The sequence below is a fragment of the Emys orbicularis genome, chromosome 5 (genome assembly GCF_028017835.1).
Source record: "Emys orbicularis isolate rEmyOrb1 chromosome 5, rEmyOrb1.hap1, whole genome shotgun sequence".
NCBI lineage: Eukaryota > Metazoa > Chordata > Testudines > Emydidae > Emys > Emys orbicularis.
In genome coordinates, this window is record NC_088687.1 from 135,342,876 (window position 1) to 135,414,964 (window position 72,089).

Below are 72,089 nucleotides of genomic sequence, written 5' to 3' on the forward strand. Positions count from 1 at the left end.
ATGTTAACAATTCTCCAGTCATACGATACAACCCCTGAGTTTACAGATTCATTAAAAATTCTTGCTAATGGGCTTGCAATTTCATGTGCCAGTTCCTTTAATATTCCTGGATGAAGAGTATCTGGGCCCCCCAATTTAGTCCCATTAAGCTGTTCGAGTTTGGCTTCTACCTCGGATGTGGTAATATATACTTCCATATCCTCATTCCCATTTGTCATCCTACCATTATCCCTAAGCTCCTCATTAGCCTCATTAAAGACTGAGGCAAAGTATTTGTTTAGATATTGGGCCATGCCTAAATTATCCTTAACCTCCACTCCATCTTCAGTATTTAGCGGTCCCACTTCTTCTTTCTGTGTTTTCTTCTTATTTATATGGCTATAGAACCTTTTACTATTGGTTATAATTCCCTTTGCAAGGTCCAACTCTACATGGCTTTTGGCCTTTCTCACTTTATCCCTACATGTTCTGACCTTGATAAGGTAGCTTTCCTTGCTCATCCCTTCCATCTTCCACTCCTTGTAGGCTTTCTGCTTTTTCTTAATCACCTCTCTGAGATGCTTGCTCATCCAGCTTGGTCTACAACTCCTGCCTATGCATTTTTTCCCCTTTCTTGGGATGCAGGCTTCTGATAGTTTCTGCAACCTTGACTTGAAGTAAATCCAGGCCTCCTCCATCTTTAGATCCACAAGTTCTTCAGTCCAATCCACTTCCCTAACTAATTTCCTTATTTTTTTTTAAAGTTAGCCCTTTTGAAATCAAAAACCCTAGTCACAGATCTATTTTTGTTTATCCTTCCATTTAGTTTGAACTGAATTAGCACATGATCGCTCGAACCAAGGTTGTCCCTTACAACCATTTCTTCTATGAGGGCCTCACTACTCACCAAAACCAAATCTAAAATGGCATCCCCTCTTGTTGGTTCAGCAACTACTTGGTGAAGGAATCCATCAGCTATCATATCCAGGAAAATCTGAGCCCTATTATTACTACTAGCACTTGTCCTCCAGTCTATATCTGGGAAGTTAAAGTCTCCCATGATCACACAATCAGCTAATTAGGCTGCAAACTGGGGAGCTGTATGCTAGAGGCCTCTAATTAGAGAGAAGCTCTCCTGTCCCTCACAGGTGGGGCATCACAAAAAACAGGAAATTGTAAGCAGAGGGGCAGCAGGGAGAAGTCTGCAGCCACTCCATGGGAGTGTTTGAGGGGCTGCAGAGACAAATTACCTAAAGTTACTCCCTGGGAGGAGGGAGTGAAGAGTCTGGCAAATCCTGAGGAGTGGAGAAGGCCTTAAGATATGGAAGCGGCTCAAGAAAAGGCAGCAAGGTGCAAGGAATGGACCCTGGCTGCTGTGTAGAGGGTATCTGAGCTGGAACTCGGAGAAGAGAGTGGGCCCGGGTTCCCTTGCCAGACTCTGCGGGAATGGCAACATGAGGCAATGAAGATTGCTGGAGAGCAGGAAACCTGGTACGCTCTCCCTCAGAAGGGGAAACCACAAAAGCGACCTGGCTGGAGGGCTGAGTTACAGAGAGGATGCTGTGGCTCCTGAGAGTGAGAAATGGGCTGCAGAGAAGAAACTGATGGGTTATAACCACTGGAAGGGGTGTCAGCCTGACCAAGCTAATCCCCAGAACTGCCAGGAGGAAGCGCCGTCTTAGTGGTGACTAGAGCGACCTGGGACAGACCACCAGATCATCTAGTCTGAGTTCCTGGGTATCACAGGACACCAACACCCCCTAGAATCACAAACTAAGCCCAGCAATCTCCTGACTTGTGCCTTGCTGCGGTTTCCCCAAAGCTGCTATCTAGGGAAGGATAGCTACTTCTATCGTCATGTGTGCCAGGCTTCCTGGCTCCTCTGTCTCGGAGTCTGCAGAGAGGCAAGAATTAGCCTACCTACCAGTCCTGTACCCTATTCACAGGACATCTGGATTCTATTCCTAGTCCTGTCATTGACTCTGATCCAATGGTCATTGAAGTAAAATGCAGTTTTTCAATACATTTAAATAGGGACTGGATCAGGCCAAGAGAAAATCTAGGCAAATCACTGCACCTCTGTGACTCAGTTTCCCCAATCTGTAAACAAAATTCTCTCCCACCTGTTTAAAGTGCAGGGAGATCTAGGGAGGGGAAAAAATGATGCATTTATTATAAAGAGCATGTGAGCAGCAAGCAGTGGATCCAGGAGCCAGCACCATTGGAGAAACTCTGCCTGTCCTGCAATATATCAAAATACCTCATTATCCCAATGATTAATACTAATTGGCATTATATAGATAGACACACCTTTTGTGCTCTGACATTTTGCACACAAGGAAGGAGCAAAGTCTCTGGCACAAAAATCTTAAAGTCAAACTCGACATCATTTGGATGGAGAACAAGGATAGGATGGAACATTAAGCAAAGTGATTGAGGAAGGATGTTTAGCATGTATCTTGCCATGGCCCTTGGTCCTAGGATAGGAGCAAGGCAAGGTGGGTGAGCTAACATCTTTTATTGGACCAATTTCTGTTGGTGAAAGAGAGAAGCTTTCCAACTCCACAGAGCTCTCTTCTTCAGGTTTTTAGTGCCAATGTTTGTTCAAGGCTTAAAAAAACATGCAACAGCGTCTGTATCTTCTTAATTAAATTATAGGGGAGGACTGAGAGTACATTCAAGATGGAGAGGTGCTCAAATACTATGACAATGGGGGCCACGTACCTACAATAGATAGAAAGAAAACAGGTTTTAACTCTTCTTGTTTCTCATGAACTGCCTGCAGAAGCAGCTACTCCCCCCCCCCCCAGAATTCAGTTAAAACAAAACTGCTGACACTCTGAAATGAGAACACAGCACATGGTACTAAGCTGAGTAGAGAGACTGCCTGCACCACACAGTGCAGAACTGACTTAAGAAGAACATACACTGCAGCTGATGAGTTGTTACCTCCCAGGAAGTTGCAGACAATCAATAAAGCTGTCAGTACAGTGCACGCTGGTTCAAACAGCCGTGGCCTTACTGCTGACTTTGATTTCTCATGTTCCGTCCGCATCCTGAGTAGGAGAAGGAAGGGAAATATACAAGAGTGTACATGTGTGTGCTCGAGAGAGATGAAATGAGCAGAAAACCAATTAAACGGTGGTGTTGGATATGTGGCGAACGCTAATTTAAGTTTATGGTACATAGCACCTTGCAGAGACAGAAAACGTGTTGAAGTGTTTTATTTGGAGCAGAGAAAAAGAGAAAAGTATGAAAATAAAGTTACAAATTCAGATCCAAATGCCAGGCAGCAAACCTATAAAGTAGGAACGGAATGTGAGGTAATGATCACATTTGAGGTAGACTATGGCATAAAGCAGTCGTTAACGATGGAAGGCTTGGCAGAGACACAAATGCTCACTACAGTTAAGCAGGTCTAGATGGAACAGTTAAAATGATGGTGGCCACTTGATACAAGGGCTGCCGCTAGTGGGGAAGTTATAGGGGGAAAAGGTCTTGCAGCCCATTTGCTATGATCCTTGCTTGTGAGAGACTTTGGCTACCATGAACCTTAGGAAGTGGGATATAATGTGCCATCACTTTGTGCAGGCCTCATCAAGGAGATGCTCCCCTTTTGAAGACCTTTACTTTTATTTGTCTCTTATAAATGGTGTTGGGGGAGAAGCTAAGAGGAAATTCAGAAGTTGGGAGGGAGTTTTATGTCTGAGTTTCTTTGAGCTACTAAGTTAAATATGAGTGATAAGTTATTTGATCAGCAACCAGAGGAAACTGGAATATAACGCCCTCCATAAGATTAAGCTATTAATTTCTGTTTTTTTTTCCCTCCACCTTTCCCCTTGTACCTGCTTTTCTACTCTCTCGGTTTCTTCTCCACTGTGTCTTCCTAATTATGTGCCCCAGTTTTGCACTGCACTTCAGGGCTCAGGAAGCTGCTTAAATCTATAATCTCTCTTCCTCCAGAGCTGCCCTCTGCTTAGGAGTGGAATGAAGAACTAAGCCAGCCCAGACTCCTTAAGCAGGAGAATTGTTAGGTCCTTTAAACACCCCCACCTCAAAAAAGCAAACAAACTATGCAACCTCTATGCCTATATAGTAAATTTAGAGCCCTGTGCATTATTGAAAATGGAGGCAACTTCCTCCAAGAATGGTTGGATTGGAGATTTATGATGTTGCCATTAGACCAAATTGTTAGACATCAAACCCCGACCCAACCCACAAGAGGTAGAAGAGACTGCTTTTGTAGGATAAGTGGTTCTGTAACTCTGTGCTGGGGTTAGCTGTTGCTTACATCCAGATACATAATTTTGCATATTTTGAATAAACAGCAACAAAACAGGGTACTGCTGAAAGAGAGGAAGGGAACAAAATCTATGAGTCTATGAGTCTAAATCAGACTAGAATCATCATCATCCTGTTACTCCAATTTTACACCAGTATAGTCCCATTACTTTCAATAGAATTACAACAGCATGACGCTGGGGTAATGCATTGGTGAGACAGGCCCAAATAGACATGTGGAACAAGGCACAATTGTGTACTGGCTGTATCCTCTAATAGGTCTCTCGCATCTTTAGTTTCTTTGATAGTCTCACAACAACCCCTCTCCTTACAAAGAAAATGATGAAGGCTGTTTGGAAGCTTTACAGTGAGTGTAATTAACCAGTGGAACAATTTACCAACGGGCAGAATGGAGTCTCCATAACTGACACAAGTCACTTTTGTTCTTCGAATCTATTAATCTATTTACTTCAATGTAGGTGAGATCAGAATAAGATCACTTAGTACCAGATTCTGATCTCAGTTACTCCAGTGTAAACCTGTAGTAACTTTACTATATAGTGTAAACCTGGAGTAACTCCACTGAAGTAAATAGAGGTACCCCAGATTCACTCAGGCATGAAACCAGAATCAGAGCCTCAGTATATAATGTACTGCTTTACTAAACTTTTGTGGACACATACAGCCTCAGAGAGGGTAAATCCAGGTCCATATAGGCATAGCTTTGATACAGTTTTATTAGCTGTGCTTCCGCACAAGACTAACATTAGACAACTACCAGATGCTGTCAGGTGATCTATAAAACCACATATGTTCCATTTTATGGTGAGATCTCACAATACTGCACGGAAGAAGCCAAGGCATCAACAGAAATGCATCCCTGGCCATGTAACACTTTAAAGGAAGAATATAAAAGGAGCAGAAACAATGTAAAGCCATTTCTCTTCTCGGTCATATTTGGCCTGGGATTTTCAAAGGCGCTGAAGAGAGTTAGGTTCTCAAATCCCATTACAAACAGATGGGAATTGGGTGCCTCAAGAGTCAAGTATAGGATAAAAAGGAGGTTGTTCCTTACAAATAAGTATGGCTATAGAGTTCAAGCTATAGGCTTGACTTTGCACCATTCTGCAGTAACTATTTCTATGCAGCAAAAAGGATTGGATGAGATGGGATCTTTTATACATATTTTAGTTTAGTTACAATATTATATTCCATTAAGTTCCCTATTTTTCTACTGTAGCTGGTACATCATATAAATATTTGATATTAATTTAAGATGACTTAATTCATTTACTTATTCACAGATGGGAGGCGGGAAAGGGATCTTTCTGATTTTAATAGGAGAGTAATTGAAATGAGTTGCCCAGAATACCTGCAACTTGAAGAGGCTGGTGGACATTAAACACTGATATCCATTAACATGTAGGCAGGAGTCAAACTCAACTCTAGTCAAAAGGCTTACAGGCATCCCTTGTTTCCTATCTCATCAATATTTCTCTTTTTATGATGTGCCAGATTTCTTTAAGTGCATGTAAGTTGTTAAGTTACATAGTAACCTATCTGTGGCAAAGAAAGGCATGATTCACTCAATTCTACTAGTCATTATTTCAATCCAGGTATTTTAGACTGCTATTACAGGCTGCCGAATTACGGTTCTTATCATTAGCCTTGCTTTGCATGAAGAGCAACTCGGGGGAGATAATGCAGTATTGCTTAGCATTTGCTGTAACATGCTTTGAAGCCAGCCTTTTTCCCCTTCTCTTTAGGGAGAAAAAATACCAACCATCAAAATAGAGAAACTGATTTGGAAACATCTGAACGATCCAGTTGAAAACCCTCAATGCTAAGACAATGTAAAGATCAACATCACTAGTGAAACATATCCTCTTCAAAATATCCCCTGGCTAATTAAATACAAAGCCGCAGTGTCTCAGTAAATCCTCTACAAATGAAGGTTTCTTCTCAGGAAGCAGAAAGGAATCATTGGAAAGACTGAACACAAAGTGAGATCAGCTAACAAGCAGGGGAGGTTTAGGAGAGATGCACAGTACAGAATATCCATCTGAATTAAAAACAAGGAGGAGCTATTCCAAAGACGAAAGTTGAGAGAGCATGTAACGCATCATACCAGGGAAATAATTATTTTTGTAGACAATATTAGGACAATAGGGGAAAGTGAGTTCTTATACCAGTGGTCAACACCAAGAGCTAAGGACAAAGATCCCTTTTCAGCTCCCAGTGGCAAAACTCCTATTTATTGTCTTCCAAAGGGAAAGGTGCAAGAAAAGAAGCCAACAACTATGGTGCCAGTTTTCCATGCACCAATAATATATCTCGAGCCTCATATTCAGAACATTTATGACTTCTACTAATGTAAATGGGAGATATGAGTGCTCAGCACCTCTGAAAGTCAGGCCTGTAATATTCATATGATGCTTCTGGCACATTTACATACCATGAGCTCGATCATGCAAGGTGCCAAGTGTCCTCTGCAGAACTTCTCAACGCCTGTCAAATTCAGCAGGAACTGAGGGTGCTCAGTGTCATTGTCATGCTAGGATTTGGCATCACCTACACACTGCTGAAAGGAAGCCATCTCACCCTACGCACTGTCAGAAACAGTGCACTGCAGTGTGGATAATGGAATTTTAGACATGTCTCTGTTTGCACAGTGCCTAACCCAATGGGGCTCTGATCCTGACTGAGTCCCGTAAGTGCTTCTGTTCTACTACTACTTATGACAATTCTAGGGTAAACATCAACATGTGAGGTGGCATGGGATATTTCCTGTCCCAGGGCCTTTGACTCAGTGGTGCTGTTGGTGCTCAACACTCCTGGGGAAAATAAAAAAAGTCATACCATGGCAATTGTTAAAGATCATTAACTAAACACAGTACACTGCATAAGGTCGCTTTTACTCAAAAAGATGAAGGGTTGACTCAATTCTGCCGGCACTAGCAGGCCTTATTTCAAACTTGACTCCACCAAGCCATTCCATCCAAGCAATTATTTTGTGTCATCCAGTCACAGGATTATGTTTTGGATTTAATAGAATTTAACATTCCTTTCCCCTCTGCCAAAAAAAAAATATATATCCTTTCATTGGGCACAGTTACTCTGACCAGCCCTACCACACAATACATTGCTCATCTCACAACATTTCTGAGAAAAGTTAGTTTGGAATGTTGCATTGTCTATGTCAATCTATAATATCCTTTGGCCTCAAGGCATGCCCCATATCCCTCATTAAGGTAATCATCCTTCAGGTGAGGAAGATGGTAATGCCAAGGGTGTCATGGCTTAACACAATAAGAGGGGTTGGATATACATTGATTTTACAGCCCATCAGATGCACTCAGTCATTCCAACAGAAGGAGCAATTAGAGAAGTGATTCTTCCCCTGGTCCCACTTGCCAAGAGCTGAGCATGCTGCCTTCTGAGCCCTCCCACCTTCTATCAGCTGAAGATTTAAATTTTGCACCTACTCCACCTGGCAGCATGTTGCATTGACACTGGAGCTTCAGGGCGGCTTTGGGGATAGGATCCTTGACATACATCTTCTTCTGATTCTAGGAATTTCCTAGCAGCCTCTCAGGGCAAGTTCAAACAAATCTGCCCCCTGTCCCTACCACATGCAAATAGGATCCCTGGATGCAAGACTTAAGGTTCAGTGTGCACCTACCCCATACTTCTGTTCCAGCTTGTGAGGTGAGGGGACAGGGAATACAATTCTACGAGGGTTGGGACAATAGCAAAAATACCCAGAACCACTAGGTGTCTTTGTGGAAGGAGCCTGGGAAGCTGTGGATGAAGACCTCCTGAGGAACATGAGAGAGGAATGTGTAGAGTATGTAGACCTTTCATACTAGAGGAGGTGTCCCAATTCCTTCAAACCTTAAGTTTTCCCTCCGGGGTTCTCAATTAGCACAGAACAATTCATGTTCCACCCCATATAGCAGAGTGTGAGCAGTAGCCATTAAACTAGCATTTCAACCAGTCCCTCATAGCCTGAACTAGGGTCCTCTCTTTCGACTGCAGGTTTGGCAGCAGCATCAGAGCAGCCCTTGCTCCCTCTGGAAGAGGCTTAACAATTCCACAACATCTGGAGGAAATTCAAATATATCCTTAAATATGCCAGATCTGCTACCAGAGATGGCTGTGTATTTGGCAGAGATAGGTAATTTATATACAGTGTTATTGTTATGAGAGAACTGGACTTGATGTAACCTGGACTTGACATAACTGTGGCCACTAGTTGAAAACAAGACCACCACATAGTTAGAAATAATTTGGCCTTTGTCTACGCAGAGCAGATGAACAGCTGCAGCTTTGTACAGATTTATTAGAATAAAAAAAAGCGTGGATAACTCACCTTGGATCTGTGTCTTACTATTATGACTAGGAGTTGCTTTGCTCATAAGTAGCATGAGTTTTTTGCTGTTGCTAGGGAAATTGTTAGCCTTTTAGAGGTTAATATAAGTTATGTGCTTTCTTTTGAGTAATTTATAAAAGATTAGTTGAGTGCGCGCAATTTGGAACAGTTCACGGAGGATGTCTAAGAGCTAGGAGGTTTGAGTGAAAGCACTCTTGTTTGTACCAATCATTTATCGGACGAAGGAGCTGTGTCCCCCATTGATTTAATTCCTGAAGAGGCCTGGAAAACACAGATTAGTTAGAGTGTCAGACTTCGATAACCCCAGGTAACATTATCAGCAGATGGGAAATGCAGCTGCCACTCTAGTGTTGGAGTGATATTGAATCATCATAACAAAACAGCACAAAAAAGGGGGACGATAATGGTTTGGAAATGGAAACTCAGTTTGGCAGTGACCTGCACAAAGTTAACCCTCTTTTCCTTGGGAGCAGTATGAACGCAATAGATTCAGCCCATGGAAAGTGAAGCAAGAACAAATGGATATTCAATGAAATTGAAAAAGTGGGAAAGTCAAAATTGAAAAAAAAAAAAATTGCCACAGGAAGTTGTGGAGGCCAAGAATTTAACAAGTCTAAAAAAGTGATTGGACATTTATATGGCTAACACAAATATCCAGAGTTATAACAATTATTGCCAACACAATTTTTTAAATGTTATTAAATCTCATGTTTCAGAGTTTAAACCAATCTCCAAGTATTAGAGATTAGGATAAAGCCTATTATGTAGGGGGCAGATTATCCTATATCTGCCAGCTATGGGATTCTTGTTCCTTCCTCTGAAGTGTCTGCCCCCCATTGTCAGAGATAGGATTTTGAAAGAGATGGACATGTGACAGATGTGTAGTCATGTTGCTTAATGCACTACTGGAAAGAAGGCACTCAGATAGTATGGTGATAAGCACCATATACAAACCTATATAAAATGGAATAAAATGTCCTTTAGCTCTGATCCACTTTTTCAATTCTTGTATTTCCGCACTCCACAGATCAGCAAAGCTTTCCAGTTGGTTAAGGAATGGCATTGACAGACTTCAAAGAGGTTTTTATGCAGCACTCTTCTGCTCCATTTGAATTAGCCAGAAAGTTTTTTCACTACATTTCAGTGAAATAAAACTGAAACACACTATATTAGACAGTAACAAGATATTAGTCTTAACTCAAAGCAGAGTTAACTGTTTTTAAAATGTGCTAACAAAGCGTTACCATGTGTCCTTTGTTTCCCTGAGATGGTACAAGATCAGAGCCAGATTTCATTATTCTGGTGTTATAGTACATAGAAACAGTTCTGGACAATACTAAAAGGCTTGGTATGTTATTTTCACATTTTAAAAAAAATATTCCACAATGTCCTTAAAAGTAAAAAAAAAGGAAGTGCCAAATTAACAGGGCAACTGAGCTGGTTGGAAAACATTTTGCAAGCTCTTCTTTTTCAGTAGTGAGAAAACATTTTTAACAGCTGAAATACTGGGCACATAAAAACTTGACTGTCCCTCATTACAGTCCTAAATTTATCTTCCATCCCACACAGACCTGGTATAATCACACTTTCTCTATTTGAATTATTCACATTAGAAACATAGGATCATGAAATGTAGGGTAGAGAACACGTTATTTATGCTAAAGAAATTGATCCTTCTCATTTAAACTTTCCACACTATGAATTTTATTATGTCCTCCTTCTTGGGACTTAGTCCCATATGGTGTCTCACATTTCCACCTCAGCCATTGGATCTTGGGGTGTCTTTGGCTTCCGAGAGCTTTGAATTAATACACTAAAGGCTCAGTCAGAGTAATGTAAAGAGCTAGCAGCTTTATTGACTGTAAGCTGTCTGGATGAATTTTGGCATGTGAATTATTTAAAATACTTTGCTGGCTTCCTCTGGGTCTTGTGAAAAGAAGCTTGCAATCACCCTCAAACATGCTGTGGTCCATCTTCTCTCTCAATATGCAGTAAAATCTAGCAGCATCTACTCTTTTAGTGGGTGGGGAATCCCAGTCAGCCAAGCTCCTCAGAGCTGGTTATGGCATAGGAGTAGAGTTCTACTAAGGGTATGTCTACACTACAGGATTAATCCGAATTTATATAATTCGAATTTAGGAAACCGATTTTATAAATTCGAATGTATTCGGCCACACTAGGCACCATTAATTTGGTGGTGTGCGTCCAAGCTACCGTAGTAGCATCGATTTCCAGAGCGTTGCATTGTGGGTAGCCAATAACATCTAATTGCCAATAACATCGAATTGCGGCCACACTAACCTTAATTCGGATTAACAATACCGATTTTGACGCTACTCCTCTCGTCGAGGAGGAGTACAGAAATCGAATTAAAGGGCTCTTTAATTCGAATTAAATGGCTTCGTTGTGTGGACGGGTCAAGCGTTAATTCGAATTAAAGCAGCTAAATCCGAATTAAAGTCGTAGTGTAGACCAGGCCTAAGTGACTGACACTCTCCTCATGATGATGGATAGGAGTCATATCCATGCTAACAGAATTGGATCTTCTGGTGGCCCTTAATACGGTTATTCTCAAGATGCCATTTATACAACTGGATGGGCTTGTCTACATAGGAAAATTGACTGGCATAGCTATTTTGTAATAACCATTCCTTCATTGCTTTTCCAGATTTATGTCCACACTAGGAGTTATTTCAGAAGAGCCACAGTGCTTTACTTTACTCAGGAATAATTTCCCCATGTAGACAAGCCCTGGGATTACAGCAGTATGAGCTTCAGTGCCACTGATATGCAGGTGACATTTTGCCCTGCATCTCCATTCATCGGGCTCAGCTGAAGTTTCTACTTGCTCCTATACAGCACCAATCTCCAGAGACTTAGGACTGGTCTACACGGGGGGGAGGGGGGGGACATCGATCTAAGATACGCAACTTCAGCTACGAGAATAGCGTAGCTGAAGTCGACATACCTTAGATCGACTTACCTCGCGTCCTCACGGCGTGGGATCAATGGCTGCGGCTCTCCCGTCAACTCCGTTTCCACCTCTTGCTCTGGTGGAATTCCGGAGTTGACGGGGAGCGCGTTCGGGGATCGATTTATCCCGTCTAGACGAGATGCGATAAATCGATCCCCGATAGATTGATTACTACCCGCCGATTCGGCGGGTAGTGAAGACGTACCCTTAGTTCATCTACAAGCTAACCAGGAAACCACACCCTTCCCCTTCAGATACAGATCATAGCAGGCTCATCAGTAACATTATGGAGAACCTATAACTAGACAGCATTATCTCCACCCATTCCTCTGCCTCCTCTATTTCCTCATCTGTGGTGACATAATCTTACTGCAAGCCCCACTCCTCTATCCAACTCCCGTCTTTGATTCAACTCTGAGTAACTTTCTTCCCAACTTAGGAAGGAAGAAGGGAGAGGACCTATTTCCTCTCTTTGTAATGCCTGTTCCAGCACTGTCTCTAATCAGGCCATCTGCTCCTTAAGGGACGGACCTGTCTTCTCTTATGTGCGTTAAGCCCCAAGCACACTGACAGTACTCCATAAATAATACGTATTAATAATAACAACACTACCCTATGCACCTTTCTTGACTCTATAGACTCTGTGACATAAGCCTCCAACAACATAGAAAAGCACTTTATTCAGCCCACATCCTGGACATCAACTTCTCAAGTCTCTAATCATAAATCATAACCTGAATTATTTGTGCTATTGTCAAACAATAATCCGCACTTTGCTGTGTGGATTCTATTTATAGTCTGATGAAATTTCTATTACAGCATGCTATTGAATTAAAAGTAAAATGCCCTGGACATTCACAAGATAGTACTCTTAACTGGAAGAGAAAGTGCCAGATCCTCAGCTGGTGCAATTCAACGTAGCTCCATTGAAGCAAATGCCAGTTGGCACCAGCTGAGGCTCTAGCCCAGAGTTTTAGCAGTTAGAATGACGTTCAGTTCTGATGACCTAAATGGAAATCTACGTACAATGATAGAACATAAGAAGAGCCTTACTGGGGTGGCCCAATGGTCCAGCTAGCCCAGTATCCTGTCTTCTGACAGTGGCTGGTGCCAGACGCTTGAGGAGGGAATGAACAGAACAGGGCAATTAAAAAGTGCCGTCGAGTCCCAGCTTCTGGCATAAGATGTTTAGGGACACCTGAAGCATGGGGTTGTGTCCCTGACCATCTCGGCTAATAGCCATTAATGGACCTACCCTCCATTACCATGAACTTAGCTAATTCTTTTTTTAACTCAGTTATACTTTTGGCCTTCACAACATTCCCCTGACAACACAGGCAACTTGACAGTGTGTTGTGTGAAGTACTTCCTTATGTTTGTTTAAAACATGCTGCCTATTAGTTTCCTTGGGTGATCCCTGGTTCTTGTATTATGTGACGGGGTAAATAACACTTCCCTATTTACATTCTCCACACCATTTATGATTTTATAGACCACTGTCATATCTCCCCTTAGTCGTCTCTTTTCTAAACTGACCAGTCTTTTTAATCTCTCCTCATATAGAAGTTGTTTCATACCTCTAATTATTTTTGTTGCCATTCTCTGTTCCTTTTCCTGTTCTAATATACCTTTCGTGAGATGGGGTGACCAGAACTGCACACAGTATTCAAGGTGTGGGCATAGATTTAGATTGATATTTTCTATCTTATTATCTATCCCTTTCCTAATGGTTCCTAACCATCTGTAATCTTAAACTTCCTGCAGGGGATTTGCTGCCCTACATAGTAAATTACATTAAGTACCTATAAAATAAAGGCCCTTCTATCTTTCAAGGAAGTTGGAATTTTATAGCTGCTGGACTGGACTGAATTCTATTGCAGGGATATAATGGTCTGTTAAATTCTATAGATTCATTACAGGAAGTTCTCATTCTCTATTAAATTTGCCAAGTAATGTCATATAATGTACAGAGTCCTATTGGTTTGAGTCCCTGATTCAGCAAATTGCTTTAGCATGTGGGATTAATTTAAAGCACGTGCTTAAAGGTAACCACCTGATTAAGTGTTTTTCTGAATTAGGGCTTTAATCCCTATTGAATGCAATCGGATTTGTCCATAAGGGTCACGGTGATTAGTTACCTCTTTTCCCCACTAGTTTTACATACTTTTCCTCCCCCTGGTGATCGCACGACAAAAGGCAGAAGTGTCAACATAAAGTTGTCTTGCAGCTTTTCCAAAAGCAGAAAAAATAATGCCATTTCCAGAGGAAAGATTGTTCTGGTGAGGTTTTTATATGCCTGATCGTTCATACTCAAGAGGGTCAGGTAAACTCTGAAATTTTTTGAGCATATCTGAAATGAAATGAAACTCCAGAACTCTGGGGTTTGCCCGGCATGAATGGAAGCTATTACTACAGAAACAATTGTTTGTGATATATAAATAAATATTTAAGCAATATAGAATGTAAACAAATAGCTAAAACCATATTGAAACTGAAAATTAATACACTAGCTACTTACATATTTCTATATATTGGTTGCAAGTTATCTATCATGATTTCAATATATAGCTGATTTTTTTCCTGTTTGGATCTTTTGCAACTCTAATGCCAAATTTACTGGCGATATACTTTTAATGGAGACAGAAATTCTCATGTTATGTAACTGACTACTACATTGCATTTAAAATGCAGTCTTCTGGATGATATTGAACTATCACATAAATTAAGAAATATTACCTTAAAAAGGGAGAAAAAGAATAAGAAACATGTTAATACATTTTTTGCACTTTGTAAGAAAGATAGGCTGTAAAACAAACTTCAGTTACGCAACTGCTTAATTGATTATCCATACCACCTTTCTTCATGTTCTTTTAATTTTGATTGCTTAATTGAAAAGGACTTGAGTTGAATTCAGTTTTACAGGGTTTTATTAAATATCCTAAACAGCAACTAATATATCAGATGACAAAAATAGTACTAGACCTATAATTTGGTTACATGAGCTAGAATATAGTTAGCTATGACGATTTACATTTTCAGAAACAAAATCACACAACCAAAAATGGAAAATAGCATTCAATTCTTATCCTGGGAAGGTGACTTTGTTTAGATTTTCAACTAAGGTCATGTCTACACTGCAATTAGACACCCATGGCCAGCTCATGCCAGCTAACTCGGGCTTGTGGGGCTGTTTAATTGTGGTGTAGATGTCTGGGCTTGGGCTGCAGCCTGTGCTCTGGAACCCTCATCTGTCGCAGGGTCCTAGAGCCTGGGCTCCATCCCTAGCCGGAATGTCTACACTGCAATTAAACAGCCAGTAGTCTGAGCCCCACAAGCCCAAGTCATCTGCCATGGGCCAGCAGTGGGTTTTTAATTGCACTGTAGACACCTTAGGAGTCTCTTAGAATAAAGCCTCACTTGTGCCAACAGGTTATCAAACTCCAGTGTTGCTAACACAAGAGGGGGGGAAACGACCATCAAAACTAAAGCATGAGGCAATTCTGTCAGTTACTTACATGCCAGTTCACCAAGGACTTGTCCCTAATGGCTCTATACTCAATCCCTTTCACTTATTTCCCAATGAATTATATTAGCCCCAGGATCCGATTAACACTCCCAACTATTTCATATAAACTCCTACATTTATGATGTATAGACACAGCACAGTTCAAGAGGCTTGTACTCAGTCTTATGGCTGCACTCCCCAGTACAATAGGTAGTATGAAACCATTAACTATGGTAGACAAATAAGAAGCGGCCTACAATCTTAACAGTAACTTGTTCAGTTTCAAATGTACTTGGATTAGAACCTGTTACAAAAGAAGGGCATACTGTAACTCGGACTCTTTAAAACACATACACACTTCCTTACTACCTAACTTGACTGATTTGCATTGTCACCCAAGAGAAAGTCTCTGTGTTACTTATCAAAAGATCTGCTAAGCTGACAGTTTTCGGCTCAGTTATCGTTTACAGAAGGAGCTGACACTGTAAACACAGGTGGAACAGAGAATGGACATCACTAGTTTTTTATCCCCCTGATGCACTAATGGGCAACCCAAATTGCTGAAAAATAGAAAGGCAGATAAAGGTGCCCCTCCAAGATAGGTATTTCATGTCACCAGAAGGACTCCCACATGGCCAACCCAGGATCTCAGTCTTCTCCCCTCAACTTGTCTTCACCTTCCAGAAAGCAATATCCTGAAGGAGACAGACCCATTTCTGCTGGGTGGTTCAACTTGGTACCTTTTCCTGGAGATGCTGTCGTGGACCAATCATATGGTGACCCGTATTTCTGCCAAAGATTTGAAGTGTCCAACCAACATGAGAGTTGTCCTCTCACCATCTAATTTTCCCCCCCAATTTCTTTGTGCAACACATTTTTTCCACACCACCTTGTGAGAGACAAGTTAGGTCATAACTGTTGGTATAAGCATCCTGGGACATACCTTGAACACAAGTTGCTGACCAGAGCAAACCAGCTGATCTCAGCAAGCGTTCTGTGGGCCCATTTGCAATGCATCCCTTGGCCAACTTTGCAGTTATGCTTCCTCAAGTTACTTTTTCTCCATCAACACTCCTCCAATTGCCAAAATGTCCAGTTTAAAATTCATATCTATACAACATTCCTCCATTCCTTGATGCTCCCGAAACTTGTTTTAACAGTCCATAGTACAATGCAAAGTCACTTCTAAACCGTTGTGCTCAAGCAGGCTGAGACAGCTGTATAAATCTTCTATTTCTGTTCTCCTTGTTTTAACAACAACAATGGTATTATGGCTAAGCTAAGTCTGTGCATTATCATCCAAACTGTTACATTTCCGATTATGCCATTCTGTGGCAAGCGTCCTTATAAAAACTCACTATTTAGTTTCAGTTCCATTTATTTACTGCCTCTTTCAGCTTAGATATATAACACTAAGCTGAAAGCATAAGCATGCTTGATTACAAATATCAGCCTAACTAAAATAATCAAAATATACACAATCCCTTTCTTTCCCTAACAGGATTGCCTAGGAGATAAACCCTGTCACTGAAGTTTACAATATTTTACCCAAAGCTGTATCCCTCATACTTGACATTCCTTTTATAAACCTCATTTAATCACAATATTCAACTCCATTAAGTTCCCTATTTTACTATGGCAACATCATATCATACCTTAAATCTTTGATATTAATTTGTAATTAATTCACAGACATGGAAAAGGAGGCTGTGTCTTTAGCTGCACCAGCAGGGTACTTTGGGGGAAAACTGCAGTAAATCAGTTTCCGCAGACTATTGAAAAAAATCTAGCCATTATACCTTGAGTATTTATTCTCTCAGCCCTCTGTTCCATCTTTTCTAAAACAGCCTTGATGCTTGGGCAATACTTAAATAGTAATAACTCATAATTCTGGGGCTTGAGTTACTAAAACTTCCATTTGAGGATCTTGAAGAACTTCAGAAACATCAGTGCATTAAGAAGAATACCCCTTTCAGTGACTGATACAAAGTTATTTCTGGTTAATGAGGTTTGAATATTTCCCTGAGACAAATTTAGTTGCCTAAATATGGATTCATTTGGCACTCAAATGAAACAAATCTTATTTTCCAGACCTACTGAGCATTAGCAGCTCTCCATGAAGCCAAGTGATTTACCCAATTTAACACAGAATGTCCCGGATGAATCAAAATCAGAACCCATGTCTCTTGAGTAAAGCTGGTTGGAATTTTTCCAATGGAAGATTTTTCCATTGGAATAATCCAGATTAGTCTAAATAAAAGCTTTCCATGGGAATGTGTTGATTTTGATATTTTGACAGAAGTCAGATTGGTTTCTGACAGGAATCCACGGGTTGCAGCAGAACAGGGCTTCCACAAGGTTCTAGATTCCAAGGAAGCTAGGGAACATATTTTGTTTCAGAAACACCAGTGTTCCACAGTGTGAACATTTTGGTGTTTCTGAAAAAAAATATTGCAGCCTCCTAGTTCCAGGATATATATTTTAGTATTTGGATTTTTGCCCTGATTTAGGATGAAAAATCCCCCCTTCAACTTTTTTTTTCATGGAACTAGAAGTCCCTTTCCCAGCAAGCTCTATTCCTGAGTGCTACACCCAAGGACAATCCATCAGATCACAGCACCGAGAGAGGGAAAGAGGAGTGTCACAGACTGTGCTGGATTTGTTCTGCATAGATTGTGATTCAGGACTGTCAGGCTTGAAACCTTCCTCACCAGCATGGATATCACTAAATGAAGTGAAAAACATTAGGCAAAATATATAGAAGAATAGCTCTATATTATCTTGGCTGTACCATGAAAGATCACCACATTGTATACTGGTATAAGTCAACTTTGTAATCTCAAACACCATAGATGTTGCTCTTAATTTAAAGAAGACCACAGAGTATTTACTTCAAACTCATTCTTGATCCTGTAATGCTTAGTAGGGAGCAAACCACTCAAAACAGCACTGACCAAAAGTCAGACCATTCCATTCCGTTAGTTAGAATCTCATGCTCATGAGGTGCTGCCTTCCCTCTCATGGCTGCCTTCCCTCTCACAGCCATGCCCTCTCATGGCTGTGCAGCTATATTGCATTCAGTGCCCCCTCAGGTTCTTTCAATTACAGACTAGATCGGTTCGAAACACATCGCCCTTTTGCGGGGTCTGATTCATTATGTTGTTCTACAAAGTGTAACTCACCTCATTAGTCCCTTCAGTTCATCCTCCTGTTCGGTCCATGCAACAATCAATGGAACCTTTCTGACCTCTGTTCAGGAGTCTTCCACCACCCCATCTCCTGGATCTGGGGTTGTACTTTAAATGGCCATTCTCTCTTAAGACAGGAGTCCTCAGCTCTTCTTCCTGGAACTGGGTTGTAATGTAGGCAGCCCCTCCGTCTCTCCCTAAGGGTATGTCTACACTAGAATCAGGAGATGTGATTACAGCACATGTAGGCATACCCAAGCTAGCTCCGATCTGGCCAGAGGAACAATAGCAGTATAACTTCAGCAGCAGTTTGGGCTAGCCTCCCAATTACAACCCTGACCAGGACCCCAGGTAGATATTCAAGCAGCTAGCCCACACGATCCCCTGTTGCAGCAGCTACACTGCTATTGTTACTCAAGATAGTTAGCCTTGAGCTAGCTAGATCAAAGAAGTTCAGGTGTGCCTACACTAGCTACAGTCACATTGCCCAATTATAGTCTAGGCATAGCCTAAGCCAAGAGTCCCCAGCTCTGCTCTCTGGAGCTGGGTTGCAACTCAGGCCAGCTGTAAAGCCTTAGCAAGCTTCTCCTTCATCTGGCCCCCTTCCCCAGTTAGTCCTCTGGCTCAGAGGGTTTGGCTGACAGTCTTATCTTGGGGTCTGCCCTGCTATGAGGGAGCAGGTGGCATATGTTAGTGTTACCCGGGGTTTCGCAGAACCCAAAGCAGTGGTAATGTAACTCTTTCTCTCCAGGCGATGTCAGGAATAAATCAATGGGAACACTGCGCTTCTGTCTGATAAATGATTGACACAAGCAAGAGTGCTCTTATCTAAAACTACTGTTTATTAGATGTAAAGCATGCACACACATACCCAATAGGTTTAGGACATCCCAGATATAGTTACCCACAGTCTGAGATAGTTTTGAGTGATCACCAGCTGGGCTTCCAGGGGTCCTCTTTCTGTCCAGCTGATGGGGAATTTAGATGTCAGCTGCTTGCCTGAAGGAAAGCTTCCTGGGACTGCTCCGAGGTACTTACTTTTACATAATTTTATAGCTCAATCTAAGAAAGCATATAATCTATAGGGACTCCTATTGGTTCAGCATAACAACATGTACTGGGTCACCAATTCTCCTGATTTCAACAAACTACTTATCTCAAGTTTCTAGTATTTCTAGCCATAATGACAATGTGTCAGGGTCACCTAAAACCAAGGTTGCTATTCATGCACTCTTCCATAACTTTGTCCCATCCTCCCATTCTGATTAACAAATCTCGAGTATTCAGTTGTCTGACCTTGCCTCACAAAGGTCTAAGATTTTCCTAGCTATGTGATGTTTGGTTTTCAGCTGGCAGTGGCTGACCATAGAAAATGGCTGACTGCAGTACTGTTAAGTTATGGGGTACATGCAGGAATGTCAAATGCTGGGATAACACTAGTTCCCTTCTCCCAGCTCATCCCCAGCTGGTCAGGTGAGAAGAGAGCTTTGCCCTGCTCTTTCTGCAAGCTCTTGGACTCAGGATCTTAAAGAAAAACTGATATTCTCCCAAACACTACCTAATCCTGGGACCACTACCTCCACCTGTGCCTCTTATTTCCAAGGCCTTCTCATACATCAGAACCTCCCAAAAATCTTTGAGGGCCATGCCAGGTGATGGAGCTGACTGCTAAGCACCATTACCCTTACGGGGGCAGACTACCCCATCCCACTCACCCATTTTGTCAGTCAGTCCTACATATCTTCAAATTTGTCAATAACTGACTGATTTTTAAAACCTTTGCTATTCCAGCTCCTTGAACAACTGAGATTATCAAACCTCCGCTCAATTAATACTGGGGCATAATCCAACTGATGACTATTTCTGATTTCACCTTCTGCTAGCACAGTGGAACTCTGTACACTTACATAAACATATCTAGTAGTTTCCTGAGTGTAGTACTGTACCTGGGGAAACTGCAAGGGAAAGTCTACTCACAATACAAGCAGGGGAAAGAGGAGGAAAAAATGTATTATCCTCATTGAGGGAGAACTTTAAAGTTTGTGGTACTGTGTGGCCTAGAGTTAAACAACTTGACTGGGAACAACAAACCGAGGGTATGTCTACACTACGAGAGTAGTTCGATTTTAGTTAAATCGAATATGTGGAATCGATATTACAAAGTCGAACGTGTGTGTCCACACTAAGGACAGTAATTCGACTTTGTGAGTCCACACTAATGGGGCAAGCGTCGACATTGGAAGCGGTGCACTGTGGGCAGCTATCCCACAGTTCCCGCAGTCCCCGCTGCCCATTGGAATTCTGGGTCGAGCCCCAAATGCCTTCTGGGTAAAAAAATGTGTCGAGGGTGCTTTTGGGTGCCTGTCGTCATCCGTCCGTCACTCCCGCCCTCCCTCCCTGAAAGCGCCGGCGGGAAATCAGTTCGCGCACTTTTCTGATTAGTGACAGCGCGGACGCCACAGCAGTGCGAGCATGGATCCCGCTGCGACCATCGCTGCAGTTGTGGCAGTTCTCAACGCCTCGCAGCTTCTCATCCACCTTTACCAGAGGCAGCTGCAGAGAAATCAGGAGAGGAGGCTACGGCACCACCGTGAGGGCATGAAGTCGGAGAGTAGCTCCGAGCTCTCAGAAAACACGAGACCCAGCGCCCAGGACATCTCGGTGTCACTGGGTCTTGTGGATACTGTGGAATGGCGATTCTGGGCCCTGGAAACAAGCACGGACTGGTGGGACCGCATAGTGCTGCAGGTCTGGGATGAATCCCAGTGGCTGCGAAACTTTCGCATGCGGAAGGGGACTTTCCTCGAACTGTGTGAGTTGCTGTCCCCTGCCCTGAAGCGAAAGGACACCCGGATGCGAGCAGCCCTGACTGTCCAGAAGCGAGTGGCCATAGCCCTCTGGAAGCTTGCAACGCCAGACAGCTACCGGTCAGTCGCAAACCACTTTGGTGTGGGCAAGTCTACCGTGGGGGTTGCTGTCATGCAAGTAGCCAAGGCAATCGTCAAGGTACTGCTATCAAAGGTAGTGACCCTGGGAAACGTGGAGCTCATCATAGATGGCTTTGCCGAGATGGGATTCCCAAACTGCGGTGGGGCTATAGATGGGACTCACATCCCTATCCTGGGACCGGACCACCAGGCCAGCCAGTACATAAACAGAAAGGGATACTTTTCAATGGTGCTGCAAGCACTGGTGGACCATCGGGGACGTTTTACAAATATCAACGTTGGATGGCCTGGCAAGGTTCATGACGCTCGTGTTTTCAGGAACTCTGGTCTGTTTAGACGGCTGCAGGAAGGTCTTTACTTCCCGGACCACAAAATAAGTCTTGGGGATGTGGAGATGCCTACAGTGATCCTCGGGGACCCTGCATACCCGCTAATGCCCTGGCTCATGAAGCCCTACACTGGCGCACTGGACTCAGAGAAAGAACTTTTCAACTACCGGCTGAGCAAGTGCAGAATGGTGGTGGAGTGTGCTTTTGGCCGTCTCAAGGGGAGATGGAGAAGCTTACTCACTCGCTGTGATCTCAGCGAAACCAATATCCCCATTGTGATAGCTGCTTGCTGTGTGCTCCACAATCTGTGTGAGAGCAAGGGGGACACCTTTATGGCGGGGTGGGAGGTTGAGGCAAATAGCCTGGCTGCTGATTACACCCAGCCAGACAGCCAGGCGATTAGAAGATCCCAGCGGGACGCGCTGTGCATCAGGGAGGCTTTGAAAGCCAGGTTCCTGACTGAGCAGGGTCTCCAGTGACTGTTTAGTTTGTGGACACAGATGCTGAACCTGCCCCCGTTTCTTTACCCAGTTACTGTTGACTATCCTTCCAAGTTACATACCCCCTTCACCACCTTCCCAACAAATAAAATCTGTTCCGTTTTGTTAATGAACAACGTTCTCTTTCTTACTGTTTTCGCGGGAATGTTTTAAACCGGGGACGCAGACTGTGGCGGGGGGGCGGGTTTAGTGTTCTGATGCAAATGATGCTTCTAAACTCCGGGAATGACAGGCTCCGCAGTGGTGGATTGGTTGTTTCAACGGAGCCTGCCAGCAGTCCTGGGCGGGACTGCGTGTATGTGTCGGCCAAGTGACTTTCTGGCAGGGGGCGGAGGGTTACAGACCCCCTGCTGCGTGGCTCTGTGATCCAGGATAAGGACCGCGGCATAAGATCTCTAACTGCCCTCCCCCGCCACAAAGTCACAGATCAATCCCCCCGCCCCCCAGAACATGAAAACCACCTCCCAGACTGACCAGGGTAACTGGTGACTGCACTGTGTATGTGTCCTGATGCTGGACCTGCCCCCGCCTCTGTAGCCTGCTAAAGGTGACTGTCCTGTCCAATTAACAAACCCCTTCCCCCCCTTCAGACAGAATCTCCTCTAAAAGACAATCTTGGAAACAGTACTTAACAGAAACAGATGTTTTATTATGAACCGCACATGAAAAGGGGGGGGGAGGAAACTTGGACGGGGGCTTGTGTGAGATGGGTAGGAAAGGACTTTTCAAACTTTGTGGAACGAGAGCCTTCTATTGCTGCAGCAGTCTGCAGGGGTTGACTGAAAGTTTTAACGGCCCTTGCCGCCCCTCCTTCTTTGGACTTTTGGTGAGGGGGGTGTGGGACTTGGTGGCGGGGGAGGGCGGTTAGAGATAGACTGCAGCGGGGCTCTGTCCTCCTGCCTCCGGTCTTGCAGAACATCCACTAGGCGCCGGAGCGTCTCCGTTTGCTCCCTCATTAGTCCAAGCAGGGTTTGAGTAGCCTGCTGGTCTTCCTGGTGCCACCTCTCCTCCCGTTCCATGACTGCTCGGTGCATTTGTGACAAGTTCTCCCTCCACTGTGTCGTCTGGGCTGCCTGCTCTCGTGAGCAGTCCATAAGTTCATAGAACATGTCCTCACGCGTCTTCTTCTTCCTCCTCCTAATCTGCGCTAGCCTCTGGGAGTGTGATGCCAGGCTGGGTTGGGAGACAGTCGCAGATGTGTCTGTGGGAATGGGAAAAAGGGAGTGAATTCCTGAGACAGATAAATGAAGTTGCTAACAAAGAACATAGTCTTTCTCTGTGAACAACACCATGCACTGCACCTTTCACATGCGCACTCAGGACAAGGTCGAATTTTCGGCCCTCGCCTTCAGTGCCTGGGGTCTTGCAGTTGCGATCTGAGAAGCGTGGCAGGACACCTCTACTTTTGTTGCAGGAAAACATGGTAAGCCGTAGACTTGTGGCAGCTTAAAACTGTAATAGTAGCACTGGGCTCCTTTCGCACTGAAAGCAATGCCACTCTCTGCTGGCAGCAATCAGGGAAGCATGAGCTCTGCCCCTGTCCCACCACCTCGCGGCTGTCCCAGGGAAAGATCCCTGTATGCTGCCCCTCTGCCGCCTCCACCGCGTGGCTGTAAAGCAGTCCCAATACTAACATTCCCCTCCCTAATTTAAAGCAGGGCGTCATGTGCGACATCACGCTGATGAGGATATCGGAGAGCGACAGGGGACGGATGCTTCGGGAGAGCATGCAGAAGCCAGGGCCGTATGCCGCCATGCTCTGCCGTGCTATGATCCCGGACTACTTGATAGAGTCATGGCGTGGGAACGTGTCTTACCACGGTGGACCTAACAAGATCGCCCTGCCACGGAACCTGATGCGCAGGCTTGAGCAGTACCTCCAGGAGAGCTATGCTGAGCTCTCCCAGGAGGACTGTCAATTCCCGGACATATTGACCGTATTTTCGTGTAACTGTACTGGAAGGGACTACAGAGTGGAGCGTCCTGTGGTTGCCTAATCATGAAAATCCGGACATTATTTGATTTTTTATACATAGTTGGGACTAAATAGTTGCCTAAGGCAAAGAAATCATGAACACCCAATTGCTGATATAGTTAATATTCCTGTTGTGTTATAAATAAAAGTTTCTATGTTTAAATGAGTGAATGAAAACCCCATTGTTAAAAATATAAATATTCCAGTTATGTTAAAATTAAATGTTTAGATGTTTAAAGCACTCACTGCTTGATCCTTCCCCTGATTCGGTGTCCGGGGTAACGGATGGGGACGGTTGGTAGGGGATCTCGGTAAGGGTGATGAAGAGCTCCTGGCTGTCGGGGAAATCAGCGGTGCAAGCGCTGTCGACTGCCTCGTCCTCCTCATCTCCTTCCTCATCTTCCCCGTCCGCTAACATTTCCGACAAGGAACCGGCCGTGGACAATATCCCATCCTCAGAGTCCACGGTCAGTGGTGGGGTAGTGGTGGCGGCCGCACCTAGGATGGAATGCAGTGCCTCGTAGAAACGGGATGTGTGGGGCTGGGATCCGGAGCGTCCGTTTGCCTCTTTGGTTTTTTGGTAGCCTTGTCTCAGCTCCTTGATTTTCACGCGGCACTGCGTTGCATCCCGGCTGTATCCTCTCTCTGCCATGGCTTTAGAGATCTTCTCGTAGATCTTTGCATTCCTTCTTTTGGAGCGCAGCTCGGAAAGCACGGACTCATCGCCCCACACAGCAATGAGATCCAAGACTTCCCGATCAGTCCATGCTGGGGCCCTCTTTCTATTAGATTGCACGGCCATCTCTGCTGGAGAGCTCTGCATCGTTGCAAGTGCTGCTGAGCTCTCCAAGCTGTCCAAACAGAAAATGAGATTCAAACTGCCCAGACAGGAAAAGGAATTCAAATTTTCCCGGGGCTTTTCCTGTGTGGCTGGTCAGAGCATCCGAGCTCGAACTGCTGTCCAGAGCGTCAACAGAGTGGTGCACTGTGGGATAGCTCCCGGAGCTATTACCGTTGATTTCCATCCACACCTAGCCTAATTCGATATTGCCATTTCGAATTTAGCACTACTCCTCTCGTTTTCGAGGAGTACAGAAGTCTAATTTAAGAGAGCTCTATGTCGAACTAAATAGCTTCGTGGTGTGGACGGGTGCAGGGTTAATTAGATGTAACGGCGCTAAATTCGACATAAACTCCTAGTGTAGACCAGGCCCGATTGTATAATGTATGCCAGCATGTGGACTCACCAGCAGGAGAGGGAAAAATAAAAGCCCCAGCCACAGGTCACTTCACATCCTCGTTCTCCGGGCTTGCTTCATTTCCAAAAAACACACACAACCCAGAGAGAACAAGTCAGTTCAAATCACTTCATAAACCAAATTACCTTTATTTTGCTTCTTCATATCAATGAAATGAAATCAGGAGATTAAAAAGCCTTTAGGTAGCAAAGATCTGATTTAGTTACCAATCAATTCCATAATAATATATGCCATAAAAATTGTGAGGGTAATTTGCATGGTAAGCTTCTGTTTCAACAATGAAAGTGATGTTCTCTCAACTCCCTCCCCCCACCCCCCATAAACATGTAACTTGCCTGTTTATCTCTAGCATAAAACTCCTGTTTTGCAGATTTGTTTTCATTTAGCTGCCCAATGAGCTTTCACTGGACCTGAAAAGCTTAATATTTCATAAATGATACAATGTGGACTCAGAAACCTGAAAGTTTACCGCTGGGCTAACGGTGAATTGTACTTTAAATGAGAAATGTACAGGAGTAAGTGCTCAAATTAAGAAACTCAGCCAATAAAGCTAAATATCTGCATCTTTGAGTGAATTTTCAGCATCAAGACATCCCACTGAAAACACCCACTGAACCACATTTTAATCTCATTAACGAGACAGAGAAAATGACATGTTATTCTTATCCTCTGAAGGTGGGGGCTATGATAAATCCCTGTAACATGTCAGAAAACAAGCCCAGGAGCTGGGATCTGTTATAATCTACTTACCCTCTGAGAACCTAATTTCCATTTGGAATCCGAATAAAAAACTTAAATACATTGACCTCTAATACACTCAAAATGTTGGAATAAATCAAGTAGCAGAGTTAATAACTGACTTTTTACTAACGTTTTATTGTGCAAGAAAAAAATTCAATATGCTTGACATTATTTCTAATTTGAAGTTCTGTTTAATAGTGCAGCCTTGATATTATTTACCGTGCCATTTTCCAAGGTAAGTCAGTTTCAGCATTTGCAAAGGATCAGAAAGGTGATGTAGAAAGTAATTCTGGTTACAGAACAACGTAGCCTTGAAAAGAACCTAATTAGTGATATTCTACTATACTGTCCAAACTGAGCAAATCTTTTTATTTGTAATATATGCTACAGTAGCCCCTATTGGCCGCATCTAAGATCAGGGTGCCATTGTGGCAGGCTCTGCACACACATAGTCAGAGATAGTTCCTGCCTCAAAGACCTTACATGCCAAAGAGACAAGACAGACAAGTAGTGGGAAAAATTAAGTATTTATTATTCCCATTTTACAGATGGGGAACAGAAAGGTTAAGTGACTTGCCCAAGGTCACAGAGCTTGTGACAGATCCAGGAATTGAACATGGCAATTTTGAGCGATCCATCCCGTCATCCAGTAACAACTTTGGCAGTTGAAGGTTTAGGGATACCTGGAGCATGGGGTTGCGTCCCTGACCATCTTGGCTAATAGCCATTTAAGGACATATCCTTCATGAACATATTCAACCCAATTATACTTTTGGATTTCATAACATCTCATGGTAAGGAGTTCCACAGGTTGACTGTGTGTTGTGTGAAGAAATCCTTCCGTTTGTTTTAAACCTGCTGCCTAGCCTATTAATTTCTACAGGTGGTCCCAAGAAGCATGCTCTTGTGGTTATCAATTAAGCAGATGACTATTTCAAATTATACATTGAATGTGAAATTAAATGTATGCAGCTACTGTTATTCTAATGTTATGATAGGCGTTGATTAAATGCCAGTGATAAGGCTTTTGAATGACTGACAATTTAGGTAATAGACATCAAAGGACAAGATGCTGTGTCATAATTATTATTATTAATAATATTACAGTAGATGGTGGGCCCATTGTAATGGGCACCATACACACACTTTATTAGAGTCCCATTTCTCTCATAAGACGATTGAGTGCCCTTAAAAGCTTACTCCACTTTTAGTGGCATTAAAAATTTCAGCGAGATTCTCTGTACTCAAAATAGAGCATACAATAAGAAAAGAAATTAGCTTTGTAAGGGCACCCATTGTAACTCGTAAGTTTAATGTTACTGTACCTTTGTGAAATATATGACAAGACAATGATTATGTGATTATCTATTATGTCATTTTTATCATGTGAATCTGAATCCATCTCGATTTCCACTACAATATTTTTTAGGATTAAATAAATACACAACATACACAAAACTGACCTTTTCCAATGTGGTTTTCAAGGCTGTTGTAGCTGTGTTAACCCAGCTAAATACAAGGTGGTGTTAACTTCTTAGCTTAACAATGTTGTAAGAAATCAACTTTTCACAGAACAATCACTCTATATCTCACTTTTCAGTCCTCACCCTCAAAGGAAACCTGCACAACTTCAACGGTGAGCATGGGAGCTCAAATTCATAACTTTGCTAGACACTAAAAATGGACACAAAAGACACTGGATTTATGACTCATTACAATCGGGAACCCACTAACTCTCCTTTGCCCTACGACCCCAAGGTCATCACAGTCCATTTCACCTTGAATGGTCTCTTGAAACATATGTTAACTCCACAGCTATCAGATCGGGTCCCATTCAAAATCTGGCCAGAGGAAGAGGTAGAGGTGGTGCTGCCCACCTTATAACTAGTTAGAGCGCTTACCTGGGATGTGGGGACTCAGATTCAGTTTCCCCTATTTCTGCCTGAAGGGAAGAAAGGATTTCAATGGAGTCTCCCAACTTTCAGGATTGTTCCATTGGGCTGGAGAGAGAGTATGAATGACTCTCTAATGCAGGCATTAGGTCACCCACCTGAGATGTAGGAGACCCAGAGTTCAGTCCCTTTTGCTCCAAATCCTCTTATTATTTATCCATCAGGGAATAGCTGCAAAGCAGGAAAGACTGAGAATGAGGGAGCCCCTCCCCTCTATAAAGAATATCTCCTAGCTCAGTGGTTAGAGCACTCTCCTGGGTGGCACCACCACCACCACTTCCTTCTCTGGCCATTCTGTGTGGAACGAGGCAGGCTCCTAAGCCACCTGACTCCAGGTGGCAGGTTCCCCTTTGTGTATCACTAAGCAGAGATGGGCACCTAAACACAGGCTTCAGGGGGCGTCTGTCTCAGAGAGGGGCAGGGCTTAGCATAGACCCCGATCAGCAACATCTCCCTTTGGCTGGCTTAGGATGCTGGCTTTTGTGGATCCCATTCTGAGGTACCCATCTCTCCCCATGCATTGTATAGGGAGCCTAGATGCCTAAGTTGACTTTGTGGCTAGCAGTGTGTTCCTGTGATTTTTCTAGGCACCTAAAAGTTAGGCACTGTGATGTTCAGTGTTGCAACACCTGACTCCCTTCCCACCTTAAGGGCTTGATCCAATGCCCAATTAAATTTAATAGGAGCCTTCCATCAACTTTAAGACTAGGGCCTTAAATGAAGCCACTTTTATTTAGTTGTCTACAATCAGAGGTAGGGACCGAACGTTAGGCACCGACATTTAAACAATTTTACCTATGGTACCATTTTGAAAAGCACCTAAATCACTTAAGATCCTAAGTTCTATTGACTTAGGCTCTTAAATTACTTAGGTGCTTTTGAAAAGTTCTTGAATCCCAAATCAGTGGTCATTCATTTACACTGTAGTGCCTTTCTGTTGCTGTTATTAACCAATATATCATCATTTAAATTATCTAGTTGCAAATTAGCTTGATTTTAACCTTCTCCTTTGCAAGTTAATAATTTTTGTTCAGATTTGTTTTACCTGCTGTTGGATCTGCTTTCCAAGCTGCCTTACCAGTGAGACCATTTAAAAAAAAAGGTCAAGATTTGGTTATGTAGATCAAGAATTGACTAGTAGTGTATGAAATGCTACTCAGTAGAATAGCCACTTGTCTCTCTGAATTAGGCATACCTGGAGGTTTGTGAAGTTTCCAGTGGATTCATGATCTATGACAAAGGATCGTAACATATTTTGTAGCAGCTGTGTAAACCTGTTACTCTGATCTCACTTTAATTAATTACATCTCTCCCTGACATATGTTAATATCAAAACCCACATGTTATATGCTAATACTATGGGACAGCTTGCCACACTAAAATCTCTTCTAAACCTCCCCACGCTAGACAGCAAACTATTCCGGCTCTTGAGAAAAGGAAGAGACAGAATGCTTGGAAGGGCAAGATTTTCCTTGGCCCTTCTGGGGTGGAAGGTCATAAGAAGTCAGTGTAAGAACCAGGCACAATTGTAGCCCCCGCCCGCCAAGATACACAGCACTCAAAATGGGCAGAGAGAAGTAGGGGATAAGGTTTAACTATCATGAGGCTAGGAAGCTTTGGTGCAAGCTAGTTATGCAGGAAGTAGTAAGCTGCACTCCACCAAGAGGGGTGAAGAAGCAGGTACATTGTCTCTGGACACAATAGTACAGCTCCACACCACCTGCTTACCATGGGCTGGGCATAAGTAGCACCAGCTAGTGATCAATGCAACCAAGATAGAGCAGCCCACCAAAGCTCTAGGCATTGCCAGTTGAATGTCTGCTGATGAACAGTGAATGGGGTGGGGTGTGTTTGAATTAAACCTATTGGAACTTCAAAAGGATTGCATCTTTGCTAGACATAGCTTTGCATCCCCCCTCCCGTGAAGGGTGGTGGGGTGGGTTAAAGGTAATGTCAGGCTTGATATTAAAACCAAGACTTTAGATTTGGTTAGAAAGTGTTTTCAAAGAATTTGCTTTGCTCCTTTGTTATAGCCAAGTGTCCTTCTAAAAATACAGTGGCAAAATAAAGATGTTCAAACAAGTTTCAGTCTTAAGTGAATTCATTTTTCTTCACCCATACCAGCTGGAAAGCAATAAAATGAGTTATAGAACTTTGATCAAGTTCATTAGAGTGTTAGAGGTGTTGTACAGGGAACCGTGCTATGGAGACCGCCTCCTGAAACATCTGATTCCCCTCCATTACGTGCCCTATTTCTTGATCTGATCTCACACCCAGGGACTCTTCAAGGAAGAAGAGTGAGGTTTGGAAGTATAAATACAGGAATCTGGAAACAGTTTGTTAACTACGTGTACAAATGAAATCAAGTCAATCTTCATAAATCAACAGCAGCCATATGGTATGTTTGAGAAATCTGGGACTCTTCAGGGAAATGAAGCTCAGAGAAAGATAATCATTTACAGGCTGCTCACAGGATTGTATGCTCTGGCTAGGAGTATGAGCAGCTTCTCTTTTTTTCAAAGTGGCTAGCACAGGCTTGCAAGTTCTGGTGAATGCCTGAGGCCCTCCCTCCATCTCACAACCTCTCTGTTCCTTCCTTATGAAGTGTGTGTCCAGGGCTCCCCAGCTAGCGTATCCCACAGAGAATTATTCAATATCTTTTAGAGCAGCAATTTTCCTTTGTGATTTATGCAGCCACTCTGCTATTCCTATGTGACCCTCCACCTATTGTACATCAGAAACTGCTGCAGAGAGAGCAGTCTTTGGCCTTTCACCAGGTCATGTGGTTGGGGTGCTTTTACATTGGTTTCTACTCTGGATAAATTTCCTTGGATTTACATGGCCATGCATCCAGACTGCCCCATAACCTATCTATCCCCTAGCTATGTTCTCAAGCAGCAGAACATACCATGCAGCCTTCTCAATTTCAGCCATCAGGACCCCCTTTTCAAGGGACTCTAATCCCACCAGTTGACCCAGAGGTGATCTGGTAGACTTTAGTTAGTTACCTGTCCTTAGCTGATCTTCTCCTCTGGATTAGCAATCCCATAATTCAATGGGAGAAGAGCTATCAGAAGTCAAGGGTTTAACTGGTTAGGGCTCAGAGGGCAAGGCTGATGCTTTCACAGCCATGCTGTTGATATGTGAAGTAAAGGATTAACAGAGATCTCTCTAATTTAAGGCAGAAATTAGACCCATCAGGAGCAGAGACATCAGGGAAGAAATACTGGACTAGGGATTAGGTTTAGACTCTATGGGACAGGTGAGAGGCCAATTCAGGTACTGGCAGAACACAGAAAGAACACCGAGATCATACCTCAATCTGCTGAGCACACAGGATTTGGGCCCCTGAGTTTAAAGTTGATTTCTCAGTGTTTGTGGTCCCTTAAAAATAAATAGTGGAAATATTTACCCTCTTCCCTGTTAGCCCGCCCTCCCCCCCGCAGTTCCCTCAAATGATTTATGTTGATGTCACCATTGTGGACTGAATGCTCACTCATGTCGTATGTAGCAAAACTGTGGGTGATTGTGTAGTTTTCTAGGAATTAAGTATGAAATACCTACTTTTCAGAAATCTGCAAGATTTATCCAAGCTAATTGCAAGTGTTCAAAATCTCCAAGCATTTGGCCCATAGATATCTGTAGTACATAGGAGTTGGAAGTGTCCCTTTAATAAGTTTGTGATCTCTGTGGCAACCCTCATTGTTTCAGAAGCCACCAAAACCCTGCCAGAGCACATGTGTATTCCCGGAGCTAGCCTTATCATAGAAGATCAGGGTTGGAAGAGACCTCAAGAGGTCATCTAGTCCAACCCCCTGCTCAAAGCAGGACCAATCCCCAACTAAATCAACCCAGCCAGGGCTTTGTCAAGCTGGGCCTTAGAGGTTTTTAAGGAAGGAGATTCCACCACCTCCCTAGGTAACCCATTCCAGTGCTTCACCACCCTCCTAGTGAAAAAGTTTTTCCTAATATCCAACCTAAATCTCCCCCACTGCAACTTGAGACCTTTACTCCTTGTTCTGTCATCTGGTACCACTAAGAACAGTCTAGATCCATCCTCTTTGGAACCCCCTTTCAGGTAGTTGGAAGCAGCTATCAAATCCCCCCTCATTCTTCTCTTCTGCAGACTAAACAATCCCAGTTCCCTCAGCCTCTCCTCATAAGTCACATGCTCCATCCCTCTAATCATTTTTGTTGCCCTCCACTGGACTCTTTCCAAATTTTTCCACATCCTTCTTATAGTGTGGGGCCCAAAACTGGACACAGTACTCCAGATGAGGCCACAGCAATGTTGAATAGCGGGGAATGATCACGTCCCTCGATCTGCTGGCAATGCCCCTACTTATACAGCCCAAAATGTGGTTAGCCTTCTTGGCAGCAAGGGCACACTGTTGACTCATATCCAGTTTCTCATCCACTATAACCCCTGGATCCTTTTCTGCTGAACTGCTGCCTAGCCATTCAGTCCCTAGTCTGTAGCAGTGCATGGGATTCTTCCATCCTAAGTGCAGGACTCTGCACTTGGCCTTGTTGTACTTCATCAGATTTCTTTTGACTCAATCCTCTAATTTGTCTAGGTCCCTCTGTATCCTATCCCTACCCTCCAGCATATCTATCACTCCTCCCAGTTTAGTGTCATCTGCAAACTTGCTGAGGGTGCAGTCCACGCCATCCTCCAGATCATTAATGAAGATATTGAACAAAACCGGCCCCAGGACCGACCCTTGGGGCACTCCGCTTGATACTGTCTGCCAACTAGACATGGAGCCATTGATCACTACCCGTTGAGCCTGATGATCTAGCCAGCTTTCCATCCACCTTATAATCCATTCATCCAACCCATACTTCTTTAACTTGCCGGCAAGAATGCTGTGGGAAACCGTATCAAAAGCTTTGCTAAAGTCAAGGAATATTTAATAATCCCAATGCCTCAGTCAACATCTTTCCAAATCACTATGTGATTTATGAAATTCTTTAAGGAGTGTCATTAGAATCATAAAAAGAACAGGAGTACTTGTGGCACCTTAGAGACTAACAAATTTATTAGAGCATAAGCTTTCGTGGGCTACAACCCACTTCTTTGGATGCATATAGAGTGAAACATATATTGCGGAGATATATATACACACCCATACAGAGAGCATGAACAGGTGGGAGTTGTCTTACCAACTCTGAGAGGCCAATTAAGTAAGAGAAAAAAAACTTTTGAAGTGATAATCAAGATGGCTCAGTACAGAAAGTTTGATAAGAAGCAAGTGTGAAAATACTTACAAGGGGAGATACATTCAATGTTTGTAATGGCTCAGCCATTCCCAGTCTTTATTTAATCCTGTGTTGATTGTGTCTAGTTTGCATATCAATTCCAGCTCAGCAGTCTCTCGTTGGAGTCTGTTTTTGAAGTTTTTCTGTTTTAAGATAGCCACCCGCAGGTCTGTCATAGAATGGCCAGACAGGTTAAAGTGTTCTCCCACTGGTTTTTTAGTATTATGATTCCCGATGTCAGATTTGTGTCCATTAATTCTTTTGCGTAGAGACTGTCCGGTTTGGCCAATGTACATGGCAGAGGGGCATTGCTGGCACATGATGGCATATATCACATTGGTAGATGTGCAGGTGAACAAGCCCCTGATGGTATGGCTGATGTGATTAGGCCCTATGATGATGTCACTTGAATAGATATGTGGACAGAGTTGGCATCAGGCTTTGTTACAAGGATAGGTTCCTGGGTCAGTGTTTTTGTTCAGTGATGTGTGGTTGCTGGTGAGTATTTGCTTTAGGTTGGGGGGTTGTCTGTAAGCGAGGACAGGTCTGTCTCCCAAGATCTGTGAGAGTAAAGGATCATCTTTCAGGATAGGTTGTAGATCTCTGATGATGCGCTGGAGAGGTTTTAGTTGGGGGCTGAAGGTGACAGCTAGTGGTGTTCTGTTATTTTCTTTGTTGGCCCTGTCTTGTAGGAGGTGACTTCTGGGTACTCGTCTGGCTCTGTCAATCTGTTTTTTCACTTCAGCAGGTGGGTATTGTAGTTTTAAGAATGCTTGATAGAGATCTTGTAGGTGCTTGTCTCTATCTGAGGGATTGGAGCAAATGCGGTTACATCTTAGAGCTTGGCTGTAGACAATGGATCGTGTGGTGTGTCCTGGATGGAAGCTAGAGGCATGTAGGTAAGTGTAGCGGTCAGTAGGTTTCCGGTATAGGGTGGTATTTATGTGACCATCGCTTATTAGCACAGTAGTGTCCAGGAAATGGACCGCTTGTGTGGATTGATCTAGGCTGAGGTTGATGGTGGGATGGAAATTATTGAAATCATGGTGGAATTCCTCAAGGGCTTCTTTTCCATGGGTCCAGATGATGAAGATGTCATCAATGTAGCGCAAGTAGAGTAGGGGCGTTAGGGGACGAGAGCTAAGGAAGCGTTGTTCTAAGTCAGCCATAAAAATGTTGGCATACTGTGGGGCCATGCGGGTACCCATAGCAGTGCCGCTGACTTGAAGGTATATGTTGTCCCCAAATGTGAAATAGTTGTGGGTGAGGACAAAGTCACAGAGTTCAGCCACCAGGTTAGCTGTGACATTATCGGGGATACTGTTCCTGATAGCTTGTAGTCCATCTTTGTGTGGAATATTGGTGTAGAGGGCTTCTACGTCCATAGTGGCCAGGATGGTGTTTTCTGGAAGATCACCGATGGATTGTAGTTTCCTCAGGAAGTCAGTGGTGTCTCGAAGATAGCTAGGAGTGCTGGTAGCGTAGGGTCTGAGGAGAGAGTCTACATAACCAGACAAGCCTGATGTTAGGGTGCCAATGCCTGAGATGATGGGGCGTCCAGGATTTCCACGTTTATGGATCTTGGGTAGCAAATAGAATGTCCCTGGTCGGGGGTCTAGGCATGTGTCTGTACAGATTTGTTCCTGTGCTTTGTCAGGGAGTTTTTTTAGCAGATGGTATAGTTTCTTTAGGTAATCCTCAGTGGGATCAGAGGATAATGGCCTGTAGAATGTGGTGTTAGAGAGCTGTCTAGCAGCCTCTTGGTCATATTCCAATTTATTCATGATAACGACAGCACCTCCTTTGTCAGCCTTTTTGATAATGATGTCAGGGTTGTTTCTGAGGCTCATAGAATATCAGGGTTGGAAGGGACCTCAGGAGGTCATCTAGTCCTTCCTCCTGCTCAAAGCAGGACCAATCCCCATCTAAATCCCCAAATGGCCCCCTCAAGGATTGAGCTCACAACCCTGGGTTTAACAGGCCAATGCGCAAACTACTGAGCTATCCCTCCCCCCATTGTGTATTTAATAAATGACAACTGCAAAATCGTATATGTGGATATAATTAGTGAAAAAGGTTATGTGGGACCTCTTTTGTCTTTGTGATTCCTTCATAGTAAGTAAGTTGTATAAAGGGCAAAACAGCAATATTAGAAATGGAAAGTGTTTATTACAGAGAACAATCCTGCATATATAAGGGAACGGACTAATGCTCAGACTCCACAGTATAATCAGGAAGCTTTGCACCACTCTGGCAATGCAAATCAGCCTTAAACCTGGCTTAACTGGTATCACTTTTTTGTATCACAAACGCAGAACTATATAGCCGGAAACTTGTGATCAATCCAGCCTATTCAGTCATCTAGTCCAACCGCTTGCATAGGCAGGATTATTCCCTACAATATATTCTTTAATTCTTTGTTTAGTTTTAGATTGCTTCTAAAATAACTTCCTACACAGGAGATATATAGGAGAGGAAAAAACTGTGGTTTTCTGTAGGTTTGCATTTGCCATTTATTAAATACACAATGACACTCCTTCCACTCCTTGAAGAATTTCATAAATCACAAAGTGATTTGGAAAGATGTTGACTGAGGCATTGGGATTATTAAATGCCTATTTATGGCTAGATCTACAGAATCCAGCAAGATGCTTACCCCATACAGCCGATGTTAAAAAAACACATTGCCACTGGAAGAATGCACTTTGCACAAATGATTTCCAATAGAAGGTTTCAACGTTTTCATTTCAGCACATTTACTTTGGTTATAAAAGTATCTGCAGAATACTTTATGAAAACAGGTAAATACATAAGCATTCACAGAGTGGCTTATTCACTGTGCTTCCAATGGGAGTAATGCAGGGATATCAGGAATAAATTCTTGTTCAATCTAGGTGATAGTGAAAACTGAGACCCTCTTGAAATATAAAGAATGCGGGGTCATGATCATAGGAATTTGAGTTAAACTGAGAACAGTCCAGCTGAGACCTCTCTTACAGTGGATGACCTACTACTTCTTTTCCACATAACTTCTATGATTAAAATCAAGCCCACTTATGATCAAATTCAGCCATTAGTATCTGTGCACCAGTGTGACTCCAGAGCAACTCCAATGAAGTTAACGGGCTAGTCAATGTACAAAAGAAAAGAGAAATTATCCATGCCCCAAACAATTAACACTAAATCCCCAAAACTTGATTTAATAGAGCGTTGAGTGGGTTCAGGGGTCTAACCACATGGGGCAACTTATAGGACTTAGACGCATGGGGGGGGGAAGCGATACACAAAGTGGAGTGGGAGAAGGATACAGTCAAAGATAGAGTATTTTAAAATTGTTTCATCTACTTGTTGTAAAAGTGAACTCCCCCCCATGTGTCCCTCAAATCATCATCAGCAGCTGGCTGATTTCTTACAAGCATCATGGCAGAAGTGGGTGTTAAGAGCTGTTATAAGATTTTGTGTTCCCTCCTTAGGGATCAAGCGAAATGAATCACTATTTTCCAGCTACATCTCTTTTCTTCATACAAGTGGCATCTCCTGGTTCTTAATTCAAAATTTTAATTATCTTCTAAGTAAGAAGCTTTCACTGTACATGATCTGTAAGAGTTAGGACGTGGACACCCATCTGAGTCCATTATTTAATTACTTCTGCCTTTTAATGGGCCAGAAACCCAGTGTGCATTTTTGTTACATTGCCTTGATATGTGGAGGATGGAATTTTTTTTTTTTTTTTTTTTTTAAACCAAGAGTCCTACAGTATATCCAGATGTTGGGTGTAACACATAGATCCATCAATGGCTATTAGCCAGGATGGGCAGGAATCGTGTCCTTAGCCTCTGTTTGCCAGATGCTGGGAATGGGCGACAGAGGATGGATTACCTGTTCTGTTCATTCCCTCTGGAGCACCTGGCACTAGCCATTGTCAGAAGACAGGATACAGGGCTAGATGGACCTTTGGTCTGAACCAGTAGGGCCATTCTTATGTTCTTATACTAGTATGAGTTCTTATTCAAAAGGTAACTACACAGTGCAAGTGAAATGAAGAAATCAGAAATAAAAATGGATAATGCACAAATGGAATGTGTAAAAGGAAAAAAAAAATATCTTTGACTAGCCTGAGGGTATGTCTACACTACGAGAGTAGTTCGATTTTAGTTAAATCGAATATGTGGAGTCGATATTACAAAGTCGAACGTGTGTGTCCACACTAAGGACAGTAATTCGACTTTGTCAGTCCACACTAACGGGGCAAGCGTCGACATTGGAAGCGGTGCACTGTGGGCAGCTATCCCACAGTTCCCGCAGTCCCCGCTGCCCATTGGAATTCTGGGTCGAGCCGCCATTGCCTTCTGGGTAAAAAAATGTGTCGAGGGTGCTTTTGGGTAACTGTCGTCATCCAACCGTCACTCCCGCCCTCCCTCCCTGAAAGCGCCGGCGGGAAATCAGTTCGCGCACTTTTCTGGTCAGTGACAGCGCGGACGCCACAGCACTGCGAGCATGGATCCCGCTGTGACCATCGCTGCAGTTGTGGCCGTTGTCAACGCATCGCAGCTCATCATCGACCTTTCACTGAGGCAGATAGAGAGAAATCAGGCGAGGAGGCTACGGCACCGGGGTCAGGACCTGAACTCCGAGAGTAGCACACGCCTGTCTGAAACCACGACACCCAGTGCCGAGGACATCACGGTGGCAATGGGTCTTGTGGATACTGTGGAACGGCGATTCTGGGCCCGTGAAACAAGCACGGACTGGTGGGACCGCATAGTGCTTCAGGTCTGGGATGAATCCCAGTGGCTGCGAAACTTTCGCATGCGGAAGGGGACTTTCCTCGAACTTTGTGAGTTGCTGTCCCCTGCCCTGAAGCGCAAGGACACCCGGATGCGAGCAGCCCTGACTGTCCAGAAGCGAGTGGCCATAGCCCTCTGGAAGCTCGCAACGCCGGACAGCTACCGGTCAGTCGCGAACCAGTTTGGCGTGGGCAAGTCTACCGTGGGGGTTGTTGTCATGCAAGTAGCCAAGGCAATCGTGAAGGTACTGCTGTCAAAGGTAGTGACCCTGGGAAACGCGCAGGCCATCATAGATGGCTTCGCCGCGATGGGATTCCCAAACTGCGGTGGGGCTATAGATGGGACTCACATCCCTATCCTGGGACCGGACCACCAGGCCAGCCAGTACATCAACCGAAAGGGCTACTTTTCAATGGTGCTGCAAGCACTGGTGGACCATAAGGGACGTTTTACTAACATCAACGTTGGATGGCCGGGCAAGGTTCATGACGCTCGCGTGTTCAGGAACTCTGGTCTGTTTAGAAGGCTGCAGGAAGGTATTTACTTCCCGGACCACAAAATAACTCTTGGGGATGTGGAGATGCCTACAGTGATCCTCGGGGACCCAGCATACCCGCTAATGCCCTGGCTCATGAAGCCCTATACTGGCGCCCTGGACACAGAAAAAGAACTGTTCAACTACCGGCTCAGCAAGTGCAGAATGGTGGTGGAGTGTGCTTTTGGCCGTCTCAAGGGGAGATGGAGAAGCTTACTGACTCGCTGTGATCTCAGCGAAACCAATATCCCCATTGTTATTGCAGCTTGCTGTGTGCTCCACAATCTCTGTGAGAGCAAGGGGGAGACCTTTATGGTGGGGTGGGAGGTTGAGGCAAATCGCCTGGCTGCTGATTACTCCCAGCCAGACAGCCGGGAGATTAGAAGAGCCCAGCGGGACGCACTGTGCATCCGGGAGGCTTTGAAAGACAGTTTCCAGACTGAGCAGGGTCACCAGTGAATTTTAAGTTTGTGGACTCAGAACCTGAACTTGCCACCGTTTCTTTACCCAGTTACCGTTGACTATCCTCTCCAGTTACATACCCCCTTCACCCCCTTCCCAAATAATAAAATCTGTTCTGTTTTGTTAATGAACACCGTTGTCTTTATTACTGTTTTCGCGGGAATGTTTTAAACCTGGGACGCAGACTGTGGCGGGGTGCGGGTTTACTGTTGTGATGCAAATGATGCTTCTAAACTCCAGGAATGACGGGTTCCGCAGTGGTGGACTGGTTGTTTCAACAGAGCCTGCCAGCCCTCCTGGGCGGGACAGCGTGTATGTGTCGGCTATGTGACTGTCTGGCAGGGGGAGGAGGGTTACAGCTCCCCTGCTGCGGGGCTCTGTGATGCATTAGATCTGTAACTGCCCTCCCCCGCCACAAAGTCACAGAGCAACCCCCCCCCCCCCCCCAGAACACGAAAACCACCTCCCAGATTGAACAGGGTCACTAGTCACTGCACTGGGTATGTGTCCTGATCCTGGACCTGACCCCGCCTCTGTACCCTGGTAAAGGTGACTGTCCTGTCCAATTACCATGCCCCTTCCCCTCGTTCAGACAGACTCTCCTCCAAAATAAAATCATGGAAACAGTAATTAACAGAAACGAATATTTTATTATGAACCACACATGAAACGTGGGGGTTGAAACTTGCACGGGGGCTTCTGTGAGGTGTGTAGGAAAGGACTTTTAAAATTTTGGGGAATGAGAGCCTTCTAGTGCTAGAGCAGTCTGCAGGGGTTGACTGAAAGTTTTAACGGCCCTTGCCGCCCCTCCTTCTTTGTACTTTGGGTGAGGGGGGTGTGGGACTTGGTGGCGGGGGAGGGCGGTTAGAGATAGACCGCAGCGGGGCTCTGTCCTCCTGCCTCCGGTCTTGCAGAACATCCACAAGGCGCCGGAGCGTGTCCGTTTGCTCCCTCAGAAGTCCAAGCAGCTTTTCAGTAGCCTGCTGGTCCTCCTGACGCCACCTCTCCTCCCGTTCCATGACTGCTCGGTGCATTTGGGACAAGTTCTCCCTCCACTGTGTCTGCTGGGCTGCCTGGGCTCGGGAACAGCTCATTAGTTCTGAGAACATGTCCTCCCGCGTCTTCTTCTTCCTCCTCCTAATCTGCGCTAGCCTCTGGGAGTGTGCTGACAGGCTGGGTTGGGAGACACTCGCAGATGTGTCTGTGTGAATGGGAAAAATGGAGTGAATTCCTGAGACAGATAAATGAAGTTGTGTACAAAGAACCTAGTCTTTCTCTGTGAACAAGACCATGCACTGCACCTCTCACATGCGCACTCAGGACAAGGTCGAATTTTCGGCCATCGCCTTCAGTGCCTGGGGTCCTGCAGTGGTCTTGCAGTTATCTGAGAAGCGTGGCAGGACACCTGAACTTCTGTAGCGTGCAATCATGGTAAGCCGTAGACTTCTGGCTGCTTAAAACTGTACTAGTAGCACTGGCCTCCTTTCACATTGAAAGCAATGCCAGTCTCTGCTGCCAGCAATCAGGACAGCATGAACTATGCCCCTGTCCCACCCCCTCGCGGCTGTTCCAGGGAAAGATCCCTGTATGCTGCCCCTCTCCCTCCACCGCGTGGCTGTAAAGCAGTCCCAATACTAACATTCCCCTCCCTAATTCAAAGCAGGGCGTAATGAGCGACATCACCCTGCTGAGGATCTCGGAGTCCCAGAGGGAAAGGATGTTTCGAGAAAGCCTTCAGAAACCAGGGCCGTTTGCCGCTATGCTCTGCAGGGCGATGATACCAGACTATCTGATGGTGTCGTGGCGCGGTAACGTGTCCTACCACGGAGGGCCCAATAAGATCGCCCTACCCAGGAACCTGATGAACAGGCTGGAAATGTACCTTCTTGAGACCTACGAGGAGTTCTCCTATGAGGATTTCGCCTCCATCCCCGGCCATATTGACCGGATTTTCGCGTAGGTGCACTGGGACTAAAGAGTGGAGCGTCTTGGGCAGCATAATCATGACTTACCGGACATTGTAAAAAAAATTTTAAATACTTGGGACTAAATTGTGAAGAGCCTAAGGCAGACAAATCATGAAAAACCCTTTGTTACGATTGTAAATATTCCAGTTTTTTTGCAGTTAATTGTTTACATGTTTAAGCACTTTAATAAACAGCCATTGTTAATATTATAAATATTCTAGTTCTTGTAAAAATAAATGTTTAGATATTTAAAGCACTCACTGCTTGATCCTTCCCCTGATTCTGTCTCCGGGGTAAGGGATGGGGACGGTTGGTAGGGGATCTCGGTAAGGGTGATGAAGAGCTCCTGGCTGTCGGGGAAATCAGCGGTGCCAGCGCTGTCGACTGCCTCGTCCTCCTCATCTCCTTCTTCATCTTCCCCGTCCGCTAACATGTCCGACGAGGAACCTGCCGCGGACAATATCCCATCCTCAGAGTCCACGGTCAGTGGTGGGGTAGTGGTGGCGGCCGCACCTAGGATGGAATGCAGTGCCTCGTAGAAACGGGATGTGTGGGGATGGGATCCGGAGCGTCCGTTTGCCTCTTTGGTTTTTTGGTAGCCTTGTCTCAGCTCCTTGATTTTCACGCGGCACTGCGTTGCATCCCGGCTGTATCCTCTCTCTGCCATGGCTTTAGAGATCTTCTCGTAGATCTTTGCATTCCGTCTTTTGGAGCGCAGCTCTGAAAGCACGGACTCATCGCCCCACACAGCGATGAGATCCAAGACTTCCCGATCAGTCCATGCTGGGGCCCTCCTTCTATTAGATTGCATGGCCATCTCTGCTGGAGAGCTCTGCATCGTTGCCAGTGCTGCTGAGCTCGCCACGCTGTCCAAACAGGGAATGAGATTCAAACTGGCCAGACAGGAAAAGGAATTCAAATTTTCCCGGGGCTTTTCCTGTGTGGCTGATCAGAGCATCCGAGCTCGGACTGCTGTCCAGAGCGTCAACAGAGTGGTGCACTGTGGGATAGCTCCCGGAGCTATTACCGTCGATTTCCATCCACACCTAGCCTAATTCGATATGGCCATTTCGAATTTAGCGCTACTCCTCTCGTTTTGGAGGAGTACAGAAGTCGAATTTAAGAGAGCTCTATGTCGAACTAAATAGCTTCGTGGTGTGGACGGGTGCAGGGTTAATTCGATGTAACGGCGCTAAATTCGACATAAAAGCCTAGTGTAGACCAGGCCTAAGGGAAAGATACTAGCCTTCTCTCACTCCCTTACAGTTTACTCTGAAATCAACCATTGCAGGTTAAGGACAGGCAAGGGTCCACCTTTGTGCAGGGGGCCAGCAAAAGGCAGAGGCACAGTTTAAGTCCCATTTTAACTCTGAAAACAATAGCACTTAAGTAATGCATAGGACCTGCGTTGGCTCACTGTGCAAGGGCAAATTTTACCCTTGGATTCAGGAAGGACCATTATAATAATATAGTCTGACATCCTCATAACACAGCCCATAGAATTTCACCCAGCAATTCCTGCATTTGTCCAATAACTTCTGGTTGAGCTAGAGATAGCTCTTAGAATGACCTCCATTTCTGATTTAAAGATGACAAGCAGCATAAAATCCTTGACATGCCTAGGTAAGCTGTTCCAATCGAACAAAAAGCATTGTCTTTGTAATGTATAGTGAAACAACAAACAGTCTACATGCATGCTAAGTGTCCCAAGTGTTACCCATATTCCACATGGACACCCTGGCAGGCTGCCAGACTTTCCAACTCTTCCATCAGTTACATTTTATGTCAGTTCAACAAGAATCAAAATGAAGATCCCTCACCCAGTTCAGACTGAACCTTTATATCAAAACACTTTCCTTTGTCTCCTGGGCCTCATGAACCCAGTCTATGCGATTGCCTCCCAGGGTGGTACTTCTCTGGATTTGTTTAGCTCTCCTGAGATTTGCAGTATTTGCACCTCACCTCACACAGAGTTTTTAGTTCCTGGAGGAAGCTTGGCAAATCTCCCCCAAGGAGCTATAATGCAATCCCTAGTTCAAAGATTCATAGATTCTAGGACTGGAAGGGACCTCGAGAGGTCATCGAGTCCAGTCCCCTGCCCGCATGGCAGGACCAAATACTGTCTAGACCATCCCTGACAGACATTTATCTAACCTACTCTTAAATATCTCCAGAGATGGAGATTCCACAACCTCCCTAGGCAATTTATTCCAGTGTTTAACCACCCTGACAGTTAGGAACTTTTTCCTAATGTCCAACCTAGACCTCCCTTGCTGCAGTTTAAGCCCATTGCTTCTTGTTCTATCCTCAGAGGCTAAGGTGAACAAGTTTTCTCCCTCCTCCTTATGACACCCTTTTAGATACCTGAAAACTGCTATCATGTCCCCTCTCAGTCTTCTCTTTTCCAAACTAAACAAACCCAATTCTTTCAGCCTTCCTTCATAGGTCATGTTCTCAAGACCTTTAATCATTCTTGTTGCTCTTCTCTGGACCCTTTCCAATTTCTCCACATCTTTCTTGAAATGCGGTGCCCAGAACTGGACACAATACTCCAGTTGAGGCCTAACCAGAGCAGAGTAGAGCGGAAGAATGACTTCTCGTGTCTTGCTCACAACACACCTGTTAATACATCCCAGAATCATGTTTGCTTTTTTTGCAACAGCTTCACACTGTTGACTCATATTTAGCTTGTGGTCCACTATAACCCCTGGATCCCTTTCTGCCGTACTCCTTCCTAGACAGTCTCTTCCCATTCTGTATGTGTGAAACTGATTTTTTCTTCCTAAGTGGAGCACTTTGCATTTGTCTTTGTTAAACTTCATCCTGTTTAACTCAGACCATTTCTCCAATTTGTCCAGATCATTTTGAATTATGACCCTGTCCTCCAAATCAGTTGCAATCCCTCCCAGTTTGGTATCATCCGCAAACTTAATAAGCGTACTTTCTATGCCAATATCTAAGTCGTTAATGAAGATATTGAACAGAGCCGGTCCCAAAACAGACCCCTGCGGAACCCCACTCGTTATGCCTTTCCAGCAGGATTGGGAACCATTAATAACAACTCTCTGAGTATGGTTATCCAGCCAGTTATGCACCCACCTTATAGTAGTAGTAGATACATATAACCTTTATAGATACACATGCCTATAAAAAGTCCCTGTGCCTATAGTGTCTGGCACATTTCAACATAATAGTCTTTTGAAGTTTCCATGCTTCTAAAGTCTGACGTCTATCACCATTTGCAAATAGAAGAAGGACTTTGGCTCCCACATTATCTTTCAAGGGAGTATAACTCAGGGGGGAAAATAGGTATCTGCAAGTGTGTTATTTATTAGCTGGTCGTTACAGAGGTACACAAAACATTCCTCTTTATTAGTCTTGCAGCATGTGCCATGTCTCACTGGCTGTCCTTATTATCCCTTTTGTGTCTATCCAAGGATTCTTAGGCAATACCACCTCTCATGCTATTGGTTATAAGGAACTACTTCATCAATTAAGTCCCCAATCCTACAAGTATAGACCTGGTAATGCTTAACTTCAGGCATGAGTAGTTCCACTGAAGTCACATTTGTAAGCCTTTGGCTTCAAGAAACTATTGCATATTTCCACACAAATAGTCATATCCTTTCCTGGAGTAGGGTCTGAATTCCTCCTTTGGGTCTCTTGGAGAACATCTACACAACAAGCAGCAGTGAATCTCAGAGCCCAGGTCTACAGACTCAGTCGGATGCTGTGGTGCTAACAATAGCTGTGTAGACATTAGAGCTCTGGCCTGAGCTCCGGCTATGAAGCCTAGGTAAGGGGGTGGGCTTCAGAGTTTGAGCCACAATATCTACACAGCTGGTTTTAGTGCCATGGTGCAAGCCCGAGACCGTCAACCCAGGATCTGAGACTTGCTACTGCAGGGTGTGTAGGCCTACCCTTCGAGGCATTGTTAATACAGCCAACTGAGAAAAAGTGAGAACATGTAATCAATATTTTTCAAAAATATTTGTGTGAAGAAATCACATTCAAACTTTGAAAATTTGGGGAGAAAAAAAAAATATATATATATATATATAAAATACGGGGTTACCACAAAGCCCTCTCCTCCACCCTCCCAGAAGTCCGAAGAGAAGCAACAGCAACATAATAAAATGTGCCTATGATTTTTCTTTATTTGAGTACTTTTGAAAGCAATGCAATAAACCAGACACCGATGTACTTCAGACACTTGGTAAGATAACATAAAATAATAAATGTCATGGAAATGACAGATCGTAAGATATGCAGAATCTCAATGATGAATTCAATTTATCTTGAGTGATTCACCATCAGGATCACCACAGCGTAACAGTTGGCCACTTTTAAGTACAGATGCTAAATGTCATACCTGCAGATGGTTTGTCAGTGGAACATACAAAAAATTGTAATTATTTTTTTTCCCCATGAAGAATGAAAATACAGGCAGGCATTCATTCTTTGAGGTTGAACTGCATTGCCAATACAGGTGCTATTTTAAAGTCAAGCTAGAGCTTTAACTAATCATATCAAGAATCACCAGAGTCACATGATATGAAGCCAAATGCAACAAGAACTTTCATAGTAAGTTGGATAACTTTTAAGAAGGCATGTTTTCTGATATCACTAAATTAATAAAAATAGGAGGCCAAATCCTCAACTGGGATAAATCTGGAGTTATACTGATTTAGACCAGCTGAAGCTCAGGCCCATAAAGACTAGAAGATACCACTATGACCTCCTGTGTTATGCAGAATATCAAACTGGATCATCATACTGATCTTTTTCTGGTATTAAAACCTATTAATCTCTGCATAACACAGGCTATACAATCTTACCCAGTAATTCCATCACCAAGCCCAATAAATAGGGTTAAACTAAACTAGAGAATCTCTCTTTTAGAAAGTCATCCAGTCTTCATTTAAAGACTCCATGTGCTGGAGAATTTACCATATGCCCTGGAGAGCAGTTCCAATGGTTAATAATTCTCATTTGTAAAAGTTCATGTCTTATTTCCTGCATGGCTTTTCTAACTTTTAATTTTCAGCCATTGGATTTTGAGATACTTTTGTCCACTAGATTAAAGAGTCGCCTAATATCAGATGGTTTCTCCTTGTATAGATACTTATACACCTTGATCTCTTAACACTCTTTGATAAGCTAAATACATTAACCTCCTGAAGTCTCTCATTGCAAGGGGTATTTTTCAAACGTTGAGTCATTTTTATAGCTCTTCTCTGAGCAATTTTTTTAGTATGGACACCTGAACTGGACACAGTAGTCTAGTAATGATTTTACCAATCCCATATACAGAGACAATATCAGCTCCCTACTCCAGCTCAATATCCCCTTGTGTATACATACTAGGACTATGTTAGCCCAAATTGCAATAGTGTCAGGATGAGAGCTCACATTCAGATGGCTGTCTACAATGACCAATAAGGTCCTTTCAGAGTCAATGCATTCTTTGTTCCTAGACATATGACATTGCATTTGGCTATATTACAAGTTATTTGACTGCCTCAAGCTTATAAAGCTATCCAGATCACATTGACCCATCTTCATTAGTTACCACCTCACCAATCTTTATCAGTAATGATTTTATTTTTTCTTCCAGATCAGTACTGTAGAGAGGTTAGCCAGTGCTCGTCTCTCTCTGGGGCAGCAGGGAACCACACCGCCTCACTAAACTCGGGAAAATGTCTTGTGGGGAATTAGTTCGGCTGCAGGAGTCTTCCTCTTTGTGAGGGCAGAAATAAAACACAGTAAGCCCAGGCCCTAGGTCAGGGCGGGGCAATGGTGAGTCAGGCGCTCAGGCCCTCAGGCAGGGGCTGAGCAAAAACAATAGGCCCAGGCCCTAGGTTCTAAAGGGCCTGGGAGAGGGGGAAGACGGCCACCCGCGGGGTGGGTGGCAGGGGAGACGCAGGCCCTCCCACTCCACTACGTCCCAGCTCGGGCCCTAGCAGTGGCAGAAGACCCGCTGCTGCTGTCAGTGGGGATCCTGGCCGCAACACACTGACATGGGCTCTGGCAGTGCTGCAGCCAGACTAGGGTTGGCTGCCCCCGGGCTACTTCCAGTCTCCCCCTCTTGAGGTATCTGGGTCGGGGTGGTGTCCTCCTGGGGGTCCAGCACCATGGGTTCCTCGGGATAGCTGGCGAGGGGCAGACTCGGCAATTCCTCCGGGTAGCTGGCGCGGGGCAGGTTGGGCCAGTCCTCGGGTTTACCGCAGGCCGCTGGGGTTTCCCCAATCACGAGCTAGGCCGGAGGCGTCTGGCCTCCCCGGAAGCTGCTCTCCCAGTGAGCTCTGAGGTCGGGCCTTTATACTTCCAGGGCAACGCCTGACCCTCGAGGGGCGGGGGGGGGCGGGCTCAGCGCTCCCTGGCTCCGCCCACTCTGGTGTCCGGAGGGACTCATCTCTCTCTGGGGTGGCAGGGAACCACACCACCTCACTACAAGTATAAATATTGTTGAACAGAGCTGGGCTGATAACTGACTCTTGCAGGACTACAGTTGAAAACACCCACACTAACTAATGATACCCCACACCTTGTGAGAGGCATCAGATAGCCAGCTTTTAATCCATTTAATATGTGCCATGTTGATTTTGTGCAGTACTAATTAACACCAGCTGAGGTTCTGACCCTGATGAAACTGTCTGGTGTTGTTATGAAAGACCAAGTGATTGTGTAGCGGGAGAAAAAGAAATTGAAGAGATTTGTAAAGGGATAGGACCATGTGCAATAATACAGTGAAGGGCTCCCAAACCCCTCAATTTGGTCCCCCTCACCACTCCTGGAATTTTTCATTGACACCAAGAGATTGTCAGGTTCTAAATGTCATGATGAAGCCCCTGATTTGAAAGGAAATAGACTTTATAATGATCTTTCACAGTCACATTTCAACCACAAAATATCACTGGACATGTACTTTGACTTAAGTGCTAAGAGCACCTTCTTGTTCTCAGTTTTATTTTCACTGACAGAACCACTCCAGTTAATTTCTAAGGTCTGTCACTCAAAGCATTCAAAAGTTCATGCTCTTAGCACTCAAGAAACAACTACAGTAGCACTCATAAAGTATGTTATCACAAGAAGTTCTGAATGGCTTCAAGGTAAACGGACACTAGGAAAAAAGCCACAGAGGGCCCTAAGCCAAAGCTCCAGATCCAAACACCTCCAAATTTTGGGATGGCTGGATCGGGATCCAAGAGTAGCCCCCTTCTGCAACTTGCTGAATCAACACATCAGATAGGCACTTAGATACTATGGTGATGTGAACAGTATAAATAGATGGATTTCAGAAACAGCAAATCCCCAGGTCGGACAAAGGGTAGAAGAAAGAAGTTGTCTCCATTGTACACGTGGGGAAGAGAGGCATAGAAATATGAAGTCATTTGCCCAAGGTTACCCCAAAAAAGTGCAGCAGAGCCAGAAATTGAATCCAGATCCGAGTCCTAGCCCAGTGCCGTAATGACAAGTTCATCCTTCAGTCCCCTGCAATGTTAAATTGCAGAAAAATAAGTCCTTAGCACCTTAGTTGGCAGCAGTGAACTACTACCAAATCCAAATCCCTCCCCCAGAAGTTAGAGCAAAGGGGATCAGGTTGCGCATTTCCAATATCTAGATCCAGCTCCACATTTTCTCTCTCAGAATTATCCCTAACCAATGAAGGTTTTTGCACTGTTACCTCTTTCCCTTTCCACCCTCACTTCCCTTCTTCTCACCCACCCTGCCCCTTGCCTTAGTCAGGCAAGAATTTCCTTATGGAAGAAAAAAAAATACATAAGTTATGATTCTCCAGCATGTGAATTGCACTTCCTTGAGGAGGGAAGCTACAGTGGCATTTGCCAATACATTGAAGTGGATAGTTTTCCTTGTTACAGATTCCAAAACAGACCACTGCACAAGATGCAATACACACCAGCCAAAGTAACAATAATAATTATTTGCACCTGAAGTCTATACATCTTTGTTTTTACTTTATAGCACCCTTCCCTCAAGGATGCCAAAGCTCTTCACAAATGTTAAAGAAACCTTTACAACACCTGTGGGAGGCAATTTATATTCCCCCACTTTACAGAGGAGAAAACTTGGATCCAAAGACAAGTCACTGCCAGAATGGAGAAATCCTGCCATCTGTTCTCCCCCTGCCCAAATATGGGTGCTGTGATTTTCAGGAGGTTCTGAGGGCCCATAACTCCCACTGAAGCCAACAGGAGTTGAGGGAGCTCTCCACCTCTGGAGTCTAGATCACACGCACACTGCGCGTTATAATATGAAGACTGAACATTTCTATGAATCAATTTGCTTCTTTGATATTCCTTCCCCTTTTCCTATTATCAAGTAAGCAGCAGAGTGACAGACAACTCTCAGAACTGAAAAGTGCAGTCTCATCCCCAGAAAGTATCACATCTTCAATAGGATTTTATAAGAAAAAAAAAGGGTTGCCATGCAGTTACATTAGGATAATACTAGGAATCCTGCCGTGAAATCAGTATCCAGGACCACTTTTGGCTTAAGTCCTGCAACTGATCTGCACTTGCAAATCCAATTGACTTTAATAGCAGTTCAGTGCATGGGTTGATTGCACATTCAATCTCACAAGATAGACAGACTCTTGTATTAAATAAAATACTATGGGCCAAACCCTGCTCTTAGTTCCACTGGTGTAAATCTGAAGTAATTTCATTGACATGGAACTGGTGTAAATCCACAGGAACACCATTGATTTCAATTACATTACTATGGATTTATAGTAAAGCAACTGAGCAAGATTTGGCTCAATACTTTGAAATCTATTAATAAATGCAGAGTTATATTGGAAATAACCGGTGACAAAGAAGCCCCTCCAACTTTAACATAAACACTGTCTCCATGACTGTAAATTAACTGTGGCTGTCAGATTTTGTGGCTATGTCTTAGCACCTTGCTTTTTTAGTGTGGATCTCCATGCCACAATTAAACATTGTGGCTCATTAATCACAGCTTTCATGTGTAATTACATTATAGTTGAAAACTATTCCATAGCATCTGTGTTTTACCAACAAGCTCTTTGTTACTGTATCTAATTTCGCTTCAGCTAAACTCAGATGACTCAGTTCTACCCCCCAGTTACACCAGTGCAATTCTGTGGTTATACAGGTGTTATACAGGACAGGATGAGGCAGCGTAAAGAGGAAGAATGTTCTTTCAGGAAAGGCACTGGGGAATCTGGCTGCATGACCTTGTGCAAGTCATTTAAATTCTTCATCACAATTCCTTACCAGCAAATTTGGGATAATAATGTTTCCTTCACCCTGTGTCTGTCTTGTCTACTGAGACCATATGTTCTTCAGGGTGGGGAGTATCTAAAAATTTTATTGAAGTTAATGTTTAAAATTAAATATACACAAGTTAAGAGGGAAGGTACTGTACATCTGGGGTCCGGCACTACATGTCTTTAAAGGACATAACACAATGAGATCCTGGCCTGTATATACCACTGTAATGTAATGTATAAATAAACAAACAGAATCCAGCCCATGCTTAAATGCTAAGACCTTTTCCCAGAGTGCAGTGTGTATGCGCCATGGAATTCGTATGTCTTAGCAAAGGGGTTTTAAATTGCTCATTATGTGGGGAAACTCCGCCAACAAAATACTTCTGTTCATTAATCCAAATACAATGCTAGATAAAAAGAAAGATAGTAGCATTTTAGTCTAGCATGTCATGTTTCTTTGAGATAGTGTGGGTGTGATAAGTACTGTAAGAACAGTGAATAACTCAGAGCTGGCCAAGGGCAGCTATAAATTACATGGCTATGCTTTTACCAGTTCCTCTTCTACAGAAAGAGGAGAATGCAATAACTTGTTTCCTTGGACAAGTAAACCCTTTTAAAATGATCCTCACTTTCTTTGTTGGATACGACGACACACACCCTTTCATGTAGCTTTAACATGGCCCGAGAATCAGTGGGACTGAAAATTGTTGAACGCATATTACGCATGATGCAGCTCTCTGATTTAAATTGCACCAAAAAACGAGACCTAAAGGGTGTGAAGCAAAAAGTAAAATGGGCTTTAATCCTACATCTTGTATTTAAAACTTACAAGGGAATTCTTTTCCAGTTGTGATAGATGAACCTCATGAGCACAATTATGTATTCTGTCCTTGAGGATGAAAATGTTCAAGAAATTGTTCTTATTACTTAAGGGGAAAAAAATCCTTGGAGAATGCAGAACTCTTTACAGCTTCATCAGTCCCAATCAGTGGGAGTAACTGTCCACTGATTTGCTGACAACTCCTAACAACATTTTAAAAAAACTATTGAATGTCCTGAAAAATTGGGGAAAATACTGTTCAGATATGCAGTCCTGAAGGGCATAATTTTTAATATTTTAGGTCCTAATGCACTCTTCACTCTCAGAGTACATAACCTCAAAGACTCGGTGTTAAATCAAAACATCAGATTTTCTTCATGTATCACTAAATAAAACAGGTTATCTGTTTAGCCTATAGCTCTGCCATCAAAATCTGGGATCTCAGACTTTGTGAGCTACATAGGGTCAGGCCTTTTTAGAACTCTGATGTGTGTGACTTCCAGGGGAAAAAAAAAATACAAGTGTGCTATAGGACACAGTTGCTGCCAGCATTTCCTCTGAGCCAGCAAATGAATCCCTCAGTATGATGCTAGGGGGCATCAACCTCCCACCTGCTCCTTCCCACTCATTCATCATGGGCTGCTTCCTATCGGTGTACCTGCTCCTTTACCCCTTATAATTATAGTGCCTGAGCATCTCAGAAATGTTGAGGGATTTATCTTTGCAATGACGCTGTGAGGTAAGGAAATATTGTCTCTATTTTACTGAGTCAGAGATAGAGTGTCTAGCCCAAGCTCACCAGGAAGGTTAGAGGAAAGTGAAGAATTAAATCCTGACCTCCTGAGTTCAGTGCAGTGCCTTAACAAGACCAACCTCCTACCCATTCTACTGCTACATTCTCCTCAATGGCTTCTTCCATCCCATTTGTCCCAGTATCTAAGATTCTCCTTCCCTTCTAGTCTTTACCACTCATTTTTCCAGTCTTCCTTGGATGCTCTGTCCTTCCCTATGTCCTGATCTACCAGATATTCTGCCCCACCAGATAACACCACTCACTCCATGTCCCGAGTTCCCTGGGCAGAGTATTTTCTCCAGGAATTGAAATTAGAGCAGGTGTTCGAATTTACGGTGGATGGGTGGTGGGGGAAGGATTGGCTGAGGGGTGAGATCATGAGGGCGAAGGTGGATTGTATGGTACCATAGTAAAAACTGAAAAAACCCACAATTTTAGAAATCTAAAACAAAAAAAATCAACTTAAAAAAAATTAAATTGATTTTTGAAAAATAATAAAAATGTTTAGTACAGAAACTCTGAGATAACAACCTCTTGAGATAGTGACAATGCAAAATAATGATTTTTGCAAATAATGCATTTTAAAAATCTTAGCCTACTAGAAAACACGTTTATATAATGTTACCAATTACAAATCTAGTGTTCTGGAGCAAAGTGACTAAAACATAGTAATCTAGTTGTCCCAAGAATGAAATTATACAAAATTTCTTCTACATATGCATAAACTTTTACAAAATTTCAATTAAAAAAAAAACCACAACAGCGTTAAGCTTACTGTGATTGCCTGGTTGCTGTAAGCAAGTTTCATACGTTTTCTTTGGCAAGGCGATTCAGTGCTAACTCACGGTCCCACATTTTAAACATTATAAGACACCAACAAACATCAGCATTTGAATTTATGATTTATTGTTGTTTATAAATCGTAATTTTAAATTAGGTCGGCCAACATGGCCGAAATGAATGCGCAGATATTGTCATAACAACCATAGCTGTGTGAGAAAGCTAGTCTTTGTTCACACTTTTCAAACCTACTATGTTTTTTCAGATACAAATATTTTATCATATATATGCTTTTAAAGTGTGTAGAAATGTTTCAATTTCAATTCAAATTTCCAACAAACAACTAAATGGATTTTTTTTCCAACCAAAATATTTTTAAAGATAGTTATTTTCCAACTAGTTCTAAGTTGGCAACACTGCATGATGTAACTAGTTGACCATTGGGGGGCGGGGGGGTGGATGAATTCACGAGGGTGTATACACACACACACACACCCGAGGGGGGCACAGGGAAATCGCTGCCTAGGCAGCAGAGTGCATTTCACAATGCAGGTGGTCGTTAAGTTTCCTAGAGGTTGCCTAGTACATTAGGACTCAACCCAGATGAGTTTCCTACAATAGCAAACATGATGTTAGTTTTGTAAATACCAGTCTGCTGAGGGAAAGGGAGTGGGTGTTGGTTTGGATGGGGGGAGTGGGGCACTGGAAAGAAGTGTCTGGGTGAATGGCCAAATTGCAGACTCCAACCTTACCACCCAAAGAGACATAATCTTTAGAGGATTGTAACCACACTAGATTTTTAACTGGATTTCACTAGTCGAAAGTGAAAGGAACCCATCACTTGTGATTTTTGAAATTTCTTGCAAGCTTTGTTCAAGAAGGTATGAACACTGTACCACTGCCATAAAACACAGGTAGTAGATCTGCACTCATTGACATCTTCCTTTTCATTGCAGGGTGGCCACACAGCATAATGGTGCCTGCAAACACAAAGCCTGAAATTTTAATCCTGAACCAGCTACTGACTGAGGCACGTGACAAGAAGTCACTTCACTTTCTTGTAAGCCTGGAAAGACAGGTTAAAAGAGATGGGCTCAAGCCACTAAAATCACTCCAAAGTTCACAGGTATTCACATAGCCTTTTACACAGATAGGAACCAGATTCTGGTTCTGGGCTGTTTGAATCCAGGGTTTTGGTCCAGGTCCATCTTTAGTAAAGATGAGGCCCTAATTGGTGTTCAGACCCCACCGTTGAATGCAGTATAGTACTCAGCAGTTGTCTTCCACCCCAACCAGTGGCGTTAATGTGGCCATGGTTCCCCTCTCACCAGCCCCTTTAAACAGATGAGTGCTACTACCATTACAAGTACTGCTACCCTATCACGCTCTAGCTACCCTAAGGCAGTGGTGTGAGGGATACACAGGCTCCATATACAGACGTCAGCCCAACAACTTAGAGTTCATGACTTTGTTGCAAAAATGCAGGCTCTCTCACATAAATTAAGGGACAGTCTGTTAGCTATAGCAATATTGGAATGCAGCCACTAGAGGGTGACAGATGTTGGACAGGGCTAACTTCCATCCAACAGGAGATTGTGGTACACGTATGCATCAGCCAGTACACTGCAGTGCACAAGAAGCATTCTGAGTATGGTGCCAGAGGGGGACGAAGGAGTCCAACCCCCCCAAGTCATCACGATAGTGGGGGGGGATGGGGCGAAAGAGTTGCATGGAACACAACCTTCTGGCACCCTCTCTCATTGTCCCCACAGAACCTTAGCAGGGCCACATTGTCACATTAATAAGAAGGATTTGTTTAATTTATTGACTCATCTGCACAAATGATGGGTGATGTTTGTGTGCCTGGCCATGACATCTTTGCTTAATACATCAAGTTAAGAAATGTTACATTCAGCTTCATTAAATGATCTCCTTTAATTATGACAATGGATAACTATGGTCATTAAACTAAATGACATTTGTCAACATCAGCAATGATAATGCATAATAAACAAGACAGAATTGACACTGATTTTTTATTGTGTGGCATTCCAGTTAGTGGCAGGTTAGAGAAGCATGGAAACAGACAACTCACTGGGGAGGCAGACCGGTCCAGGGAACCAACAAAGAAAGCTACATCTTTCAAAAAACACTCACAAAACAAGAAAATATGATTTAAAAATGATGGAGGGAAAATACCATCTTAAAGAAATCAGCAGCCAGTATACTTTACTACTTTTTTCTACTATTCTTTTAGCCTGAGTTTGTTCACACACACACACACACCACTACTTTAGTTCAGGCCTCACATTGGGCCTCTGATACAAGGCCTTATGTCTCAGACTCCCTTTCTATACCACACACACACACCCCTTAAAATTAGGTAGATTGGTTTATTTTATGAGCCATCCACAGAACCAAAATCTCATTAATAAGAGATAGTAACAAGCTTCAGGAAAAATGGTTATTCCATTTTATATTGCCTCCAGGTATCCTACATTCTCTCCGATTGGGATTCAGGGTAGAACCAGAGGTTTGTTTGAGACCTAAACTCAAAACAACATTCAGGCTTGGATTAGAGAGGCATAAGATTGAACTGACATGCTTTGGAAACTAAAAGGAAAATATTCACATGAACCTTTATAAATTGAAATTACTGAATCACACAAGCTCAGATTGGATCCTGTTCCTTGTTAATTAATAATTCTTTGCTACAGTGTAAATATGCTGCGTCTGAATAATCCTTTCCACGTCTTCTGGAAGTAGCCAAGTGATACAGTACATATTTACGTCTTCTGGTCATACTTCACCCTGTTCCATTAAAATGTATGGCAAGGTCCCAGAGTCTACATTACATGATAGCCCTCAAATAGCTAAAGTATGTGCTGTATATTATAACACAGTATGGTCAGCAATAAAATATGGTGATTCTCTACCACTGAAACTGCTTACCCTGATCTCCTTGCCTGGACAAAGGAAGAGTAAAGATCCTGTTATTATTCACTCTGTGTTTAGGTTCTCCATGCAAGTATAGGTAATTGTCTATGTCTTGCACTAGACTAAATGAAGCTGGAATCACCACTTCAACTTTCCTTATGCATAAGCCCAAATCGCTCCCCTCTATTACCTGCCTGACTGCTCATTTAAGAACTGGCATGTCAAAAACAGAACGCCGCTCAAGTGCAGAGTTTCTTCAGGGACATGGCCTAGCTTTGCTGACTTAAAATAAAAGTGCACTCTATCATGGCTTGCTAGCTTTTAATCAAATGAAGCATTATTAGAAAAGATTAAAAGAACCAATTATGTACCGCATGGTCACATGATGACTAAGGGGGGGTCTGATACCTATCTCCATGTATTTGAAGAAAGTAAACACCAAGGAAGGAAACAAAATTGTTTAAGGTGGCACAAGGGAGATGCCATTACTCCTAAGTGTATGAAATTAAGCCAAAGGAAACTTTGGTTGAATATCAAATGGCAAGAGCTATTAGATGGAGGAATAGCTTCCCAGACAAAGTGGTGGCGCCATCAGTTCAGCTATTTAAAACTAAACTGCAGGAAGTACTGGAGAATATATTGAATAACTCATCAGTTGGGGTCAAGGTGTTGGTGAGATACCTGCAGGCCATATGTAATGGCTTAATGGACCAGTGGAAAGATTTCAGCTTTGTATGTAATCTGACAGTTTTTTCTGCCTAGTGTCTTATGGGCTGGATATAAATTGCTGACTGAGCTTCTCTGGCCTGTGTTATTCAGATCATCAAACTAGATGATTATAATGGTCACTTCTAGCTGTAAAAAAAAAAAAAAAAAAATCTGACTCTTGGGCTAAAATCTATGAATAGTGAGGTTGCAGTTAAAATGGTACAACTTGCTAATGTGGATGTGATTATACCCATATAAACATCTTTCTGTAGGCACATGTTGATATAAAAATCACATCCCTAACCAAAATAGTTAAGTTAGTACAAAAATACACATGTAGACCAGCCTAATATGGAATCGATTTACAAAGGTAAAGAAATGGTTTGCTTGCTCAGTGGACAGGGCACAGAGAGTAATTTGCTGGTCTTTTACCAGGTGTAGCATACATATCCCCTCCTTCCAGCTCAACTCCATTGGCCAGCACAGAGAAGGGGTGGGGCCAGCACACTCCCCATCCTCTGGCCTATTCCCTTTCCAACAGATTGTGGGAGCAGTACTGGGTTCTCAGTCCCTGCTTTTCTGTCCCACACCCAGGCCCAAGGTCTGGGGTGGCCTAAGGCAGCTGCAAAGGGATGTAAAGGAAGGAAGGGTCCTTGATTCCCCTTACTGTGTGGTTGTGTGAGGGTCTTCTGGTCATACTTCACCCTGTTCCATTAAAATGTATGGCAAGGTCCCAGAGTCTACATTACATGATAGCCCTCAAATAGCTAAAGTATGTGCTGTATATTATAACACAGTATGGTCAGCAATAAAATATGGTGATTCTCTACCCTTACTGTGTGGTTGTGTGAGGGCCAACTATAATCTAACCAGCTGAGAAAGGGATTCAAAATGACTGCTGCTAATATCCTGACTATAGAGGAGCAGGGTCAGCCAATCAGGAAGCCAGAACTAATCCCACAATATAGGCTAGTGACCCCAAGCAACCCAGTGAGCTTGAAATCTGAAAATGCAAGTGAGCTTTTTTTTCCCCCCACAGCAGCAAATATTTCACATGGAAAAAAATCAATTTGTCAAGCTGTGCTTCCTGCTTATAAAGATTGGTGCACCCTTCTTTGCTGCATCAAACCCCTTTTTGCTATGCACCATTCATTCTGCTTTAGACAAAAATACTTATGCCTAGTGCCTTGTTTCTAGCCAGATATTACAAACAGACTGGAAACGTGAATTGATGAACTGCCCTGTTTCATCGAACAGTGGGAAAGGAAGTACTGAAATTAGAGACTGAGGAAATGGTATATAGACAGAGTAGATTTACGACCAATCCAGGGGATAGGGGACATGGTACATGCTCAAGAACATAAAATATTTGAACTCTTAAAATGTTGACCCTCAAGAACATTATGTTCACTAAATAAGAGTTAGGAAAAAAACCCCACACGGTTCATCACGTCCAAACAATATTTAGATTAGTTCAGAGTATGAAGCAGAACTGGGTGAAGTATTCTCAGTGAAACATTTACTCACCTCATTTAGCCCCTCTTTCTGTGTGCAAATTATCTGCAAACAGAATTAGAATTTAAATGAAAAATAGAATATTAAATTGGACTAGAATTACAGCTCACCATCAGATAAGAAGTTGTAGGCAGACCAGGGCTAAGCCGGGAATGGAGTTAAAAGTACAGACAAACAGTTTGTGTGTGATGCTGTGGAAAAGAGGGAGTCAGTGGAGAAATGGAAAAAGGGAGGGCTGGGGGGAATATGATCTGAGCAATGAGTTAGGTAGATGATCTTGCTGCAACATTATAATTGGATTTAAAGGGACACAAGGGCATTTTCCAAGGCCACAAAAGCAGAGGAGGTTGCAGTAGTGCAGATGCAAGAGAGAGTGGGAATACTGTTTGTAATGTTCACTCATTACAAAATGCTGTGATGTGTGTGGAGAATAGAATTAATTACAATTGTGAGCATGTTCTCTATTTCCTCAGATACAGTATGGGGCCTTATTGTTTACAGTAGTCAGTTCTGAGAGAATGGGGTAAGAGGAGACTGGTTTGTCCTAGTTCATCCATGCAGTGTCCCCCCAAACCCACTTCCTCTCTATCCCCCAAGCTTAAAAACTGCTTAAAGCAACTGCTGTCTTAAAGCAAAAGAGTCCCACACCTTTATTCTTTAACTTGTAAACCTTATTTTAAGATTAGAGCACAGTGAAAGGAGACTTGAGGCAAAACTCATCTGAATTAGTGCTTCATTATAAACCCCTAAACTAGGTCACACTACAACCTCAAAGTTGTGGTCATACTAACAGAAAGGTTCACTAATCTTTCAGAAAGCCTGGATTAATGTCTCATTTCTGGAAAAACTCATCTGTAACTGAGTGGTTTTGATCCCAAGAGATCAGGCCAGCCTTTGAAGAATTAGCTGATTTGGTGCCACTATAAGAATCCAGATGGATGGACACACACGGGTCTTGGGTCTATTCAAAACTGAAAAACATAAAAGGGTTCTCAAGAATTCACATCAACCCAAAACTACAGATATTTGCCTTTCCAGGTAATTTCAAAGCATTTTATGAATGGCAAAGTAACTCAGATATCAAATGCAAGCAGAACCTTTTATGACATGTGTTAGCACAACCTTGAGCAGCAGTAGCTAATCAGTTAGTGGTGTGGGATATAGTCTGAACCTACAAATCCTTACTCATGTGAATAACCAATGACATTAAATGGAGTATTTGTTTAAGTAAGTATTACTCACATGAGTATATGTTGCAAAATCCAGCCCGAAATTTCAAGACATTGGGCCAGATTCTCAGCTGGTGTTAATCAATTGAAGCCAATGGAGCCATCCAGATTTACATCTACATGAAGTTTGGCCTCTTATATTACTGAATAATATCCTTCTAGGTATCAGAGCTAGAACCTTTCCTTTTCAAATGGAAAATCATGATGTTACAGAAAACCCCATAAGACTAAGAGGCAATGGGAATTGATGTTGGAAGGGTAAAATGGTGGGTTAAGGAAAATTGAATCCTGTGTGGCACAGAAATGACAAAGTTAAGAGAATGGAACTGAAACTCTGTGGGCCAGATTCATGGCTGGTGTAATTCCAATGAAATTACTAGGGTCGGGATCACACATATATAAGTCTGTCATATGTGGTTACATCCCGGGTAAATTCAGTCCATGTGACTTGACATATCAAGTCAACTTTCATTTGCATTTTCTTTCTACTACAGATAATGAAGCAAGTGGGCACATCAGGAACGGATAGAAAAAAAAAATTAAACTAGATGCAAGGAAATGTCTTTTCTTTGTCCCCAGAGAATCCCAAATATGTGAAACAGTCGCTAGACATAGTCACTCTAACTAAATCATTCTAAGCTTCTGCATGAAACTCTTAGCTGTTCTCTCCAGGGGACTGGCTTTTCAAGCCACTAAATTGTCTTTTGTTCAAACCCAGAAACATGTATTCTTATTTCTTAATAGTCTATTCCCAACAGGCTTTCAATACACTTGCCATACAGCAGTGTTGGAATTCAGTCTTCAGCACAAGGGGAGGCCAGTATACAAAGCCCAGTCTAATTTAATCTAACCCTACATTCAGAGAGTGAGGAAGACTGGCCCCATAGGACAGGGTACTCTAGCCCAGCTAGTCTACTTAGTTGTAATCCAGGCTAACACAGTGGGGCTCTTTATCACCCTCTGGTGGCTAGACGATATAAAAACGTATGACTGCTATCACTTCCAATTTAATGGAATTGGCCCATTAGTTCAAGCAGCAGAGACCTGTTTTTAGAACTAGAGGTTCTGGGTTCAGGCTTCACAGATGGCCTGTCCAGGGATTGTCATCACATCCTAATGCAAGCTTCAAATATGCAATCAGAGAATATCCTTTATCTGAAACTAAGGAGATGTATCAGTGGTCGATAAGGAAATACCTTGTTATACTTAGAATGCTTTCCTGGACACTACCTTTTTAACTGTTAATCTAACTGATTAGGTAAATTACTTTCCCTCTGCCCAACCCCCATTTTATTCTAAAAGGAACTCCCCAACTGTTTGCAAGAACTGAACAAAACCATCTCAGAGACTATCACTTGTCTAGTAAGTCAGGAAATGTCATTTTTTATTTCCTAGATAGAGGGGAAAACAGGCCACAGTGTGGGCAGGAAAGGTAGTGCAAAGCTTTCATTCCACTCATCCTGAAGTGGGGCTGTTACGGCTACATCTACATTAGGAGCTAGGGGGACAATTCCCAGCTCACGTAGACATACTTGCAGTAGCCAAGCTAAACATAGTAGTACAGCCACAGTAGCAACAAACAGCGGCACGAGCTAGCTGTCCCAAGTACAAACCCACCTGAACCTGCTGGGTAGATACTTGGTGTGGCTAGTCCATGCCACTGCTTCCCTGGCTACCACAACTTCCCTATTTTTAACACACCGCTTAATGAGAGCTAGCACAAGTATGTCTATGCGAACTGGGAACCACACCTCCAGCTCCAACATTAGAAAATGGCTCCAGGAGGAAGAAACTGCGCCTGGGGGTATGTATTGTGGAGGGGAATCTGAGCCATGCCATCTGACATGGCAGCACAAATTTGTTGTGGTGCAGCCAAGAAAATCGTCTAATGAATTTAGATTTAGTTTAAAACTTTTCTAGAGAGGAAAAATCCCATTGAGCCTCACCCTTTTAATAGGCCCAGACTTGCCTTTAGTTCCAAATATCTTTAAATTCAGATGATAACTCTGCTGTTTTATTGGAAGGGGGGAAATGTTTTTAGTGTTTAATTAAACCGTTCACTAAAAGGTTAAGATACACCTTTTAGGAAGATCTGCCTTCAATAGTAACTGATATGTTATGAGAGGTAGAAAGCCTGCTATAAGAATATAAACCACTAATAGAGGAGAGACTGAATAAGCCACTCATGCTTGGAGTTTATTGAAAGATAATTTTTGGTACAGTACTTCCAAAAGGTAGTGAATTAAAATCAATATTCAGTAAAAACCAGATTAAGAGACTGAACTGAAGAAATCAGAAGTCACTCAGTGGAACAGACACACACCTTAAGAACCATCCTAAAAGCATAAGGTCTTTTGAATTCAGGGAGAGAAATTCTAAGGACAAACCCTGTTTCTTCTCCCCCTGCACTGACACACAAGCTCCTCAAGTAAAATGAACTTTAAAGCACATACTTTTGAAAGAAAGTATATTCTAAAAAGAGCCAGTTCAGAGGTGACTTGATCACAGTCTGTAAGCAACTCCGTAAGGAGAAGAAATCTGACACTAGTCTTTAATCTACCAGGCAAAGACATCACCAGGCAAAGACATCACAAGATCCAATGACTGGAAGTTGAAGCTAGAAAGAGTCAAACAAAGTAAGGGGCAGCTTTTTAACTGTAAGGTTAATCACCGTTAGAACAATTTACCAAGGGATGTGGTGGATTCTCCTGCACTTGGAGTCTTTAAATCCACAACGACCCTTGAGGAATTGCCCCAAAGGTTAATTACCCTCACCATTACAAATTTGCATCTCATTTTGAGTCTGAATTTGTCTAGCTTCAACTTCCAGCCATTGAAGAGCCCATTATCAAACTTTAGTTCCCCATGTAAGTACTTATAGGCCATGATCAAGTCCCTCCTAGACTCAAGGAGCTCAGTCTGTTTTATCACTGTAAGGAATGTCTTCCAATCCTTTAATCATTCTTGGCTCTTCTCTGAAGCCTCTTCAATTTATCAACATTCTTCTTGAATTGTGGACACCCAAACTGGACACATTTTGTGATCATAGCTTAGAGCTATCCCACGTCAATCCTAGCTGCCTGGTTGTTGCAACGTCATGCAGTTGTTATCAAAATGGATTGTTTATTCCCATTAAACTATGAAACTCAGAGGTCTCAGGAACGTACTCCTTTAATCTCCTGAATACCCATACTAAACTTGGAAGGCATAAGACTGAAGAGAGTCCAGGGACATATATGCCGAAGTTTCTGACCATACAGGAAGGCCAAACATCTTGACGAAGATGCAAGTAAAATAAACTTATTTTTAATGGACTATATGCTACAGAATTATATAATAATGGTTCAAACCATACCAGCCCTAGCACCTGAAGTCCTTACTCAGGCAGTATGGGATTCCGTTTTCCCCTGAAAATATACTATTCTATATTAGAATATTCAAGAACACTGATGTAAAATTGTAGTTTTATAAGGCTTACTCTTGAAGTCTTTATTCAGCATGGGCAATAATCCAGCCCCGATTATCAAAGTGAACGCAGCATATATAGGCCAGCTGCACCTTCTTTGCATTGTAAAAGGGAAACTGCCCTTTTCAAAAGGCCCCCTGAATACGAAATAGTTTCTTTAATCTTTTACAGACTGTTTTGTGCTTTAAAAACATTTCTAGTGGTGTACCTTTAACAAAACTGAAACACACACCTCAGGAAGACTGTCCCTCCACCACCATCCCTCGTTACTTTCTTTCTGCTGGAAATTTGTTTATTTATGGGCAGTGACATGAGTATTCCAGAAATTTGCAACCACGGAATCTATCCCCAACTGCAAAATTATTCTCCAGAATCTAAGTTTTCCTGTACATGCTGGAGGATGGGGGAGGGGGAAAGAAGAGGAGGATTTGAGTTGGCTAGGCTAAGGTGAAGCACACACCCCCTCCCACTGCCTCTCCTTCCCCCTCCAAACCAAAACGAAACAAATACATTTGTCAAAGTGAACCCTTGAAATTTTGAACCAAGTGTAACCCATGCCCTGCTGCCTTCCTGAGTCTGCAGAGAGTCTCACACTATAGCTCAGAGTGGAATGAACTGGCAAGATCTTGATGGGATGTTAGTTATGGAACTTTAAAGAAGGCAATTTAAATCATATTAAATAATATTAAATATTAACTTTAAAGTGATCAGCATGGAAATGGCTAACAGACACAGCTAAAATGCTTATCTCCCGGTCCTTTTTCTATTATTGCAGGTTTAAAACAGGTTAGACAAACACCTGGCAGGGATGGTCTAGGTTTACTTCATCCTATCTCAGCACAGGGGGTCGGATTTGATTGCCTCTCAAGGTCCCTTCCAGCCCTACTTTTCTATGATTCATATCTCCTCAGGAGCTACAAGTCCCAAGTGTCCCATACTCAGCTGCCAAAACCTCCAACTTCTCTCCTAACCACTTCTATAATGTAGATATAAATTCTTACTTTTTGATATGCCATAGCTTTTGGAACTGGAAATGTGGAATAAAAGTAAAACAGTGGGTTTGATAAAAAAAACAACAACGAACAAATACAAGGTCTACTGTGCTGATTATTTTCAGTTCATATTTAAATTCATGCAACCCTCCCATTTTTAATTTCACACAGAATTTCAAGTCTATTATGCCACATTGATGTAGGATGTAGCTACAACGTGAGGCAGAGTGCAGAGAATGAAAAGTGGTGTATGAAGCTATGGAATTATGATCCCCTCTGTATAATTCACGTCTATATTTTTGAGAGCTCTTCCTGTGCAGATCACAGCATACATTTTGTTCTCAGCCTTGCTGCAGCTTGTAACGAAGGAGATGCACACACCGTGCTCTCGCTGAGTCTTTTCTTTCATTGTCATTTCCCTTAATCTAAAATAAGGTTATGTTCACTACAGAGTTAGCTCATGCTTTTACCCACCTGTTGCCTATAGTCCCCTCCCATCCACACACAAAGCCCTCTTAGCTGAGTTTAGCGGTGCTTTCAGCCTTGACTATCTGGCATGGCTGAAGGGGGGGATTAAAGCCCAGATTCTTCCCCCCAATCCCCCTCCTCCGGCTAGTGACCTGTTCAATTTGTGGTGAGGGCACAGGCTAAATTTCTCGAGTGCTGATGACCCTCTACGTTCCCACAATTCCCTCCTTATGCTCAGGACATGCAAGTTCTCCCACAAGTCACTGGCAAAGAATGATAGAGCAGTTTGGCTTATTGCAGCACAAAGAACCATTGGCTCTACCCCTAGACATCCTACGGACATACATGGGAATACAATATTAATGAGGACCCAGTCACTCAAGTAGGGCTTTGTAGTGTGGCTGCTCACACCTAGTCCAACTCTGCAGCAAAGACCGATCCTTTTTCAGTCAATTCCTTCGTTACATAAATACTAGCCACGGAAACTGTGTTTCCTAGCCACATGCCTCGTGTCTCCCGCTCAGCTCTTCGGGAGCTAACTGGTTGTCAGTCAAGCCAGCTTGCACACGTTCTCTGAAGCTAAAGCAGCGGCAGGAAGCAAAAGAATTTTGAGCAGTTCAGCGAAAGACATTTCCTCAGTAAGGCAAAAGTATTTTTTGTTCGCATTAGGCGAGCAGCTGCACGTTTATGTCTTTGAGTGTTTCCCTTGGAATGGAAAGCACAGAGCAGAAGCATGTAAGGCAATTGCATCAAAGAAGAATTCTGTGTAAGCATGTTTAAACATGTGAGAAAGCTTTTGCTTCAATAAATAGCCATAAATGTCTGCTGAAAGTTAACCTTGTTGTTTATTAAATGTATGTTAATAATGTTGCTGGAGATCTAGGTACTTTATTGATTGCGATGTAAATTGGCAACTCCGTGGTCTCTAGTTGCCTGTCAATCAAGGCTGTGCAAGCTGGCAGAGGTAAAAGACAGAGAGAGAGAGAGAGGAAATTAATTACAGAAAACACAGTAGGAAGGGTAGCCAAGAGGGAAAACCCTTTGCTGGTCTTTCTAAACTGTTCCTTTTTATGCAGCAACAGGGATGTCAGGGCCTTCCAGCCCATCTCCAGGACTTCCCACCAAATCCAGAAGAAAACAGCAGATTCAGCTGCTTCTACACTCTCTACAGAAAGAGGAGCAGCATTAACCAGGAGTAGCTTGTACGGGGGTGGACCCTCAGAACTCCTTCCATGAAACAGATAGCATTAGCTACAACCACAGGTGCTGAGGTAGATCAGGAATTCCCTGCATACCCCCCACCTACCCCATCATGATATGGTTACTTACAAGCAGGGTGCATCATTATGCAATACTGGGAGTTAGGGTGACCAGACAGCAAGTGTGAAAAATTGGGATGGGGCTGGGGGAGGGTGTAATAGGAGCCTATATAAGAAAAAGACCCCAAAATCAGGACTGTCCCTATAAAATTGGGATATCTGGTCACCCTACTGGGAGTTCTTGATGTACGGGAAGATTTTGGCAAACCAGTAAAGTGCCTGAAACCACTATGGCTTATTGCTAAAAGCAGCCTCGTCAGCAGTCAGCTTGACGAAGGCAGGAGGGGAGGGGGTTTTGGGTGCCACAGAAAGGGCAGCTTGACCCCGCATCCCTCCTGATAAGATTTGTGTTGAAGTTGCTGACACATGCATTTTAGAAGAGCAGAATGTGCCCCAGGAATGTCTATTGGGGCCTCAAGCTGCAAACTCTGGAAAAACCCACATCTGGTTAATCAATCATCAGAAGGAGCCTCTTGCTTGACCATTAAAACTGCTTACTTAACAAGTTTTATTTAAGGTATATGTCATTCTATTACTAATGTATAAATAAGGGGGGGAAAGTTTGAGGGAGTTGGACTCATTTGAACTCTCCCTCTGGATACATCTTGCGGTCCCCACAGGCAGACGGAAGATTTGGCCACTGGCAACCTGCTGCTGTGTCACTCGAGAGCCACACTCAACTTTGGTAATTATCAAGGGTTGGGGGTGTTTTACTAGCCTGTTGCGGACGTGTGTAAGTGCTTGATACTAAGTAAAGTTTAGCTTTAAGTGAAAGCACTCATGTTGTCCTGTTTGTGCCAGCCATCTATCGGTCGGACGGACGTGTCTCCCCTGATTTATTTCCTGACACCACCTCGCACAGAGTAAAAGTTACCAAGAGCTTTGGGTTGAAAGAATCCCGGGTAACATTGAATGGTCATACTACTCAGCATGACTAAAAGTCACAGAATAGGGCACAAATTATTTTTACACAACAGTTTGGGTGAGCATCTAAGCCAGTCATGTCTTGCAATTACTAAATTCCAATTTTTCTCATTAGCAGTACTTATTCACTTGGGGGGTGAATTCATCCCAGCAGTAGCAGGGAGGTGCAAATATTGTGTCCTCGAACTAGTAAGGCACGTCAAGCCACAGAGCATTTTAATGAAGATAGCTGTTTGTATTTGCACCATTGCCCTCCTAGCTAAGATTTCACCATGACGAGGCAGGTTTTGCTTGTGTGACAACTGCCCTCTGGCTGACCCAATGAGGATTGAACCAGGGACCTCAATAACTAAAAACATGGGCTGTTCCCTTTTGAGCCAAAGCTCTGTACCTTGGGGAGGGAGCAGGGAGTATAACAACTCATCTCCTCTGTGGATTGGCACAGAGTGTGTGTGTGTGTGTGTGTGCGGGGTGTAATACCCACCCACCAGTGGCTTGTTCTTGCAATCAGGGTTTAATATGAAACTTGCTACCCCCACTGTACTCTTCCCCAGTCAGCCCCACTCATTTTTCTGGTTGTGCTGGTTCTTCTTATCTTCTCCCCCCACCACAAAGGAAGAGACATCTTGCACCATAGCAATTGCCCTTTCTCCCAACCCAGAGCCGAATCTAGACAAATGGAGTTGAATTAGTTTATTTTCTTCCCACCTTATGATGTTTTTCTGACAGTTGCTACATGTTATATATTTAGCTTCTGTATATTGCTTTAGCCTGTTGAAGTGCTATTTTGGGCATGACTATGCTGTATGGAGTAGATGTTTGATATATACTGCACAGTGTATGATTGTATTACAGTAGCACCTAGAGATTCCAACCAACATTGAGGCCCCATTGTTCTAATCTACAGACACATAGCATGAGACAGAAGCTCCCCGCCCTGAATAGCTTATAGTCTAAAGAGACAAGACATACAAAAGGTAGAGGAAAAACAGGCAGAGGACAGACAGTTATAGAACCTAGACCACAAGAGTATACGTTCAGTTGCTCTATTCACTGTCTCTCATAGAGGTATGCTGGTAATATTTTGTGTCACTTGTATTTCCCACACATCCAAAAATTGCATCTGAGTTTACACACTGCCATTTTGTCTTTTTTAACATCTACATAATGTCCTCATTCTTAAAGTCAACCAAGTGTGTCACCGCTGGGTAAATTTCTGCTAAGGCCTCTTTTAACACTAGGTCAAATCCCACTTGGTCCTTAAAACTTGTAGCAACTCAAAATCAGCAACTTGCTGAACTCTGCCTCACTGCTCCCCAGATTATCTAGGATAGATGAGGAATGTTTTTAATGGTCTCTTTTGCAAGCATTTTAGTATAAGGATTTATTTAATATTTAAAACTGGTTTAAAAAACTATTCCCATGGTGACTACACTTGAGGATGCCTAATATGCAATATTAGAACATCTGTTTGAAGGCCTTGGGAGTGATTCTGCTCTCTTACACCAGCATAATGATAGCAAAAGTTGAATCAGAATCAAGCTCATTCTTTTGGGCACCTATAACTTTGGAATGCAAAGTTCTGTTGTTTGTCTATTTTTGCAGTAGATCCCTTAAATGGCCATTGAAAATGGTTCCTCTAGGGCTAGCCTGAACAAGGGGTGATGCATAAGCAGCACCAGCCCGTGAGGCGTTATTTTTCAGATACCCCTGTGAGAAACATTTGTCTTGTGCTGCTCTGGCAGTATAGGTAATCGGCTGTAGCTGGCTCAGCCACACTGGCTGATGCATTGCAGTGGGGAAGGGGAGCCAAGGCTTCATGCCCCTGCTCTGGGGTTGGGGAATAATGTTTAGAACACTTGTTTCCCCCTCTATATGCTAAGAGATCCCTGCTGTCAATGCATCACTTTTCCTCTGCCACCATCAGCAATGCTGTCCTGAAAAAAAAAAAAAAAAAATCAGCAACTAACAGAATGATTGGGGTGAGAAGAAGGGCACATGCTAACAAGAAAAAATAGTGTTTCCCATACTAGTGGCTCTGCCACCTGGGAAAGTGGGAACACCAAATTTGATCTTGTTTTTTTGCTGTCCATCATGACTGCTTATTATATTATCTCAAAGACACTCCCAAAGCCCAATCCTTAGCCACTCTAGCACACGGGCTGGCAATCTGAATAGATAATGTTTCTAATAATAATGATCATCTGCTCGCTGGGGAATGAGGCTACAGGACACCTGCTGATTTCAGTGGTTATTGGAGAAGACCCACAGGGGCCAGTGCTACAACACTTGCTCATGCTGAGTAGTTCTTCCTTACATGAGCAGTCCCATTCACATGTGAAAGAAAACAAACTAATTCAATGAGACATGGGAGTCTAGAAACCATTGGCCCGATTCTGGTCTGTTACACTAGTTCCTGGGACTGCTCATGTGGGTAAGCACAATGGATGATAAGCAGGTGGTGCAGAACCAGGCTTTTCACATAAGCCTTTGAATAATCACCCAGAGAGAACTGCTTCCAGGCCCTGGTCCTCCACCAATCAGGCTAATGGGAGTTCTTTCCATTTGCTTTGATGGGCATAAGATTGGCCACCCAGTCACTAATCAGGTGAGGCTTGATCCTGCACTGCTGAAGTCAATAGGAGCTTTGCCTTTGTCTTCAATGGATCAGGTCTTGGAATCTGATGCAAACCAGAGATCTAGCAGTTACCTATTATGAGTTATCCCCTATTTTACTATTTCTTTCTATTTTACCTCTTGGTCTCTTGTTGCCATTGTATATTGGACTGTTTTGTTGTTTTAACACCATTTTGATTGCCCTGTAATACAAATACTCACCTTAAGGGAAGATTTTCACATTTTTTGCAGTTGTCAGCATAGCATTTGTGGCATACTTAGCAGAAACGAAGATTAGTCACTCCTGAAAGTAATTTTGTACTAATTATGCAATTTTATTTTATATTGGCAGTAAAAAAAGAATAAAGCACTTCAATTATCATTTTTAGGAAAAATCAACTCAATTACTACTTGACTTAAATATTCATTTATGAAATAATTTGTCACTTGACATTTTGAGACTGCAGGTATTTGTGCAGCATACTTAGCATTGTTGTTTTGAACCAACTGAAACTATTTCTCTTTTTCTGATATTTTAAATATTATGAATGCAATATAATTTTATATTCACTACCTCTCCACCTACTTAAAATCAGAACTTCATGCCAGCCAAATTTAATCAGCTTTGACTTCCAAATTCTATGAACTTTTTACTATCATGCATATACATACACACACACAGTGTCCATAATGATGCATATGTCCCTACATAGATTAGGATATATTCTATAATGCACAGGAAGAAGTTGTTAATTGTATCCAGGAAGTATCTATCTAGACAAGAAGGGCAAAGAAAGTAGTATTGTTCCCATTTTACAGATGGAGGACTGAGGCACAGAGGAGTCAAGTTACTTGCCCATACTCTAAGAGCTGGTGCTAGACATAAGAGGACTAAGCAATTGTTTAGGGCCCTGAGCAGCTCTTTAATATAGGAATGCGCCTGTTTTAGTATTGTGTATTGGGAGCCCCCCCCTCCCCCAATATTCCTGTTTAGGGCCCCCAGGAGGCTAACACCGGTGCTGTTCTCACAGGAAATCTGATAGAGATGGGAGTTGAACTTGGATCTAGGAAGTTGTAACCAGTGACCCAATACTTTCTTCTTTAGTCTATGACATATACTATCATTCCAGGATTGTTGCTCTGTGTCTCACTCGGAAGCCTAAAATGTTGAAGTCAGTGTGGCGTGATGGAGACAGTTTTAGCCTCCCCTGCCTTTTCCATCTTAGGCAGAAAACTTCTCTTTGCCCCTGAGGAAGAGGGACTATTATTACCATTGTCATTCATTACCATATATTTGTACTATAAATGTCTGTCAAAGCGCTTATTGATTGCTAAGAGATTACTCATAAAGTTCAGTCCTTGCGTCTGGTCTATTATTGAAAACTTACATTAGATGATGGACAAACTTAAGTATTTAGCTCCAGTTGAATTCTAGGAAGCAGTGAGAGCACATTTTTAAAGTGCTTTCTGGCTCTCGTTATCTCTTTTTTTAATTGAAGCCACACTAGCATCTCTTATGTAAGCCAGAAGTAGTCACTGAAGTATAGGATTTGATAAATTCATCAGCATGGGGAAGGAAGACGTTGCTGATCTCTCTTGAATGACTGATCATGTTGATTTCCCCCCCCCCTTTCCTGTTCAATCTACCACTTCTGTGCACTTAATCTAATCACTTTTGGGCACAATGCATGATGGGAACATATAGGTCAGTTTTCATAACAAGCGAGAAAGTCTCTTGAAAACAACTTCTCTCTTCCCTTCTATACTCAGCGTAGGTGTTTTTCTTGGTACCCATATCCCCTCTATTCTGCAAGAATAATCATTTCAGAAAGCAGTTCCCAAGACCAATTAGTTTAACTTTCTTTTAGTTTTTGCAGACAAAGCCAAGCGGTATGTTAGCAAGATAGAAGGATGTTAGTCTATCACCTCTGACAAAATAATTATGATCCCAAAATTACCACCACCAAAGAAGAATTACCCAGACTGGTGTGAAAGCTAAGCTTCACAAAAGCAAAACCAGGTTACCTGTGACTTTCTGACTGATTAACTCCATTTCTCCTGGTCACAATAATGAATCACCAATTTAACTTCAAACTTCGGTAATTACCCACAAGCATCATGATGTCAAGTGGAATAACACAAAACATTAAGGAAACTTGAATAGCAAACATTACCTTTGCTTGCTGATACTATTTTGTAAAGAAAAGCAAAAAAGTCAGCAAGAGGTAGAATATCTTTAACACTATAAATATCCTGAAAAACTTTTTTCAAATATATGTATTCAGATTATGAATAAACATCACTAGTAAGGTCCTCTGAAAACTAAGCACATAATTTCTATTAGGATGTGAACACAACAAAAATGAGACCATGGACTGGATCTCTTTGGGTGAAGAAAAACAATAAATCATGAATTCCTAGAAGCTAGAGGCAAAACATGCCTAGCTGTACATGTGCTAGCATTCAGTGGCATACAACTATCTCTAGGCAAGGAGAGATAGGGAATTATTTATTACCAGTTATGACTGGCCATTTTTAATTCAATTTTCAAATTGTAGGACCCCAAAGCCGAGGAAAACATTCCACACAACTAGTTTGCATGAGTAGTTGCAGCAATTCCATGTAACAATCCAGTATTTGCATGAACAAAAGCCTGTTTTGTGCACACAGTGATAGTAACTATGGGGCAAATTCTTTACCCAATGAGAGTTTTGCCATTGATTTCAAAGGGAGCCAGGATTTGGTTGTGCGCAAGTTTAGACATGCAGCTGCACACACAATTCGTCATGCAGCTGCACACACAATTCGTCATGCAGCTGCACACACAATTCGTCATGCAGCTGCACACACAATTCGTCATGCAGCATTCAGCTCCCAGGATTTCCAGGGGGGGAGGGGGGAAAATCAGGTCACCTGTGATGTTCAGATTTAATTTTCATATTCCCATCTGCATATGCAAGAGACATGTACACTGTCAATTATTCTGCTACATAAATTGAAGCACACAGGGGACTCCTAAGGCTTCTGGGGGGATTTTCAAAATTGCTTTAACTCTTCCTATCGAACTCAGTGGAAGTTTTACCATTGACTCCAATGGGACCAGAGTTAAGTGGATATGAGCCTTTTTTTTGGGGGGGGGGGGAGGCGGAAACAAAAAACACAAAAAACACAAAAACCTGTTTCATCTCTTTGTCCAAAAACACAGTAAGAAAAAAAAATGAACAAA